This window comes from Spermophilus citellus (genome assembly GCF_964194105.1).
Source record: "Spermophilus citellus genome assembly, contig: SCAFFOLD_36, whole genome shotgun sequence".
Taxonomy (NCBI): Eukaryota; Metazoa; Chordata; class Mammalia; order Rodentia; family Sciuridae; genus Spermophilus; species Spermophilus citellus.
Window position 1 is genome coordinate 1486849 of NW_027673039.1, and position 72089 is coordinate 1558937.

At 40.2% G+C, this 72089-nt stretch overlaps 2 protein-coding genes and 1 pseudogene across 3 annotated transcripts; 2 read left to right on the forward strand and 1 right to left on the reverse strand.

Moving 5' to 3' along the window:
* Positions 1 to 19873: 19873 nt before the first annotated feature.
* On the forward strand, positions 19874 to 54471 carry LOC308640207 (vomeronasal type-1 receptor 94-like; the record flags this gene model as incomplete). The annotated part of the gene is made up of 2 exons (XM_081312191.1): positions 19874 to 20557; positions 54262 to 54471. 2 exons carry the CDS (start codon positions 19874 to 19876, stop codon positions 54469 to 54471), a joined length of 894 nt encoding a protein of 297 aa, XP_081168317.1.
* Positions 41741 to 42661, reverse strand: LOC308640195 (vomeronasal type-1 receptor 94-like; the record flags this gene model as incomplete). The annotated part of the gene is made up of 1 exon (XM_081312187.1): positions 41741 to 42661. The coding sequence occupies one exon, from the start codon at positions 42659 to 42661 to the stop codon at positions 41741 to 41743; it is 921 nt and encodes a 306-aa protein (XP_081168313.1).
* A 12922-nt stretch (positions 54472 to 67393) lies between the features above and the next one.
* On the forward strand, positions 67394 to 68304 carry LOC308640189 (vomeronasal type-1 receptor 94-like; annotated as a pseudogene). Its single transcript has one exon. The product of its transcript is annotated as a vomeronasal type-1 receptor 94-like (transcript).
* Positions 68305 to 72089: the final 3785 nt, after the last annotated feature.

A 72089-nucleotide genomic window follows, 5' to 3' on the forward strand; every position in this document is an offset into this window, starting at 1 on the left:
CTCCTTCAGAATATATTTTCAAAATCTACCAACTTTCTTCTGTTTCATTAAAAAATAAAAATATGAAACGTGAATATTTGGGGACTGTTAAAAAAGGGGTTCCTCCTTACCAACAGAAAAAAAAATGGCTAAATCAACTGTAAGCAAAGTTATGAATTACTCAAAGGGAATAGTCAATTATCATTTAAAAGAAGTTTACTGAAATAAACCAACACATAAAAAACAGAATAAAAATTAGTCAAGAAATGTTACTAGTAATTAGCAGAAAATGTATGTTTAAAGACTTTCTTTAGAAAATGTCTGAAAGGGTCAGGGGTGGTTGTACATAGCAACATAGGAGGTTGAGCTAGTGGATCAAAATTTGAAAAAATGCAAAGTGCTAAATCGCCCTTAAGTTCTCTGTCAAGTACTAATAAACACATCTCAGAAAATAGGAAAAATGAAACATCCAAGCAGCTCAGTTTTCTAAGTTGTAAAGACTCAAAGTAGGTTGTAATCCAGGTTTAAAAACTCAGGATACTGAGAGCATCCAAGAGAAAAAATGGGTCACCTAGAAATGTGTAACTATATAATTGTGAAATCCTTAGTCAAATCTTCACAACACAGGAAGGATTTTGAGTCTATCTATATTCAAGGGATGAAAGAATAAAATTATCAACCAAGACATTATATTCACAGCTACTACCTTTCAAAAGAGAAGAAAAATGAAGACTTTAAACATATAAAAATACACACACTATTCATCAACACTGGATCTGTTCTCCAAAAAGTACTAAATGTGATCCTTCATAATAAAATGTAAGTGCACAACATCATAAGTCATATGAAATTTTAAACATTTCTTGGCAAAACAATTCTATTTTATTGTAATGATGGGTCTCCAAACATGTAATTTTGCAATAGAATTTGAAAGAAAAAAGCATAACAACAATACTGTCAATAGGCATATATACCTGTAACAATAATATAATTTTAAAAGGACACATAAATATATTCAGTTTTTTTAATAAAGTGAAGTCAAGTTGGTACTCATACAAAGTATGAGTAGGAGATTCTTCATTTTTAGAGTTTTCTGTTGGCAAATGCAAGATTACAAAATTCTGATCAAAACAATACTTGGATATCTGAATTAACTCTAAATATTGGAACTGTAGGTAGTCTACAGGATACTCTAAATCTAAGAACACACACATACTGAAAGCAAAAGGATATAATAATGACACATACAAAAGTGATCGAACAAAACCTGGGCTGTCTAAATTATAGTACACAAAACATAGTTTAAGACAGTTATAGGACATAGAAGACGTTTTAAATTAAAAAAAAGAAAACTTTGAAAAGAGGCAAAAGAGAGAAAAGGACCCTTTCCCTAGGTTCTGAATTAAGAGTAAATACATTCGCTACATACTTCGTACTTCCCAAACACACAAAGAAAACACTGAGAGGGTTGAATGAAAACAAAGAATCACTGTGATACTAAGAGACATGAATCCCCACTTACTGAAAAGGGAAATACAGTGAAGCAAAATGGTAATTGCAAAGCATAAGACTTTGAAAATATTTTGAAACTACTATAGACTTATAGAATCCCTGTTCTTAAACTCAAGTGAGATATTATGCTGTTAGATCAATTTTATATATTAAAACAAAGGTTAATAAATATTTAAGTGATAGTTATTTTGTAACCAACATGGAATAAATATTTGAAGTCAAAAGTGGTAGGGATTTTCAAAAATCCCTAAATATGTGTCAGTTGATTGAACACTCTTCTGCATGCTGTTGTTCAAAATTGAAAGGTTAAATTTAAAGATGTTTATACTACTTAAAGTTAACTAGAGGCTCCATGTAGTATTCATCAGCCTCCCATAGTTATTTATTTATTTTTTTTGCAGAGAAATCTATCCTTTAAATTGTATGAATATCCCCCAAAATACAAATAAGACTATTTCCCTACTTAAAAAAATATACTAAGTGTTACAGCATTCAATTGTAAATGCAAACATAGAGTCAGGTAGACGGAGTTCTTAGTGAGTGTGGCAATAAGCCCTCACATCAATAGCAAATTAAAAACATTGCACACCAGTGTTGTTACATTGTTATTCAACAGAGCCATCATGGGGGACACAAACCAAATATCCCTTGAAAAGAATGATGAGCCATATTTGAATATAGAAACTATAGAACTTTAAAGTCAAAGAATTTATACTAATTATATATTTTACAAAATGTGTGTACACTAGGTTAACTGAAATGTCACAGAAAGAATACTGCAGAATTCTACGAACATGACATCTCTAAACTAAAAAAGAAGCTTTCTGAACAAAAGAGAATAGTTTTGTGATGAGGAGACAGAAATGAGCCCTTGCTTTCTAGGCATTCTTTAGTTTTTTTGAGATGTAAACTTTGTAGAGATATATTGCATAATAATTTGAATTAATGATACTGATTTGTATATTTAAAATTTTGGAGACAGTAAGTTTTATTTTGTGGTTTTGATTACAATGAAAATTAAAAGATAAAGAGAATTGCAACATTTCTCAAAGCTACGTTTCAAATAATGTGGTCTTTATCCTATAAATAAGAACAAGCTGATCCATATACAAATGATGGGCATGCATGTAATCTCAGCTACTAGGAAGTCTGAGGCAAGTGAATTGCAAATTCAAGACATCCTCAATAACTTAGTGAGAAACTCTCTCCAAATATGAGTGAAAATTAGCTTGAGGTGTAGTTCAGTATGAGAGTATCACTGCCATAAATACCCATTACACTTATACATAGAAAACTTCAATTTCTACGTACATGGGCAAAAGGAAAAGCCAATCAAGATAAAATACAAAAGTCATGGATAAAAGAGGCTTAACATTTATACAAGAAAAAGCACATATAATATTTTTGGCAATACAAACAAGAATCGTACATATCTTACTTTGTGAAGCAATTAACTGATATGAGGAAACCCAGTCTATAACATGGAACTTACAGTACACAATTTAAAAAAGAAAAAAAAACAACCAAATTGTAAATATCCACAGATGTATTATTTTACAAATCCTCTAACTCAAATAAAACTTACACCATCTCTCAAAACAGCAGTCTTTGTTCAACTTGACATTCATTCCATGGCAGATAATTTCACAGAAAATCCATTACACATATCAGAAAGAACACTGATAAGGAAATTTTAGTGAAAAAAATGTACAAATAAGATTAGGGAAACTGACTTATGATAGTAATGTATTACAATGGGTGGACCTAGAGGTCTCCAGAAATGTGCAAAGCTTTCCTGCAAATAATGGAAGGAGGGCTGGAGTTGTAGATTAGTGTTAGAGAGCTTGTCTAGCATGTGTGAGGCCATGGGTTCAATTCTCAGCACCATAAATGGATAAATAGGAAATTCATTAACAACTAAAAATATTTTTTTTTAAATTATGGAAGAGCTGTCAGATAATATTGACACTCACAAGGTAAGGGGAGTGTTGTTAATTTGAATGTATGGAGACATTACTGGAAGAAAAGCAGGATACTACATAATTTTAAAGCACAAAACACAGGACAGGTTTTTCTATAATAACAAGATAAAGAATTCAAAGCTTCTCAAAAATATTTTCTGCTGGATAATTTCTCAATGAACCTTTTTGAATTTGGACTTCCTCCTCTACCTCAACTATGTCCTCTACTATATGTGGGCCACAGGATTTGACATCACTGCATTCCTCTAAGGCAAACATGTTTCAAGTGAAAGATATATATAATGCCACCAAAGGAAAACATTAAGGATGAAAGGAAACATCATTAACATTTTCTTGTCAAAACAAAGAACTACCCCATCTTTTTTATTGAAAGCATAAATCTGCAACACATTCTTGTGGAGAAGTTCCCAAAAGATATACTTCAAGGGAAGAAAACTAAATAGTGATAATTAGGAATTTTGAAGGAAAGTTATGCTCACCCACAAAGACTAGGTTGCTGTAGTTCTCCAATATCACTTCTCTATATAAATTTTTTTGAGCAGGATCCAGGCATTCTCATTCCTCATTAGAGAAATCAAGAGCCACATCCCCGAATGTCAATGGCTCCTGAAATAAAAATTGTTAGATCAATGGAACATGGACCAAACCATTATTCAGTTTTTAATTTGAATTAAGAGTTAGTAGAACTGACTGTCATGTAGGAGAGTGACTTTAATTATGTAATAAGATACTTCCCATTATGTAATTCAGATGAAAATACATAAGTCTAAAAATAGTATATATATTCCATAACAGAGTGAAGTGAACTATATATACCATAATCCAAGCACTGAATAAAAGCCCAACCCCTAACTTTTCTGCCATCATTGAATGTGAAATTAGGTGGACATTCCAGATGCAAATCAGACTTGTCAAAGATATTCTCATAAGGTGATTGTGCACAAGGGAGACAAAAAGACTGGTAAAAAAAGCTTTTGAAAACAGTCTGGTTCCTATTCTCTCTGCTTTCTATCCATGAGATAGATTGAGATCCCCAATACAATTAGTTTCAAGTATCATCCATGACACATTCCCAATGTGTAAAATATCCAAAAAAATATTAATGTTTGGAGACATGTAAAGTGACACTTCCAACTTGTGAAAAGACAAACTTGAAATATTTCAAGTTCTATAAGCAGTTCAATGAGTGAATCAATTTGGTACAATAGAATTAACAATGGGTTACAGAAGACTTCAAGGAGGAGATTAAAAATTTCTTAGAGGTAAACAAGAACATAGACACAACATATCAAAATCTCTTGGACACTATGAAAGTAGTACTAGGAGGAAACTTCATTGCATGGAGTTCATTCCTTAAAAGAAGAAAAAGTCAATCATTGATCTCATACTTCATCTCAAAGCCCTAGAAGAACAAATCAACAGCAAAAGCAGTAGAAGGCAAGAAATAATTAAAATTAGAACAGAAATTGAATTAAAAGAAACAATTAAACCTTGACAAAAAGTTGGTTCTCTGACAGACCCCTAGCTATGCTAATGAAAAGAAGGAGAGAGAAACTTCAAATTACCAGAATACATGATGAAAAAGGCAATATCCCAACAGACACTACAGAAATAGAGAGGATATTTAGAAATTATCTTGAAAATGTATACCCTAATAAAATAGAAGATATTGAAAGCATCAACAAATTTCTTAAGTCATACGATATGCCCAGATTGAATCAGGAAGACATACACAATTTAAACAGACCAATATTAAATGATGAATTACAAAATGCCATCAGAAGCTTACCAACCAAGAAAAACCCAGGCCCAGATGGATACACTGCTGAGTTAAACAAGACCTTTAAAGAAGAAATTCAAAAATACCAATACTCTTCAATTTATTTCAGAAAATACAGAAAGAAGCAGCACTTCCAAACTGTCACCCTGATCCCAAAACCAGACAGGGACAAATGAAAGAAAGAAAATATCAGGCCAATATCGCTAATGAACATAGATGCAAAAATTCTGAATAAAATTCTGGCAAATTAAATACAAAAACATATTAAAAAGTTCATGCACTATGATCAAGTGGGGTTTGTCCAGGGATACAGGGTTGGTTCAACATATAGAAATCAATAAAGCTAATTCATCACATCAATAGACTTAAAAATCATATGATCATATCAAGAGACACAGAAAAACCATTTGACAAATACAGCACCCTTTCACGTTTAAAATAATAGAAAAACTTGAGATAACAGGAGCATACCTCAACATCATACTGGCTCTCTACATTAAGGCTAAAGCCAACATAATTCTAAAGGGAGAATAACTAAAGGCATTCCCTCTAAAAACTGGAACAAGACGGGGATGCTCTCTCTCAGCATTTCTATTCAACATATTTTTTGAAACACTGGCCAGAGCAATTAGACGAAAGAAATTAAAGGAATAACTACAGGAAAAGAACTTAAATTAGCACTATTTGCTGGCAATATGATTCTATCCCTAGAAGATCTCAAAACCACCACCAGAAAACTTCTGGAACTAAAAAATGAATTCAGCAAAGCAGCAGGATATAAATTTAACACACATACAGAAATCCTTTTTTAATACCAGTGACAAAGCCTCAAGAAGGAAATATGAAAAACTACCCCATTTACAGTAACTTCAAAAAAAAAAAAAACATAAGATACTTGGGAATCAACTTAACAAAAGATGTGAAAGATCTATACAAGGAAACCTACAGAACCCTAAAGAAACAAATCAAAGAAGACCTTAGAAGATGGAAAGATCTACCTTACTCTTGAATAGGCAGAATTAATATTATCAAAGCGACCATACAACCAAAAGCACTACACTGATTTAATGCAATTCTGATCAAAATCCCAATGACATTTCTCATAGAAATAGAAAAAGCAATCATGAAATTCATCTGGAAAAATATGAATCCCAGAATACCTAAAGCAATTATAAGCAGGAAGAGCAAAGCAGGTGGTATCACTATAACAGACCTTAAACTATACTACAGAGCAATAGTAACAAAAACAGCATGGTATTGGCACTAAAACAGGCCGGTAGACCAATGGTACAGAATAGAGGACACATAGACTAAACCACAAAATTACAATTATCTTACATTAGACAAAGGTGCCAAGAACATGCATTGGAGAAAAGATATCCTCTTCAACAAACGGTACTGTGAAAACTGGAAATCCATTTTCAAAACAATGAAATTAAAACCCTATCTCTAACCATGCAGAAAACTCAACTCAAAGTGGATCAAGGACCTAGGATTTAAACCAGAGACTCTGCTTCTAATAGAAGAAAAAGTAGGCCATAATCTTCATCACATGGGGCTAGGCCACCCCAACTTCCTTAATAAGTTGCCTATAGCACAAGAATTAAAACCAAGAATCAACAAATGGGATGGATTCAAACTAAAAAGTTTCTTCTCAGAAAAAAATTGGAGGTGAAGAGAGAGCCTAAATCCTGGGAGTAGATTTTTATCCCTCACACATCAGATAGAGAACTAATATCTAGTATATAAAGAACTCAAAATGCTAAGCACCAAAAACCCCAATAATCCAATCAACAAATTGGCCAAGGACCTGAACAGACACTTTTCAGAAAATGATGTAGAATCAATCAACAAATATTTTTAAAAAAGTTCATCATCTCTAGCAATTAGAGAAATGCAAATCAAAACCACTCTAAGATATAATCTCACTCCAGTCAGAATGGCAGCTATCATAAAGACAAACAACAAGTGTTGGCAAGGATGTGGGGGGAAAGACACACTCATACACTGCTGGTGGGACTGCAAATTGGTGCAAACAACATGGAAAACTGTATAGAGATTCCTTCGAAATCTGGGAATGAAAACACCATTTGACCCAACTATTCCTCTTCACAGACTATTCTCAAAGGACTTGAAAACAGCATACTACAGGGTCACAGCCATGTCAATGTTTATGGCAGCACAATGCAGAATAGCAAACTGTGGAGCCAACCCAGATGCCCTTCAGTGGATGAATGGATAAAAATATGGGCCATATATACACAATTCAATTTTACTCAGCAATAATAAAATCATGGCAATTGCACGTAAATGGATGGTATTGGAGAAATGAAGTTGGCAAAGCCAAAAAATAACTGTTGAATGGTTTCTCTGATATAAGGAGGCTGACTATAGTGGGGTAGGGAGGGGGAGCATGGGAGGAATAGATGAATTCTTCATAGGGCAGAGGGTTTGGAGGGGAGGGGTGGAGGCAGGGGATTAGCAGTGATTGTGGAATGTGATGGCACCATTATCCAAAATACATGTATGAAGACACAAATTGGTGCCAACATACCTTATATACAACCAGAGATATGAAAAATTGTGATATATATGTGTATTAAGAGTTGTATTGCAGAAAGAAATGAGTACATATATAATGGCATAAATTATCATGAATATACTTTCTATACAGAGATACGAAAAATTGTGCTCTATATGTGTAATAAGAATTGTAATGCATTCCAATGTTGTGTATTTAACAAAAATGAATTTTTAAAAAAGAAAGGTATTAAAACTCATTGTGGACACTATAAGCCTACATGGCTAAATATCTTAAAACACAAAGCTGGAAGGGAAGATGCATGAACAAAATGAGAAACCAAGAAAGAATGTGCCCCAAACAAAGATGCTACATTATTAGAATCCATGGTCAGAATAGCAGGATAAATGGGAGAAGGTACATAATTTTCTGTGAATTAAAGGATGATATGAGAGAAAATACAGGTAGGAAAGTATCATTTTGATAAAGAGCTAGATAAGCAAATACAGAAAGCAAAAGATTCCTTCCAAAAGGAGATAGAGATTTTGAAAAAAAAAAAAGAGAGAGATCCTTGAAATGAAGGAAACAATAAACCAAATTAAGAACTCAATAGGAAGCATCTCCAACAGAATAGACCACTTGGAAGACATAACCTCTGACGTTGAAGGCAAAATATATAATCTTGAAAAAATAAAGTTGACCCCAGTGAAGATGGTAAGAAACCATGAGCAGAAGATTCAAGAATTGTGAGATAATATGAAAAGACCAAATTTAACAACTATTGGGATAGATGAAGGCATAGAGGTCTAAATTACAGAAATGGAAAATCTATTCAATGAAATAATACCAGAAAAATTTCCAAACATGTAGAGTGAATTGGGAAATCAAATATAAGGATCATATAGGACACCAAATGAACAAGATCACTACAGGTCTACACCAACGCAAATCATAATGAAAACACCTAGCATACAGGAGAAGCAGAGCATTTCAAAAGCCACAAGAGAAAGGAATCAAATTACATATAAGGAAAACCAATCAGGATCTCTGATTTCTGAATTGAGATCCTGAAATCTACAAGATCCTGCAACAATATAAACCAAGCTCTGAAAGAAATGGATGCCAACCAAGAATCATACCTAGCTCAGTGGTAAAGTGCTTGTCTAGCACACATGAGGTCCTGAGTTCAATCCCCATCACCACATAAAAAATAAACAACAACAATAAAAATGATATTAAAAAAAAAGAAAGAAACCACAGATGAATCTTGAAATTATTCGGTCAAGTGACTGTCGCTCACAAAAGAATCAACATTTGTATAAAATATACCTGTAAAAGATGGAAGTTTAGGTCATATAATCTATAAAGACAGAATGTAGTAGTATGGCATTTTCCTGCAGCTGAGGAAGGATGTGCCCTGGGGAATTTTTATTTAATGAATATAGAGATATTTTAGGAATAAGAAAAACTGGGGAGATGGTAGAGAGAATCCATGCACCCACATTTGAATTTGCTTAAGGCCACTGACCAGTACTCTTAATCACAGATAAATGATAAATATCATTTTTTGTGTACTTACATAATAATAAAATGTTTCAATTACCTTATAATCAAGGGTGAGGAAAATTTTCTCTGAAATTACAAAGAAAACTGGAAGTAGCCCAGGGTGGTGGTGCCCACCTGTAATTCTCAACAACTCGGATTATCAGGCATCACAACGTGTGGAGTCAGGAATGGGCTAATTTGAACTTTGGATCAAAGTGACAGAACGTGACATGGTCCATATGATTAGGACACATTTTATTTTTCTCAAGCTCCTATTTGGCAAAGTTAAAGCCTAAATCCCCACAGGACAGCCTGAGATCCCTTCTTTTCCTGTGGGACTTCTATATGTCCTTTAGTGCCCACTCCTCAATCTCTGCTGTTGACAACTCAACTGTGGAGTTATAATCTCAGTGATTATAACTCAGGGCCTTATAATCCTCAGTGATTCCTGCACTATATTATCCATGAGATACTTCCTCAGGCATTTGTTTACTGTATTGGGTGCATTACAGGATGTCATCCTTATTGGGCTCAGGGCCCTCCCCATTGGGTACATGTTGACCCTCTTGCATAGACATAAGGTGCCAGCACCTTCACTGCACCAGCCTGTCTCCAAAAGCCTCCCCAGAACAAAGGGCCACAAGGGCCATCCTGCTGCTCCTGGGTTTCTTCGTGCTCATGTACTGTTTGGCTGCATCGTCTCCTCCTCAACCATGTGGGAAAACGACCCTGTTTCTTGTTGTATCCAGATGATGGTGGCCAATGGCTATGCTCTTTGATTTTCATCTGTACTGAAAAACACAGCCTTAACTTTTTGAAATTCTTATGGGGGAAGGAGTGTAAATGTTTGATCATTGCATGATGGATAAATTTTCATAATGAGCCACCACACAGCTGGGCAACCATTCATCATGGCATAGTGTAGTGTGCTTTCTGTGTTGAATGAATAGACAAAGGGGGGCTTTTTTGTGACTTCTTTGAAACTTGTGAATTAGAAATACATGCTAGTTTTTTTTTCATATACCTCTGAGATAAACTAAAGTCATTATATTATTTTGGGGGTTGGGGGTAGTTACTGAGGATTGAATCAGGAACAATCAAACACTGAGCCACATCCTCAGCCCGATCTTGTGTTTTATTTAGAGACAGGGTTTCACTGAGTTGCTTAGGACCTCACTTTAATTGATGCTGCCTAACACATGATCCTCCTGATTCCATTTCCCGAGCTGCTGGAATTACAGGAGAATTTCACTGTACCTAGCAGTACGTTGTATTTCTGACTGAAAATGTGAGCATGACCCCCACAAGAGGTAAATCTCAATTTTATTATCTGCATTAGTCCCTATATTTATAAATATATGAGATTGGAGTAGCTTTTAATAAGTAAATCGTCTCTGTCGTCTCTCTTATGTCTAATAACTTGTAAACATCTCTCATCATAAGCTGCCATCTGATTTATCAATTGTGCTTTTTATGAATATAACAAATAATATTGGCAAGGACTCAAAACTGTCACTTGAACACCTTTGCTCTTGGTACCGTTATTTATAATAGGTAATGATGCAAACAATCTGATATCCACATGCATAGGAATGTATAAACATGGGGTCTGGATATATCATGGGGTACCATAAGAAACCACAGATGAAAGTTGAAGACATTATGTCCAATGAAATATCACTCTAAAAAGAATCATTATTGTACAAATCCACACAAGAAGGTGGAACTTTGGGTAATGTAATTTATAGAGACAGAATATGGAATAACATTTTGCAGTAGCTGTGGAAGTGGTTCAGTAGGGGAATTGTTATTTGATGGATATAGAGATCATTTAGGGAGAAGAAAAATTTCTGGACATGGTGGAGATTATACATGCACACAAAATTGAATGTGCTTGATGCCGCTGACTGTTCTCTTAAACATTGGTAAATGGGAAATTTGGTCTTTGTGTATTTACTCATCATAAAATATTGCAATCAGTTTAAGCCAATTGTGAGAAAAAATCCTCTGAATTTACAAAGAAAAGTGAAATGACGCTCAAAGTGTCAAAATATTTTTTCCAACAATTTGAAAATGTTTCAGCAAAACTGTGCCAAACAACCTGGTTGTGGTGCTGCATGCCTATAATCCTACTGGCTAGGGAAGCTGACGTAGGAGGATTTCAAGATCAGAATCAAGCTCAGCAACTCAGTGAGGCCCTAAGCAAATTAGTAAGATGGTGTCTCTGAGTAAAATATAAAAATGGCTGGGGATGTGGCTAAATGGTTAAGAATCCTGAGGTCAATGGCTGATACCAAAAATAAAACATAAAATACAAACCTATTCCAAACAGTCATTTGAAGATGATCCCCTGAAGTCCCCCATCACACCAATTTTTGATGAAGAAGTAATTGAAGTTCTGGTGTGAATTCAGTATGGGCACATCATCTATCTCAGTGTTGTCTTAAGTAGTTCCTGTAGGATAACTATTTGAATAAAGTGTTTTAAATTAGGACAAAATACCAGATTTAAGCAGCATCTGGAAAATTACTAACCTTGATAACAGTTCATACTATGAAAATATGAACCCATAAAATTCTTTTAAATCAAGAAAAAGAGTGATTAATAATGTCAATTTCTTTTTTATTTAACCAGGAATGCTAGGTTTATTTAAGATATAGCAATACTATTTTCAAATAGCCTGTATCATTTTATCAGATGCCAAATGATACAGGCTATTTGAAAATAGCATTGCAATATCTTATCCTTCACAGAGAGTCACACAAATGATCCAACAATCACAATCTGTGTTTTATCCACCAAATGTGTATGTAAGCATTCATAGCAGTTTTATACATGATCACTATAAATTGAAAAAAAAATAAATTGGATGTAATAAAGTTGTACTTGAAAAAAAGAATGGTTAAGAAAATATTGTTCTTCCAAAGGAACCACTTCCAATGACTCTGTTGGTTAACACAATAAGAGAAATGAATCTCAATTGCATTTGAATAAGTGAAACAAGTGTCACTTCACCAAGCTTCACCAGCCTGTGAATACCTCCACCCCCACTCCAGCTTCACCTGCACTCTGAGTATTTACTTCAACACATTTCAATTCCAATTTCATTTGCACTCACACCTTGAACCCAGATGCTTGGACTTTGAAAAATGGAGAGCAGAGCCAACACTCCCCAGAAACCAGGTCCACCCAGTAAGAAGGGGCTGAGGGAGAAGATACCCATTATCCATGGTAGCTGAGACACCGAGCCAACGGCAACTCACAGGGGTGCCAGGAACATCTCAGACCAGAAAGTGCCCTGATAAAATGTTAGGTGATTTTAGACAAATTTGGCCCATGTCACAATGTAAGAAGTTGATGCTTTCTAAATGATCGGGATGACTGTGACCCCCCAGTACACATGTCAATTAACTTAAGAGAAAAGTTGTTAGTCCAGTTATCCCTAGAGAGCTGTTATCCACCTGAGCACAAAGTCAAATGTAGCGGCAGATGAAATGTCTCACTGGAGACCTGATGGTTTGGTGCTATCCAGTGAGACATTGTCACTTTCTTACAGACACAAAAATTAAGGCCCTGCAGAGAGATGGGTTAAAGCCCTCCCTTCCCTAAACCAGCCGAGTTTCAACTCAGGTGAACTGAGTCTTCCCATCACCTCCATCTGGGTAAGTGGCTTGGGATACTCAGATGCAGAAACAGTGGTCATGGAGGTCCTAAGAAGGCTGTTGGAGAAGGAAGTTTGGGCTTCTTAGTGAGGTCGTTGGTATCTGCAAAAGAGACCTGAGCTCTATGAGTCCGTCTCAGGCAAGGAAGAAGTGCCCTGTAAGGCACAATGAGGACATTTCCTTCCTAGCCTCCTCATGACTTTACGGACTGATAAAAAGTGTCTCCAAATTTGCATAGAAGACCTCAATAAGTTTTAGGTTTTCATGAACAAGACTATAGTTACTGACTAGCTCCATAAATATGCAAGCTCCCTATACAATGTTATGTTCTGATTTTAAACATTAATTATTCAATGCATTTGACCAGGCACGTGACATGTTTTAATTTCATATTTTTGAATAATATACATAGTTCTGTTTCTGTCATTATTACAACTCAAAAAAGAACTACTGTTGATATAAGTGACTTCTGTGCTCTGTTTGTTTTCATGTTTTAAAACAATTAATTAAAAATTGATTTTAACAAAAAATAAACCAATTTATTGTTCCATGTTTTAAAGTATTTAGAAGGAAATCTTGTATGTTCAAAAACTCATCTGATAGTGGGTAACCCCACATTACTGCCAAGTATATCCTAGGATTTTCTAATGAAACATTTCCTGCCACAATATATACTATAAGCCCTGGCCCTGTGCTCTGCCAGTTAGGAAATTTCAAATTACAGGTGCAGGATGTTGAGTTTGCAAGTACATTAAATATTTAAAAAGTAAAGATGGTGTTTTTTCCCATTTGTGGCTACAAAACACCCAGCAATACAAATTCCTAGAGCTTGGGAAAAGAATATCTCAATCCTTAAATTTAGCTTTTGGGATTTGGAGGATTTTCCTGGGATTACCATGTTGGCAGGACTCTGCTCAGTCCCCATTTCTTCAAAAAAATTAAAAAAAAAGCACTCTCTTCTTCTCCCAAAATTTCTAAAGATTTATTTTAAAATATGGGTAATGTCAAGATTCTAAACACAAGCTATGCTGACGAATCTTTTTTTTTTAAATTGGTTATTCAAAACATTACAAAGATTGCAGAATCACATTGGTTACACACCCACATTTTTACATAATGCCATAATAGTAACTGTTGTATTCTGCTACCTTTCTTATCCTCTACTATCCCCCCTCCCCTCCCCTCCCATATTCTCTCTCTACCCCATCTACTGTAATTCATTTCTCTCCTTATTTTTTCCCATTCCCCTCACAACCTCTTATATGTAATTTTGTATAACAATGAGGGTCTCCTTCCATTTCCATGCAATTTCCCTTTTCTCTCCCTTTCCATCCCACCTCATGACTCTGTTTAATGTTAGTCTTTTCCTCCTGCTCTTCCTCCCTGCTCTGTTCTTAGTTGCTCTCATTATATCAAAGAAGACATTTGGCATTGTTTTTTAGGGATTGGCTAGCTTCACTTAGCATAATCTGCTCTAATGCTATCCATTTCCCAGCAAATTCCATGATTTTGTCATTTCTTAGTGCTGCATAGTACTCCATTGTGTATAAATGCCACATTTTTTTTATCCATTCATCTATTGAGGGGCATCGGGTTTGGTTCCACAGTCTAGCTATTGTGAATTGTGCTGCTATGAACATCGATGTGGCAGTATCCCTGTAGTATGCTCTTTTAAGGTCTTCAGGGAATAGTCCGAGAAGGGCAATAGCTGGGTCAAATGGTGGTTCCATTCCCAACTTTCCCAGGAATCTCCATACTGCTTTCCATATTGGCCACACCAATTTGCAGTCCCACCAGCAATGTACAAGTGTACCCTTTTCCCCACATCCTCGCCAGCACTTGTTGTTGTTTGACTTCATAATGGCTGCCAATCTTACTGGAGTGAGATGGTATCTTAGGGTGGTTTTGATTTGCATTTCTCTGACTGCTAGATTACCAAGGATTTTGTAAAATTCTTATCCTATTCTCCGAAATAGGACTTCCATTCATTTGCTCCAGTTTATCCCACGGTTGCGAGGACCATACGCTCTGTGTCATTTATTTCAGAGAATTCCCTGAATGCAGCAGTGTCGCCTAGCTGGTGAGGGTTTTGTCTCCCCCCAACTCACCAGCTGTTTCTTCATAATGTTCTTCTACTTCCCAGCTCGACTTGGGCCAAAAAAATACAGCATGCAGCCCACTTTATCCATATTTCCTGAGTCACTTGCCTGAAGCAAGATCAGTCTCACCTTCCAAAAGATCAAATTTTAAAACTATTTCTAGAAGGCAATGATAGAGATGATAATGATGGTAAACTTGAGCTATCGTAAAAAAAAAAAAAAAAAAAAAAAAAAAAAAAAAAAAAAAAAAAAAAAACACCTGGGTGACAATGACAAACCAAGTTCTGCTCTCTCCTGTGTGTGTGTGTGTGTGTGTGTGTGTGTGTGTGTGTGTGTTGGGGGGATGGACATGGAGTGCTAAGTGACAGATATGAATCCTGTTTTTTACACCTTATCTGCATCCTAAAAGGTAGGCATGACCACTTCAAGTTTCAGAAAAGAGATACTGGTCCCTTCTTCATTCTGGAATATGTCGACCTAAGTGTCCAATCTCACGTTGCAGCATACAAACAGCTTTTCTCCTTCCTTTCCACTCTCCAATTCCTCCCAGACCTAAAGTTCAGGTGCAGCATCCTGAACCCTCCTTACTAGTTTGGGGACTTATTGGATGACGTCATGTATCTCAGGTTTAGTATGAAATTTTGGCAGCTGCCAAATGATAACAATGTCTTATATGTTCAGACTCTGATCCATCTAATAAAGGAGACTTACTGGGTTTTCCTCCTCTGAGGGGTCCCCATCCCTCACTATCAACTTGAAACCATTCTGCTGGTGGCCTACCCTGCCCTGTCCCCTGATCTCCAGGACCCTGCTGTGCTAGCCAGGTGAGAGCCTGATGAGACACAGGTATGGGGGACATGCTAGAGAATTTCTGTTTCCATACAGGGAGCATGCTCACCAGACTGTTTTTCCACTGAAATGACTCATCAGTGCAGGTGCAGCTAAATACATTTTTTAATAGTCACTTATTGCATGATATTGAGATAAAGTCCAACTGAGGTGATTGGCATGCATAGCTCGCTGATAGTGGTGAGTGTGTGTGATTTGGAAGTTAGAGTGTGACTAGGGTACCCCGGTCTAGCCTGGCTCTACTTTGAGGAAGCTAAGGGGGTTCTTTTGATGATGTGAGATCATTGCCAATTTCCTTGAGCTGCAATCAAAAGAAGGTTCATTTTTCATATTGCTATGGAGGGATTTCACTTCCAGAAAAAAAAACATATTAGTCATTTTCAAAGCTCCACTGGAGCTATGATTTCCTGAATATTAATGTCAATTCATAGCATCTGTACACCCCCGCCTGTTCTAAAACTTTTAGGTCGACAGGATTACAGTTTCTAAAGGAACTCTGCAGCCAATCCCATTCAGTGCCCTGATTTATTAGATTATTAAACTGTACTCCTTGAAGAGCTCGGTAATGTAAAGTATTTCTACAGCCCATGCTTTTATTCTTATTTATTCACTAGCTGAATTTCTTGGTTTACTTAATATTCTTTATTTGAATGTTTCTAGACACAGTATCATTGTACATAACTGTGGAATTTGTGGTTACATATTGATACAGACACACAATAGAATGCTTTGTGGTTGCAGGTTCTTTGAATGATTTCAACTCAATGAAAGAAAAAATGGCATTTCACAGAAATTACATGAGCTAAAGTAATTTTACAAGAATTTTACAATGGTAGCTCTTGGACGATAATATGTATCTATTTAAGATTATTCTTTGACCTAGCAGTTTGGGAGCCTGAGGCAAGTTCAAGGCTACTGTCAGCAACTTAGTGAGGCCCTAAGCAACTTAGAAAGACCATGTCTCAAAAATAGAAAAGTTAAAAAAAGATTGGGGATGTTGCTCAATGGTGAAGCACCCCTCGGTTCAATCCCTGATGACAAAAATAAACAAACCAATAAGGATTATTCTTTGAATGCTATCGCTGGACATTTTTTATCTTACAAATGATAACACGCTTATATCATTACCAGTAAATATAGGTTTCAAGTCATCATTTTTGTGAACAATAAAGATTAGAGATAGGGGGCTGGGGTTGTGGCTCAGTGATAGAGCACTCACCTAGCACCTGCAATGCCCTGGGTTCGATCCTCAGCACCACATAAAAATAAATAAATAAAAGAAAGATATTGTGTCCAACTACAATGAAAAAAATATTAGAGATATGTGTAACTTTGATATTTTACTTTGTGTTTCTGGGATTACTGTGCAACCATCTCAACTAGATTGGATAACTGAATGGAGAAATATATCACATTACTTGATCATGACTTCTTAAAACCTGAAATTTTTTCTCCTTGATCATCTTTGTTCTTTTTGTACTGGCTTCTCTTTTTTGAGAAAAAAAAAAAGAATAGGAAAACAAAGCCATAATTTATATAAAGAACTTTACAAATCAATAGCAATATGGCAGTAAAATTTACTTAACAAGGATTTTATTCCTATTTGGTATACAAGGTCCATGAGCCTTATTACAGGTACCTTTTTTTTTTCAAACAACGTTATAAATTTTTGTATCAGGAAATCTGTACTCCAAAACTTTTAACTAAAAACATGCTTCAGGTCAGAATTCTTCAATGGGTTCCAATGTTTGAGAGTGATTAACATTTTTCTTCCCCTTAGAATCTGACATTAAACCAGTAGCCATAGAAAAATTGCTCTTATATGTTTGCTTTTCAGATGAATTTTTTTTTCTACTATGTGGCAGAAATATTTTACAATACTGTGTATCTCACATGAGTTATATTTAATTAAATATACACACTCTTCAAAAAAAAATATTATCCCACGAGATCACTCATCAAATTTTTCAGCATAAAATTCAGGCTTGGGACTCTTGAGTCTGGAGAAACGTCACCTTTAATTTGTGGGACCCAACTTTCAAGATTGGGTTGGATACTTGTCCTTTAATCAAAACCTTGAAAAGAAACAACAACTCTATTTTGCTTGTAGTTCTAATTATTACTCTGATTGTAAACCATGGGAAAGGACTAAGAAACGGTCTATGCTCTTGGTAATACTTCTGGAATATTCTACCTGAGGCTTGTTATTCCAGCTTGAGGATAAAAAAGGTGACATGTACAATCACATCAGAGGATTCCAGGAACAGACCTATGATTTCAAAAGAGTTCTCTGAAAGAGACTGTGGAAAAGTTCTACTATATTGGAAATTTCTAAGTTTTGGTATCAGACATTGAACTCAGGAATGCTTAACCACTGAGCCCCTTCCCCAGCACTGTTTTTTAATATTTTATTTAGAGACATATTTTGTTTAGATAAATATTTAATACTTTATTGCTGATTTGCTGAAACTGGCTTAGAACTCAGGATCCTCCTGCCTCAGCCTTCCAAGTGCTGGGATTACAACCATGTGCAACCAGGCCCAGCAGAATTTTCCAAATTCTCTCCTCTCTTTTCAGGCAGCAACACAGCTGTTTTGTTATGAAAATAACTGAATTGATTCTTCCAAGTCACATGGATTAAGAACTGTATGATAATAAAAATAAACATTTCTATAGAATTTATAGAAATTCTAAAAATTTCTAGAGAATTCTAGAATATAGTATGTGTATCAACTTCCAATATTGATACACATACTATATTTTTTTGTGCCAATCATACCTCCAGGGTATACTTAAAGTGTATTTATGTTGATAGCTGAGATGACTGTACCTCAGCATTACAGAGTGCTTAAACTAATGCTATTGTAATTGGCAGCTCATATACACACACTAACCAGTCTGACTGCAGACTTCAAACCAACATTTTCTTGTTTATATATTGTAAATATTTGGTGTGGCAATAAATAAGCCATAATTAACAGGGTGTAGACATACAGTAACTCTGTGCATATTGGATCTGTGATACTCTTTGCTTAGGAGGGGCTAATTTCCTCTTTCCTATAATCAGCCCCAGTTCAATTCACCCAAAACTGTAGAGCAACAATTATATACCTGACCAACAATGTCGGGCACATAAAAATCAAGTATGACTCTGTCTTCACCAGAATATCTCAGACATGAGATTGTAGGAGGAAATTATGTTCTAAGATAAATGGTAATTCTATTTTTTACCACAGGGGTGCTGAAGAGTGAGTTATACCACCACACACTTTTTTTTTTCATTTACAAATTGGGTTGTGGCTAAATTACTTAGGGCCTTCCTAAGTTGCTGAGGCTGTCTTTGAACTTCCAATCCTCCTACCTCAGCCTCCCAGCATCTTGGATTACAGGAGTGTGCCACTGGGCCCAGATGGCAATTATCAATATACAAGAAAACTGAAGTAACATTATGTATGACATTGTGGAGGCCCCAAGGGAAATTATAACCCAGCTGAGACTGGGAGATGTGAGGACAAGGGAGAGCATGGGCATGTGTTCTGGGTGCTGTGAGAGGGAACTAAGGGGGTTTGTTTGTTGGCTTGCTTTATTTTGTGCTGGAGATTGCTCGGTGGTTAGGTGCACCAGCACCAATTACACCCAGTCCTTTTCTTTGTGTATTTTGAGAGAGGGTCGCACGAAGACGCCCATGGTGGCATCATACTTGTGATCCATCTGCCTCAGGCTCACAAGCACCCAGCATCTCAGTCATTGGGATTTTAGGCAGGCATCACTGTTCCCAGCACCAGAATTAACACATCACATGGAATAAAGGAATGTTTTGATGAATCCTCTTTATTTTCCTGATTGCAGGGTTGTCCATTGGGATTGATGAAGGACATATTTGCAAAAAGGACATTTTCTTGCCTTTTTTCCAAAGGTATTCACATAATTATTTCCTCCATAAGATGAACATAGCCAAGAGACTGTACAGTAATATTCACATAAAAAACACCGTGTACACCGTGATTGGCATTGGGGTCATGGCCAATGCCCTTCTTCTTCTCGTCCACATCTCCTTGCACATTACTGGGCAAAGACCTAAGCCCACTGACCTGCCCATTGGTCTCCTGGCCCTAATCCACCTGGTAATTCTGCTCATCAAGGGCTTCATAGCTGCGGACATTTTTACACCTCAGGGGGGCAGGTGGGATGACCTGACGTGTAAATTTCTCATCTACCTGTACAGGTTGATGAGGGGGTTCTCCATCTGTGCCACCTGCCTCCTGAGGTGTAAAAATGTCACCCTCAGCCCCAGGAGCTCCTGCTTGGCAAGGTTCAAACATAAATCCTCACGTCAAAACCTGTGTTTCCTTCTCTTCCTGTGGGTCATCTATTCATCCTTCAGTAGCCACCTCTTCATCTCCATTGCTGCTACACCCAATTTTACCTCAGACAACATTATGTACATCACAGAATCCTGCTCCTTTATCCCCATGACCTTCTTCCTCCGGCACAGCTTGTCCATCCTGCTGACCTTCAGGGAAGTCTCCCTTATAGGAATAATGACCCTCTCCAATGGATACATGGTGGCTCTCCTGTGCAGGCAAAAGAGGCAATCCCAGCATCTCCACAGCACGGGCCCGTCTCCAGTGTCATCCCCAGAACTGAGGGCCATCAAGACAATCCTGCTGCTCTTGAGTTGCTTCGTGGTCATGTCCATCTTGGACAGCATTGTCTCCTATGAAAGAATCACACTGAAGGGTGATCCAGTGTTTTACTGTATCCAGATCATTGTGGCTCATAGCTATGCCTCCTTCAGCCCTTTGGTGTTCATTAGTACTGAAAAACGTATAATTAGTATTTTGAGATATATGTGGAAGAAGACAGTAAATATTTCAGTAACCAGTGCTGGATAAATTCTGTTAAAATGAGAAAATGTGATTTCTTTGGGATGATGCACCATGGCACAGTATATATGCTGTTTTCTTTAAATATAATATAGAGTTCTTCTTCTCTTAGAGCTGTATACTTGGATATGTAAGTGGCAAATACATAAAAGAAAATCAAGCCATCTTTATCTGTGAGATATTACCAAGGTTTTATGTTTCTCATTGAGTCCTCCAGCAGGGACACTGAGGAGGATGCGACTTTTCATGACCTGGGCTATTCCAAACTATTTTTTTTAGGTACAATAGTCCAAATGATTTTCAATAATTGTATTGCCTCAGTTATCTATATTTTTTTCAAATTAGACATGTAAACATTTGTTACCATAAAACACCATATCATAGAGCATGCATGTGTGCACATGTGCACATGCACATTCACACATACACACACACACACACACACACAGTACATGCAGAGAATCATACAGTCATTTCCACAGCGTTGCTCATAAAACCATGTTTTTAAATAATCAAATGTAGAAAGAACCCAACACCCAGAAACATAAGAATATATAAACAATATGTTATTCAGACACTGGACTATTAACACTTAAAATGAAAGAAAATTCTGGCACAGGATGCCAAATAGCTCAGCCCTCAAGATACTCTACTCAGTGAAGCAAGTCAGTCACAAAAGAACCAATATTATATAAAAAGAACTTAAAGGAGGTTGAAGTTGGAGTTCCCAAATTGATAGACACAGAAAACAGAATGACATTCCACCAACCCGAGGACATGGGGTCTCAGGAATGTTGTTATCTTAACCCAGTGGTGGAAAATATCTTTTCTGAAATTAAAAAGCAAGTGATCAATTTCTTTTTTTAAAAAAATTAGGTATACTTGGACATATGTATATGTTTTATTTTATTTATTTATTTTTTATGTGGATCAAACCCAGCACCACACCAACGCCAGGCAAGTTCCTGTCCACTGAGCCAAAACCCCAGCCCAATGATAAAATTCTTAACATGCCACAATGTCATGTGGTGAGCTTAAAATATTAGAGCCAATTCCTTTCAGTGTTTTGAAGATGTGTTTTTGAAAACTCAAATCTTATTCTCAGTCTCTCACCCTATGATTATACATGTTAGCAAACGTAGTTAAATGCACATGAAGTTTATTAACTCATTATTGCACTGTTACAAAAATAAAAAGAGAAGAATCAAATATAATCCCTCTAGAAAACCAACAAACCTCAATGATAATTAATAAAAAAGAAAGGAAGGAACAAAGCTAATACAAAAATATACAAAGGATACTAAACCAGAAAATCATTAGGACCACAAGCGTAAGTTGTTATACGTGTCAATAATAACCTGGCGTGTGAGTGAATTCCTCAATAAAAATACAGAGACTGTCTACATGCATTGCTAATCCCAGTTGTGATTGATGTGCAAACAGTTTTTATTTCCTTACTTTCAAAAAAATTTGATAACTTACACATAGAAAAGTACCAAAAAAAATGTTCAGGTGTATAAATATGTCAGACACGTAGTCCTCAAGGCCAGGGCCAGCAACAATACTTGAAGTGCATGTCCTCCAGGCCCTAATCTTCATTTTACAGAAGTGGCAGAAAAGAACACACTTTTAGAACTATCATTTACATTTTTATTTTACAATTTTGTACAGAAATGATACTATGTGTGTTATACAAGTTGATTCTTTAAAGCCTCCTCAATATCTATTTTACCTTAAATAAAGCAGGTATATGAGAGCATATCAATGTAATATTTTTGGGTGGTGCTGGGGATGGAACCCAAGGCCTTGTGCATGTGAAGCAAGCACTCTACCAACTGAGCTATGTCCGCAGCTCTGATGCAAATTTTTTTTTTAATGTATAAATATACCAGAGAACAATGGGGCTGTGTGCCTGTAATCTTCTGTGAGCCATCAAACAGATGTGCACTCATGGAAAATCTTTCTAGTGTCATTTGAGGCTTGTCATGGAGCAGACTGAAAAATGTTGAGTAAGTGAAATAATAAAATTGTCATTTTGCCTGATCATCACATTTTGGGAAACATGATTTTTTTTTCTAATGGTGTATAGAATTTTCTTTTTAAAAAACACCCTGCCTGTCCTCCCTCATGTATGGAGGCTAAAAAGGTTTCCCACATGGAAGTGCAGCTTAGCAAAGGCTGGGAAGAGGCAGGAGAAGGGGCACTGGAAGGTGCAGTCAAAGGAGGGTGAGGGGTCCCTGGGCACAGCTGCAGGCCTGGGGTGAGCAGTTCCCAGGAGTAATCTGTGAAGATCTCAGCTGAATCTAGAATAGATAGAAAAAAGGTGAACTTTGGCCAACTTGGTTTAGACACCTGGAGTAAGAGTATAACCAAAACAAATCCATACATGGACTTTGAAAAGATGACAATCATTTTTTATTACTGCAGATGGACATCATGTCCGTTCTTCCAACATCCAAGTGAAACTGGTAGATTATGAAGCAAGCATCTTGATCTGGGAAGGCCTGATAAATATCACAAAAAGTTCCATCAGTCCCAAGTCTGTTCTGAGCCAATCTAAGACCTACAAACCTTCCTGACCTCCTGCCCGGGAAGACTTGATCTGTGTGTGTTTTTGATTATTTGTCTGTTAGCTAAAATAATTATGATGAAACCCCAGGATTTCCAACACTAACTGGAAGACATGGTGGCTGTTTTTCCTTAATGATCATATCTGGTCCCTTTGGTAAATGACTCTACAGGTCACACAAGATCCAAACTCAGACATATCCACTCTCTTTCCTAACAGAGAACAACAGTTTCTCCCATATCCTGATGATGTTACAGAGAATGGATTTAGTTGACCATGAAATGCTTGAGGGGACAGGAAAAGTTGTAGCCTCAGCACTAAGTTGATCCTCTGTAATATTTGAGCTGGGCACCGCATTGTGCAGCTGCAGTTCCAGCGACTCAGGAGACTGAGGCAGGAGGATCTCTTGATCACAGGAAGTTCAAGACCAGTCGCTGCAATGGAGGAAGATTGCATCTCAGAAACAAAAAAGGGACAATATTTGAATATTTTCTGCTACAGAGTATTAATAACTTAGAGCGAGTGAGGCAAAGAAATGCACTCCATGCCTAACCTTCTTCCTCTGGTTCAAGTAGACTTTTAAGAAGTCAGGAGAACAAGCAGCCTCCTACCTTTGCAACCAGAGCCATTGGGAGACCCACCACCACACGCCCCGAAGTGCATTTGGATCCTCCACATGCTGTTCCAGAAGGAAGATGATGGTTTGTGTCCTCTTCAGGGGTTTAAAATTCTGCCACTGAACAGTATTCACACTGGCCTCTTAGGGTTCAATCAGCAGCCTGACTTCTTTGGTTCAGGCCACATTACCATAGGTCAAGCCATAGCCACCTGCCATCCAGCTGTATTTCTGGGCTGGAAGGATGCAGAACAGGTTGGCCTTTTAGTCTCAGGTTGTCTGTATCATTGGCTGTGAGCCCTGTGTGCCACTTTCCTACACATGGCATAGGTCTAGCAAGAAAGACAGATCATTGGTTAGGCTCAGGACCTGTAACCTGGGCTTGAGAGTTCAAATCCTGACTTTCCTCACCTATTTCCTCTGCAATCCACTGACTTAATTTATCTGGGTTTTGATTTCTTCACTGTAATGTGGGGAATCGTAATACTACTGCATTCATAGAATCACTCAGAAAATTAAGAGTTAATACATGGTGTCTGTGTACACAGAGGAGAGCTGTTACTCTTACCTTTTCAATGTCACATGATGTATAAATTGCATGACATCCTTGGTTGGGGGCCATGCTAGTAATCTTATTTGCATCCTTCGAATCTCAGGACAACATGATGCCAAATGAGTGCTATTATTTGTTCTCATTCACATGATAACCCTAAAACAGATACGGTCTCTATTTTACACTGAGGCTGAAAGAACTAGGCCACTACTTCAAGGCTGCAAGGCCAATGAAATTTAGATGGGAACATGGATTAGATCTGTGTGTTTCCAAGACATCTGAGTGCTCTCCTGCACTCTGATTCCTGATCACCTACTTATGCTTTTTTCTCCCCACTCTTTATTGGTTTAGCATTCAGACGAAAATAAAATAACATTGAAAAAGTTAAATAATTAAGTCAGAAAAAATACATGGGGAAATAATGTTATAGGTATATTGGGAAAAAACCTGGAGTTAACACGGAGGGGATTTCATTATTTTTATTGATGTTTGTTGCTCTAATAAAAAAAAACAACATACATCAAAACACCTATTGCCTCATGTACCTCAAAAGAGTTGTACTTAGGCAAGATATTTCTGTTCCTAACTAAACAAAACTATTCTTCCAAAATGCTTTTTTCCAGCAAAGGGTTCACAGTCATGGTCTACTTATGGACAAGGGAAGGTATCTGCTTTAGGCAAGTTCAGTAACAAAACAGCCCATATATCATTTAACACTTTTTTTTTGAAACTATGAATTGAACCCAGGTGCATGTGACCTCTGAGCCACATTCCCAGTACTTTGTATTTTTTTTTTTATTTGGACACAGTACCTCACTAAGATGCTCAGGGACTCACACAGTTGTTGAGGCTAGCCTTCAACTTGAGATCTTCCTGCCTCAGCCTCCTGAGCCGCTGGCATGACAGGTGTGCACCACCTCACCTGGTTTGATAAAAATCTTACAAAGAACAACAGAAGTTTCATCTCCCTCATCCTCATTTAGGTTTTTATCCAACATCAACTAATTTTTGGAAACTCAGGAGGAAATAACGTGGGATGAAACTGTGAGGGGTTATCTGGCCCTGCTTAAACATGTTCTCGTCCTCTCCAGTGTGGATTGGAAGAACTGGATTATTCATTTTTTGGTATAATGAGCATCACAGCACTGATGTTGGCGTAGCCATTGCCCACCAGCATCTGGAACACAAGGCGAACCAGATCCTTCTTCTGCATTTTCCCATAAGAGGAGGAGATCACGCAGTCAACAAAGTACATGATCACAAAGGAACCCATGAGGAGCAGGATGGTCCTAGTGGCCCTCTGCTCTGTGGAGGCCTGTGCAATCCTTCTGGTGTTGTGGAGGTGCTGGCACTGCCTCTTATGCCTCCAAAGGAAAGCCACCATGTACCCACTGGAGAGGGCCATGAGCCCGAGAAGGAGGACATCCCAGAGTATTCCTACCAGGGAAAATAAGATCCTGTAATAGTAACCTGTGGGGGAATCCTGCAGGATTTAGTGGAAAACCAAACATCTGATGTGTCATTCGAGGGGCCTTCAATAGAGACTAAAATACGAACATTAATGAACATGTTGAACACCCAGAGAAGGAGAAAGCACCACAGACTGTGCTGTGGGGACGTGTGCTTGAACTTGGCCAGAAAAGATCCTCTGGGGCTGAGGGTGGTGGCCTGCAGGACACTCAGTAGGCAGGTGGTGCAGATCGACAGGCTCCTCATCAGCCTGTACAGGTAGATGTCGGCTTTACATGTGATGTCGTTCCAAATATCCTGAACCCCCAAAATGTCTATATCCAGGAACACCCTGATTATGAGCATCAGCAGATGAATCAGGGCCAGGTGAGCGATGGCCATGTCCATGGGCCTGGTCCTGCGCTGGACAAGGAACATGAGGATGTGGAAGAGGAGGAGGAAGATGATGGCTGTGATCCCAAGGACAATTTGGGAATAAAAGACATTTCTTACAGAAAGAAAAATGGAAAGGGTACTGATCTTGGTCATTTTCTTTTTTTTCTGGTGAAAAGACATATAGAGTCCATGTCTGAGGATCAAATAAAGATAAAATTCTCATCAATCACAGTGGTTACCAGTTTCAACCTCCCCAACCACCAAGTTCTCCAACCTCAAAGTAAGTGGGCACTTATATAATGCACCCTTTCCAAACTCTCAATACACAAGCAAAACATCTTTTCTGCTTATCTCCACTGGTAGGGCCAGGATTAATTTGTCTTGGCATGTGCAGCAACCTCATAAATAGCTCAGTAGGTAGCATCCAAAGTGAGTTCATGTGGGGCAGATGGCTGGAATGTCCACATAGAACTCTCAAGGAAAGAATGTGGATGCTGGATGAAGCCCCATACAGTTCTATATTTTCAGTGTTCTCTGTTCTGGATTGCTCATCACCAGTTTAGAGACAAAATATGAAAAATGTTAGCTCTGAAGGCAGACTTCTTGAATTTGTTTCTATATATATTTTTGGTACCAGATATTGAACCCAGGTTTATATAACCACTTTTATTATTTTACATATATTTGATTATGCCAGAGAAAACCATAAATAAGTGGGCAGAACCATCCATTTTTAGCAGGATTTAATTCCAAAATTTCTTTTCTGTCCCCTCTTTGGCATATGCAAAAATTTTGAAAAGTAATCATTATTTAAGTGTGTGTGTGTGTGTGTGTGTGTGTGTGTGCATGCACACGTGTGTGTGTTTTAACCAGGAATTAAACTCAAAGGTGCTTAACCACTGAGCCACATCCCTGTTTTATTTTTTTTAATTTTTATTTTTTAGTTGTATTTGGACACAATATCTTTATTTTTTTTTTATTTTTATGTGGTTCTAAGGATCAAACCCAGGACCTTGCACGTGCTATGTGAGCGCTCTTCCACTGAGCCACAGTCCCAGCCCCTTATTTTTATTATGAGACAGGGTCTCACTAAGTTGATGAGTCTACCCTTTAACCTGAAAACCTCCTACATCAGCTTCCCAAGCTGCTGGGGTAACAGGTACGCAATGCAACAGCACACCAGGAAAATCTTAAGTACTTTAGGGGTCAGAGTTTTTAGTGTTTTAATTAGGAGAAAGGAATCCAAACTCACTCTGATAATGGAGTTTACATAAGAGAACAATATTTCATATCTTCTTTTCATAAGCAATATTTCATATCTTCTTTTCCCCAGAGGAGAGAGAGACAATAGTGTAATAGAAAATTTGATGGTTACAATCTCATGGTATAGCTCCCTATAGAATGAAGGTATTTTCTTTATTTCCATCTTAATTCTGCCTTATATCTATGAATTATGTAACATTTACAATGAGGTGAGCAACATATCCCCCCATTCTATCATCAAAAAAACAAGTGGGTAAGACTAGCAGTCATTCCCACAGCTACCTAAAAAATTATAGTTTGATAACATCAGTTATGAAGTGTGAGAAAAAATAACAACCAGGAGTCCACACAATTTAAATATTTTAGCCTAGTTAAATGATTGACTTGAAATCTTTGCGGAAGTGTCATTGTAAATAGTGGAAATTAATTCATGATATTAGAAAAATGTAATCTCCTCCAAATGATTCATTTAATAAGAAGTGTTTTTTTTTCCTTCATTCACACATTTGGGTAAAGAACATTCCCTCCCTTGTTCTGCTCAAGAAAAACAAAACAAAAAAAAAAAAGTGGTAATATAATGGTCCAGGAGTCTCCACATTTGAAGAGTCACAGATGGTTATTAGTAGGCACAGTGCTACAGGTAGCTATGGATAGATGATGCCTATTCCTGTGTGCACACTTGAAGTGAGTTGTAAGATGTACACTCACATTTTGACCCCAAAATACCTTTACAGCAACACAAACTGGATATGTAACTCTTGAAGAGGCCTTTAAAAAATTACAGAAAATGAAATAATTATGATTCCCTTCTATCATGTTATGAAATACAGGTTTGTCTTCAATTCAGTTTAATGCAGATTAGAAAATAAAATGGAGAGCATCGAAAAACAGGAGAAACAGGCTACCTGATATATCTGTGGACGGAGGGCTCAGGACCCTGGTTTCAGCCCTGCCAGGGGGATGGCCACCCTTCCTGCATTGTCATGGGAGGGAGGGATGGAGCCAAGAGGGCCCATGGACGTGCAAACACAGGAAAACCTTATCGTTTTCCCACAGTGCTGATTATGGGAAGTGGCAGGGTCACATGCTGTCATGGGTCCCCCACAGGCATTAGCTCCCTGCAGCCCCAGGACACAACAGGCCGAGAAGCAGCTGGCCGTCTTCACACTGTGCGGGTCACACACGTGTGTATCAGTGAGACCCACAGGGCTCTCCATGGTTCACAGGTAGATGTCTTATAAAGAATGCAATGTTGCTACTTCTGTGCTAATTTATCAGTTTTGTTAGAAAACATCCTGAAAATGTGGACATTTCATAAAAGCAAGTTAAAAGGAATCCTCTGAGCCTGTCCCCTCCCAGCTGTGCCTCACCCCACTCACACCTGCCATGACTAGTCCAACCACGAGATCAGGGAGAAGACTGAAGCCTGTCCATCACCAGGATGATCCCAGAACACCTCCTCAGCTCTGGGGAGAGAGGGGCTGCAGCAGCTCCTGGCTGCCCTGATGGCCCGAGCCCCAGGTCATGACTTAATCCCTGGTGGAAACAAGGTCTCCTCAGACTGGAGGTTCTGAATATGATGATATAAATACAAAGAGAATAATGTGCAAAAGAAGTTCAGGGACAGGTCCCAGTGAGGGAGAGTCCAGTGGGAAAGGACAAGGAAAGTCTAAGTGGGCAGACTAGTGGAGAACAAATGGAAATGGAAATCTAGCTTTTAAAAAATTATCCCCAGGGTCCTTAGAGCTGAGGGTATGAAGTCCTTTCCAGGGAACTGTAACCCAGTGGAGACACCATTTCCTGCCCTGACCAAGGAGCGATCACTTAAATATCTCACATTGTGCCACTGTCCAAATCATGGACAACACAGAGATACATGTCATCACCCAGGGGCCAGAGACTAGTGAACAATCCCAAAGTTGATGCATCCCAGTCAGCAGTGAGGAAAGCAGACCCACAGCACTTGGGCTTCTAGGGCCTGGGTGTGGAGGGATACTGGCTGGAGGGAGGGAGGGGGACATAGCTGCTTTCTCAGGTGCCCCATGGACACCATCATGTAAATACTATGATTTGCATCCTCGCTTCCTGATGTGCAATCGATACATGAAAGGGCACATGTCATTTGTTGCTATCGCGCGCAGATCAAGTTCACCATCATCTCTCCACTATCATCCCCTTTCTCCTTGATGACCTGGAGGGAGGATACCATTGGACCTTTGAAAGCCAGGAAGGGGCGGTCACTACTGTCCTTTTGTTGTGATATTAAGCAACTACACTCCTAGTTCCTGCTCCAGAGCTGGAGGCATAATTTAGAGCTATGTGAGAACCTAACATATCATTTGGTTATTTTGATTCTTCATCACAATCACAGAAGCCCCCTCACACACTGGTGCTGCATCTCAGGAAGAGAAAAGCACTTACTTGGGCAGGTCGGTTGGGGAGTCAGGGGACCTGAGTGGATCCTGCACTGTTTTAAGGAAAAGACGTCTTTAACTCACCTCTCTGTAGGGCTTTAATTTTAGCTTCTGCAATAAGGTGACAAGATCCCACTGGAGAACTCAGAACTGTGGTTTCCCCAGTGGAACATGTCACCTGACTCTTACTTTTACTTTAGTCTCTGGTGGATAATAGCAACCTGGGGAGAATCAGACTCAAAACTTTTCTCTTAATTCACTGGACACATCTGTGTGAGGAATCTGAAGGCTCCCAATCACATAGACCACAAGCATTCTCTCCTTTTTTAAAACCCATATTCAAGTTAGTTCAAACCCACATCATATATTGTAACAATTTTACTCTGGGATAGGTGGTTCCTGGCTCCTCCTATGGATTCCAAGTGGCTCTGGGGGTCCTCTCTCTAAAATGTGAGACCATCTTCTTGGTCCACTCTCAAGCTGACCATGTGGTTAGAGTAATATGTCTTCTGAGATTTTAAAGCTCAGCCCCAGTATTTCCCGTCTGTTTCAGGTTAATAAAAATAACAAAATATCCATTATTATGATAGCAAAAGAAGCAAAAGAAATTTAAGCCAATTTCTTTTCATTGTTCAGGAATTCTCCAGGATCAACTCTTCAAAAAAAATGTGGCACTGGGAATACTGGCCATCCATTTGTAGTATGATAAAATTTAACCTCTATGCCTCCTCACCCTTCATAAAACTCAACTCAAAATGAACAAGGACCTAGGTATTAGACCAGAAACCCTGTGTCCACTGGAAGAAAATATAGGCCCATCTCAGTATCATGTTGGTGTAGGAAGAGACTCCACTAGCAAGATCCCTAAAGAGCAAAAGGAAAACAAGAATCAGTAAATAAGATGCTATCAAACAAAGCAAAGGAAACAATCAAGAATGTTGGGCTGGGGTTGTGGCTCAGTGGTAGAGCACTTGTCTAGCACATGTAAAGCCCTGGGTTCGATCCTCAGCACCACATAAAAATAAGTAAACTAAATAAAGGTGTTTTGTACAACTAAAAAATAAATATTTTTAAAAAACAAGAATGTAAAGAGAGAGCCAACAGGATGGGAGAATGTCTTTGCCATCTGCCCCGCAAATAGACACATTCATCTCCAGGATATACAAAGTCTCATCTATTTGACACCAAACAAATGGGCAAGGTAACTGAACAGACACTTCACAGGAGAAGAAATACCAATGATCAGCAAACATGCAAAGATGATCAACATCTCTAGCAATTAGAGAAATGCACATTAAAACTACATGGAGATTCCAGCTCAATCCAGTCAGAATGGCAATTATCAAAGTTAGCAAGGATTCAGGGGGAAATTTTTACTCATACATTGCGGGTGGGCTTTTTAAATTTTTGCAACTCCTACAGAGAGCTATATGGAGACTCTTCAGAAACCGTGGACTGGAACCATCATTTGAATCAGTTATCCCACTCCTCAGTATATACCCAAAGGACTAAAAACCCACATAATTTAGGGAGCTGGGGTTGTGGCTCAGTGGTGGAGTGCTTGCCTAGCATATGTGAGGCACTGGGTTCGATCCTCAGCACCACATAAACATTAAAAAATAAAGTTATTTTGTCCAACTACAATTTTAAAATGTTTTTTAAAAATCCACCGTAATATAGTAAGGCAGCCACATCCATGTTTAGAGCAGCTCAATTCACAACATCTAAGCTATGGAACCAACCAAACTGCCCACCAAACGATGAATGCATAAAGAAAATGTGGTATATATACACCATGGTATATTACTCAGTCAAAATAGAAAAGAAAATTATGGGCCTGGGGTTGTAGCTCAGTGGTAGAGCACTTGCCTAGCAAGTGTGAGGCACTGGGTTCAATTCTCAGCACTGAATAAAAATAAATTTTAAAAAGGTCCATAGACAGCTAAAAATATTTTTTACCTGATTGTTATTTTTTAAATATATGACAGTGAAATGCATGACAATTCTTATTACACACATAGAACACAATTTTCCATAACTCTGTTTGTATATAAAGACACCAATTTGTATCTTCATACATGTACTTTGGATAATGATGTCCATCACATTCCACCATCCTTGCAAACCCCCTGCCCCCTCCCTTCCCCTCCCACCCCGTGCCCTATCTAGAGTTACCCCACTATGAGTCAGTTACCTTATATCAGAAAAAAAAAAACATTCGGCATGTATTTTTGGGATTGGCTAACTACACTTAGCATTATCTTCTCCAATGCCAACCGTTTACCTGCAACATTACCTCCCTACAATGCTGAGGTCTGGCTTTTAACTTGGGATCCTCCTGCCTTAGCCTCACCCGCCACCAAGTTTATCGGTCAGGGCCAGCATCCTAGCTTCTGCCCAAATTTTCAATCACAGAGCAAGGATCATACCTGAGTCCCATAAGGCCAAAAGGAGTCTAGACCCTGGTGCCTCCTGTGTGAAACCTCACGTGCACCCATGAAGCACCTGAGGGACCACAGCTGCAGGCTTCATTCCCCGCTTTGGGGATGCAAACTGGCAGCAGAAGAAAGGCAGGCTCCCACCAGCCTCATCTCCCCCCTCTACCTGGTGACCTTGAGCAGGGGACTCCTCTCCAAGTTCCTTCTGGGGTGGAAGTGTCACTGAGAAGTCATGAGAAGCATTATTGTCCCCCTGTCAGGTTTAGCAAAAGAAGCTGGGCAGAGCCAGAGTGATGGGCGGAGTGGTCCTGGGAGGCCAACCCTTGGGAGCAGTGGGCAGGGCGGGGCCCAGCGAATGCGCAGAGCTGGGGGCAGAACCCAGCAGAGTGAGCGAAGCCCCCCCGCCCCAGCAGGCGGGGCGGGGCCTAAGGAAGGAAGTGGGGCGTAGCAGAGCAAGGGGAGCCCAGCGAATGGGTGGAGCTGGGGGCGGAGATAGCGGGTCTGAGTGGAACCCTACTAGTGGGCAGGGCTGAGGGCGGAGCCGAGCAGGGAGTGAAGCCCCACCGCTAAGAGCAGCGAGGCCCGGGGCCAGCAGAATCACAAGGGAGGCGCGCCCGGCCCAGGCTCCCCTTGGGAGCCCAGCGCCGAAACAAGGAGCCTCCAGGGCGGGCGCATGAGCACAAGGCGAAGAAACCCCAGAGGCACATGTATCTGGAAATCCCCTCAGAGATCGCCTTGGACCCGGGGGGAGCAGGCCCTGGGCCTCCCCTGGCCCGAGATGTGACCCCAGAGTCTGCTCTGCTGGGCCACAGTTCCCCACTCACACAGGAGGCCACGGAGGGAGGTTCAGGACCCGCTGCGCAGCCTCGTTCCTCCCTCCTCACGGTCGCGGTGGACTCTCCGTGTGTCCAGGTGGGTTGGGATCCAGGGGTCTCTGGGAGGGTCCTGAGATGTCGCCTTGGAGACTTGGTTTCTGGCGGAGAACCCTCCTGGTACCCGTGGTGTAGACTGTGAGACCTGGAGGCCGAGAGGGTGGCGGGTGGCGCGGCTGTCACCTCTTGTCCTGGCCCGGCCCCCGCGTTGCCCACACCGACCCCGGCAGGGCGTCCTGGCCCTGGGCAGAGTGAGAAGCGCGGACCAGGAGTGGCCTCGATCCCGCCAGGGCGACCTTGGGGATTCGCTGCAGCAGGACACGGGCGACGCCGCCTCTCAGGCTGGACAGAGGCCAGCGCAGCTCCGGGGTCTCTAAGGGATGGTATGGCGGTGGCGGCGGGGGCGGGGAGAGCAGGGTGACGGCGACATCCTGGAGATGGACAGGTGGACAATAGTCAATACTCCGTGTCGCAGGCTCCGCCCTGGACAGTGAGGACACAAGTGAAGACCCCTGGCCAGGAGTCCCCGTGTCCCCTCCTGTTCCTGGTCTGGCCCGAGAGTCCAGGCGCTGAGAAAGCGTCGGACACTAGGTGGCACCAGAGCTGCGAAGGCGCCAAACAGGCGCGGGCTTCTTTAGGTCCCTAATGTCCTGACATCCTCCATGGGGACGTTTCCACTGCTGAATTGTCACACTGTCACTCAGCTGCCCTGAGACCCTCCTACCTGAGATAAAGGCCTTCTTCAGGAGATGGCCCTCGCCGCCTTCTGCAGTTGCGTCCCCATGAGTCCCCCAAACTTCCAAGGACATCTGTCAACCTGTCCTACCTGGTGCTTGTTTTCTGCGTTTAGTATCATTTCCCCCATTAGAAGTGCTGAGCTGCGCATTGGACACGAGGTGGTGCCAGAGCTGCATGTAAACTCTCCCTGAAGCCACAGCCTTGGGCTCTGTGCTCATCAGCCTGGTTCCTGGAAAGCCTTCAGGATTCCTCTAAAGAGCAGCAACTAGTTTTAGTGTAACTCAGTGAATTTGATGCATGGGATGAATTTTCCCGCCAGGAAAAGGAGGATTATTACACTCTGCCCAGAGTGTTTTGGGTCCATTTTCTTGGAAAGCAAAATACACAATTAGATCCCCAAGTGGATGAGGGTCTTAATTGAGCCTTGACCTCTCCCTACAACTGTCATTACTGGGAGGCTTCTGGAATCCCTGCCAATGTTGGAGGCATTTTCGTCTCTTTTTTGGAGTTCTGATTTTCATAAGCCATGAAATAGATTTCAATCAGAATCATCCCCACCTGATGAGTTCCATTAGTGTTCTACTGAACTAATACTACATAAAGATGTAATGTGCTCTGGTTTCTAGAAAAAAAAAAGTTTCACTTCAAATGCATGAACCTTGTATTGCTTGCTATCTGAGAAGAAATCATAAAATAAAATTACATCAAATATCATAATAGTGGATGACACCTTTTTTTTTTCTTTATTTCTTGTAGGGGGTGGGGGGAATTGGGGATTGTACCCACAAATGCTTAACCACTGACCCACATATCCAGCCATTTTTTCTGTATTTTATTTTGAGACAAGGTCTTTGTAAGTTGGTGAGACTGGGTTTGGACTTGTAATTTTCCTGCCTCAGCTTCCCTGAGCTGCAGGGATTACAGGTTTACAAGGGCCCACCTGGCTTACTGCTTTTAAAAAAATACATTTTAAAATATACCTATAAAGTATACATTTGTGGCATGTAAGGTATTTATATACAATCAATCACTTGCTTCTATAAAGCTTTTGTTTTGCAAGATACCTCTGAGAGTATAATAGGGCAAATGCCTATAAGTCTTGCTGGGTTTTTCCACAATCCTCAGGCCCAAAGAAATCTGTGGGACCTGAAAGTTCCTTTTAGGAGTATCTCCTGCAGGGTTTTGTCTTTTGAAAATGCCTCAGTTTCTTCATTTGGAAAATGGGGCTCATGATCTCTGCTTCGTGGTGTTGGGAGAATTCAGCCAGATGTTGGTAGGGGACAGCTAGCTGCCGTAGAAGGCCCCTTAGGTGCTGAACCCATAGAACATGTGCTGTCAATCCCTCATCCCCTCTTAGAATCTGTGGCAGTGAGATTGAGTGGGACATTTATATGAAGAACATCATGGGGACTTTAATAGGAATTAAAGATCCTTGCATTGGATCTGTAGAGTGCTTTCAGTAGTATGGTGTTTTAACAATATGAATTCTGCTTATCCAAGAACGTGGGAGGTTTTGCCCTCTTCTGAGGTCTTCTACAATTTAGGGAGGAGGGTCAGAAAAAAGAAAGACAGTCACATGAACCTGACATGACTTTGCTCTGCACATATATGAATACACCACAGTAAATCTCCACATCATGGACAAATACATGGCTGCAACCTAACTAGAATAAGACCTATTCCGTGGTTGTATAAATATGTCAAAGTAGACGCTATTGTCATGTATAATTTAAAAGAACAAATAAAATAAATATGAGCCAGACACAGTGGCATACACATGTATCTCAGCAGTTCAGGAGGCTGAGGCTGAAGGATCCTGAGTTCAAAGCCAGCCTCCCCAAGAGGGAGGCCCTAAGCAACTCAGTGAGACCCTGTGTCTAAATAAAACACAAAATAAGGCTGGGATGGGGCTCGGGGGTTCAGTGCTCCTGAGTTCAACCCCTGCTACCCCCAAAAAATAATTAATTAATAAGAAGTGTGCATAAGCTGTAAACATTCAAACCTTTGCATAATTACAGATTCAAAACTAAAAGAAAAAAATGGGAATAAGAGGTAGAAGAAATAATTGACTAAGTTTTTTTACAAGCTTGATGAAAGAATATTAACCAAAAAACTGGAAGTAATCCTATATCAAAATATCATCAAAATGAATGGAAATACTCTTGCTGAGACCAGGTTAAGAATTATACAAAATTTCTTGTAAACTTAAAAGCTGTAAGTATAGTTTCTGTTTCAGAATATTGACATCACCAATATTTTTAAATGAGTATCCAGGAGTTCAGAGAGAAGAGAGAATGTTTTTTTTTTTTTTTTAAGTAAAGAAATCAGGGACAGGCATAGTGGTGCACACCTGTAACCCCAGCAAAAATCCTGAGATCCCAAAAATCTAAGATTAATGGACATAAATATTATTTTCCCAAGTTTTAGGAACTTGTATTGCTGGATATTTTGTCACCAGGAATGGGAAACAACCACAACCTTTTCTCTATAAATAAACTTGCAACCTCACTGTCATGCACCTAAATGGTTGAGTACAGGATCAGGACTGACTCTATTCACTTGTAATTTGTGAAATTAGTTATGGACAAGAAATGCTTCGTGAGAAAAATCCTAGCAGATGTTTTGCAGTAATGCAGGGTCACCCTGTGCAAGCTGAGGTTTTGATATAGAACCCAATTTCCTTCTAAGGTCTTTGAGACTTGGAAAAATTGCAGAGTACAGAGTCACGTATAACCATAGTATTTCTAATTGAATTATGATATACACAAATGACAATGTCACTTTGCATTTAAAATGCCTGAAAGCAGGAGGTTGTCTTAAAAGCAGAGGTCGCCCTCCAAAATCAGCACATCAGGTGCCCTAGAGGACAGTGAGAGCACATTGCTTCCCGAGACCCTGGGACCCAGAAGACAACAAGACCATATCATTTTTAAAAAAAAATTAAATTTTTTTAAATTAGTTACACATGAAGTAGGATTCATTTAGCACTTTGCTATATCCTACATAGATGGGATACATTTTTTCTCATTTTTTCTGAGTGTACATGTTGCAGAATCGTATTGGCCGTGCAATCACGTATATACATACATTAATAGTGTGGGTTTCATTCTACTATCTGTCTACCCCCACATCCCCTCCGTATCTTAAAAGTGTAAACAAAAACAAATAAACAACTCTTTTCCTCCAAATGTTATACATGAAGACCGAATCATTTTTCAAAAATAGAGTTGAAAATGACGTTTTTCAGATACGGAAACCTGGATATATTCATACACAGGGCATACGCAAATAGAATATGTCCAGGATCCAGATGAATCAAAACACGAGTTGTCCAGGATTCAGATAAATGAGAAATGATGGAAACCTGGACCTGTGGATCGAAAGGAAGAATCAAACGCATGATCAATGCCCAGGAGAACCCAAGACACTATGTTTGATCTGCGTGGCAAAGAATGGCAGCAGATATGGGTCCATCCATCCCTTCTTCTCATATCCCGTTCTTTATTGGACTTTGCTTACAAAACACAAGTACAATGGTGATATTTATCAGAATTTCTTGAGGGCCGTGACAGGCATCCAACCAGGCACAGGGCACCTTCCACAGTCATGGTGACCTTTCCTTTCACATCATCGCCCTCCTGACTACTGTGACAGGACACCTCATGGTGGCTCTGATTGGCATTTCCTTGAGGATTGATGGATGTTGAGCATCTTTTCATTGCTCACTGGCCACACATGTGTTTTTGCTTGGTTGGGATATCTATTTATATCTTATGCTATTTCTAATGAGGTTATTATTTTTTTTACTAAGTTCTGAGTTTTTTTTAAAGAGAGAGTGAGAGAGGAGAGAGAGAGAGAGAGAGAGAGAGAGAGAGAATTTTAATATTTATTTTTTCTTAGTTCTCGGCGGACACAACATCTTCAGACACAACATCTTCGTTTGTATGTGGTGCTGAGGATCGAACCCGGGCCGCACGCATGCCAGGCGAGCGCGCTACCACTTGAGCTACATCCCCAGCCCCAAGTTCTGAGTTTTTAATAAAGATTATTTTTTTTGTGGTTCTGGGGACTGAACCCAGGGCCTTGTACTTGCAAGGCAAACACTCTACCAACTGAGCTCCATCCCCAGCCCCAAACGTTGAAAATCAACCTCTTTCCTGATATATGATCTGAAAATGTAGTCTTCATCCTGTATATTGTCTGTTGACAGCTGATTGTTCACCTTTCTGTATAGAAGATTTGTAGTTTCATGTCATCATATTGCTGACTTTGTTGCCTGTACTTTGGTGTGATATCCTAGAAATGGTTTCCTATTCCAATGTCATGACGATTTCCAACTGTTTTTTTTTTTTTGGGGGGGGAGGGCAGGTTCACAGATTCAGGTCTCACATCTACATCTTCAATCCATCTCGACTTGATCCTTGTGTGTGCCTTAGGACAAAGGTCCATCATTTTCTTTTGCATACAAATATCTGTTGACAAGACTATTCATACTACATTGGCTACATATGGAAGGGCTTTGAAAGATATCTCCATGACATTGTATGAGGACGTTTATCAAGACACCCGTTCTGTTCCACTAGTATATAGGTTTACTATTATGTAACTATACCATAATATTTTTTTTTTCCTTTTTTATTTCTTTTGTATGTAGGTGTGTTTTTCAAGTGTTGGTGATGAACCCAGTGCATGCTAGGCAAGTGCTACATCTCCAAGTTCCATCCCCAACCCTAACACACTGTTTTAATTACTATAGCTTCATAATATATTTAAAATTTTAGTGTGGTTCCATTAGTTGTTTATCACGGTTGATTTACCTATTCAGGGTCTCGTATGGTCACATGTGGATTTTAGCTACATCATTTCCTATTTCTGTAAAATTTCCTCCTGAAATTTAGATAGGGATTGCATCTGAACTGATCTGTATGTACATAACTCTGATAGCATGGACATTTTGATATTGATTCCTCACATCATGAATACAATGCATGGTTCCTCTGATTCATGTTTGCTTTAATTTCTTGCATCATTTTATTTTTCTGGGTACAAGTGTTTTCTTTCCCTGGTCAAGTTTATGCCTCGGTATTTTGCTCTTTATAATGGTTTATTGTGGGGATTGTCCTCTGAGTTTTCATTTTACATATTTTGTGGCAATTGTAAAGAAACAAAACAGAATTCTTGGGATGTTGCCTTTGTGTTCTGCTGAATGCCTGTCAAAATCCTGAAAGGAATTCTGTGGGATCTTTAGTGTTTATACATATGTGAACACATCACTCATGAGACATTGTCGCTCCTTCCTTGGAATTTGTATGTTATTGGGTACCCCTATAATTAATCCGCATGTACTGAGTCACCTGTGACCCATGGATAAACCCCAGGCCTTCACCATGGATGATGCTTTCAACATGTTGAATATGGAGGACATCAAGATGGTTTGGTGCTAATTGTTCAATGTGTAGCCCTCCATCATGAAGTCCCGTGTCTCTGGGCTCCTTTTTGGAGAGGTGGGGTGTCTTGTGTTACTGGTTCACTCTCCTCCATCAATAGTTGCTCTGTTCCAGTTTCCAACCTCAGTGTTCCGAGGTGTGTGTGTCTAGGGTTCTCTTTTTCAATCTGGTTGTGGATGGAAATGTGTTGCTTCACATGTCTGTGACATTCTCCTGATGCACCCCAAAGTTCTAGTAGGTTGTACTTTGATCCTCGTTTTGCTCAAGGAAATTTCTGATGTCACTTGTGAGTTCTCCATGTGTGACTGGTTAAACTGTGTTGTTTAATTTCCACGTAGTTAGGATTGACAGTTTTCAGTCTTTAATTTTATCTTCACTCTATGGTGCTTGTTGATATACTTGATAGGATATCAGTGTCCTTAAGATTGAGGAGGCTTGTTTGTGACCTGGTGTGTTTCCTTTTGTGAGCGCTGCTCTGAGCACATCAGAGTAGTGTATTCTGCCCTTGCTGGGATGTTCTGCATGTCTCTTGGGTCCTTTTGTTCTGGTTTACAGCTACACCTTGATGTGCAGTCTTAAGTTTGTGTTGCTGTTATTGTGATCTCAGCCGCCCAATATCAATTGATTGAGGAGTTTCATTGATTCAGACTTAACACCTATTCATAATAACTTAAACAGCCACTTTGTTCTGTTTTATAATCTTTCAGACACATTTCTCCTCTTTTCTATGTTCCTTTTCTGATTTTTAAAATGTTTAATCTAATATTCTTTGCTTCCTTTACTACTTACATTTTTTAATAAAGACATTTGATTTGAGAGTATTTTAAATTTGGCTAATTTTCCAATTAAATAGAATATGTGACAAGTGCAAAATTTTTGCAGCACTGCTGTCATGATTGGTAAACTTCCACGTGTGACTTACTGTCTAAACCTGGTGTTTTGACCACATGCACATTTCACCCAGGAAAGGAGCTACCCACTTCGATGCTTAAGGTCTTTGGAAGGCTGAGCAGCACAGAGTGGTGCCTAAAAGCATCCACATGGAGGACACCTCTCCTAGGAGAGGCTGAGATCAAAAGTGAGCTTCTCAAAACCAATCTTCAAATCACTGAGACAAATCAGCTCCGATGTTTCAAAGCTCACCAAGTGACATTGTGGCACGTTTAGAGTCTTAGCCCTCACTTTATAGTTTCAGAAAGAATGTTTTCCACAACTGAATTGATAATTAAAAACACTTTTATGAGGATAAAATATATATATAATAAACATTCTGACCATTTTTCAGCATTCAGTCAAGTGGCCTGGAATCTATTCACATTATTGCACAACAGTCACCACCACTCACGTCACCACTCACGACCTAACTGAATAGAGGTTCTCCACGTACCAAGGGACAGCTCCCCACTGCCCCCTTTTCTTGGTCTCTGGGACGCCCTTGCTCCGTCACTCTGCCCACTCCAACTCCCACCGTTTTACAGTACATTTATACAATGTTTGTTCTTTTGCGACTAAACCGGCTTCACTGAGTAGAGTAACTTGGGGACTCAGCTATGCAGCCCCGTGCTCCAGAATATTTTCCATTTTAAGGCCATTGCGTATTGTTTACATATTCTTATGGTTGTAGATGTTGAGTTGTTTTTAAGTTTAAATATTTAAAGCCTGGTTTTAGGAGCAGTGATGTGGAAATGACTATTTGACTCCCTGCATGTAAAATGTGTGTGTGTACGCCTATGAGTGTGTATTGTGTGTGTGCTGGATCACGTGATATTTCATGGTAGAATATGTTTACAAATGTAGTTTGGGAAAATACAGATAATGGAGATGATGCAATATTTGAGAAGCATTGTAACTCTTGTGTATCTAAAAAGAGTTTGGAATAACCCAGGTTATGACAAGTGACATCCAACTCACAGGCCCCTATTAAGGATCCAGTGAGAAACATGACATCCCCATAATATTTCACAGAGTCACATGGTTTGGATTTCTTTGATGTAATTGTCATCCACGTATGTCCAAGTGGATGGTTTAACAGAGGAAGTGAGACTTTGCATTGCATTTAAACCAAAGACTCTACACACTCTGTCAAGATAAATCACTCCAAATTCAGCACAGTTTCTCACCTTAACAGAACTTATCCACCACTGGCTACTGCAATGTTTACTGTCTTCTCTCACATATATCTGAAAATACTAATTATACGTTTTTCAGTACAAATAAAAACCAAAGGGCTGAACGAGGCATAGCTATGGGCCACGAGGATCTGGAAACAGTAAAATATTGGATCATCCTTCAGTGTGATTCCTGCATAGGAGACAACAGTGTCCAAGATGGACATGACCACGAAGCAACTCATGAGCAGCAGGATTGTCTTGGTGGCCCTCAGTTCTGGGGATGATACTGGAGACAGGCTGGTGCTGTGGAGACGCTGGGATTGCCTCTTGTGCCTGCACAGGAGAGCCACCGTGTATCCACTGGAGAGGGCCATTATTCCTATAAAGGTAACTTCCCTGAAGGTCAGCAGGGTGGACCAGCTGTGCTGGAGGAAGAAGGTGATGGGAATGAAGGAGCAGGATTCTGTGACGTACATAAAGTTGTCTGAGTTCCAATTGGAGGTAGCAGCAATGGAGATGAAGATGAATAGTTGGCTACTGAAGGATGAATAGATGACCCACAGGAAGAGAAGGAAACACAGGTTGTGACATGAGGATTTATGTTTGAACCTTGCCAAGCAGGAGCCCCTGGGGCTGAGGGTGATGGCTTTCAGGACACTCAGCAGGCAGGTGGCACAGATGGAGAACCCCCTCATCAACCTGTACAGGTAGATGACAAATTTACACGTCAGGTCATCCCACCTTCCCCCCTGAGGTATAAAAATGTCCGAAGTTGTGAAACCATTGATGAGCAGAATTACCAGGTGGATTAGGACCAGGAGACCAATGGGCAGGTCAGTGGCCTTAGGTCTGTGCCCAGTAATGTGCAAGAAGTTGTGGATGAGAAGAAGAAGGGCGTTGGCCATGACCCCAATGCCAATCACGGTGTACACAGTGTTTCTTATGTGAATATTACTGTACAGTCTGTTTGCTTTGTTCATCTTATGGGGGAAAAATATTGTGACCACAATAACACACAAAAAATGTCTTTTTTTGCAAACCTGACCTCCTTCATCAATCTCAAATGAACACCACTTCCATGAAAAAAGAAGATTCATCCAACTGTATTTTTATTCCACATGAAAATTCATTTCTGATGCCGGGCACAGTGGTGTCTGCCTGAAATCCCAATGACCCAAGACGTTGAGGCAGGAGGATCACAAGAGTGAAGCCAGTCTGGACATCTTAGTGAGACCCTGTTTCAAAATACAGACTCAAAAGGACCAGGTGTAACTTCCTGCTGGTGCACTTACCCACCAAGCATCTCCCAGCACAGAATTTTTTTTTAAAAAACTGTTCTATTCACACCCTGGAGAATGCATCTCCATGTACCACCTTTTTTCAGTACCTTCCAATCTCACTGGAACCTCCAAGTGGCATACATATTGATACTTCAGTTTTCTTGTACATTAAGAATTGTCAGCCAGGTGCCATGGTGCACACATGTAATCCCAATGGCTCGGGAGGCTGAGATGGGAAAATGGCAGGTTCAATGCTAATATTAGCAAATTAGCAAGGACCTAAGCAACTTCCTGAGACCCTGTCTCAAAGTAAAAAAAAAAATTAAAAAGCCAGTGATTTTTTTTTTAAATGGGGCCATGTCATGGCTCAAAAGAAGTGCCATCTGTCTTAGAATATATTTCCTTCCTATTAACTCATTACTGAGATTGTCTGTGGCAAGACAAAATCTTACTTGATTTTCCATTTCCTGATCTTGTCTGTCAGGTGCATAATAGGAGGTCTACGAGTTGGGCTAAATTTCAGGGGGCATTAATTGCAAGAGACTGGAAGCGAGACTCTCCCAAACAAAAGTGTCCACAGACTGGACCTGCATGGAATTACTTCATGTCAGCACCATGTTAACTCTGGCTTATTTCCCACCAGACCAAATGTTTGTTATATATAAACAAGAAAATGTTGGTGTGACTTGTGATGTCGGACTGGTTGAAGTTGCGAGTCAGAGCTGCCATTTACCATAACTCCTTCTTAAGCACCCTGGGATGCTGAGGTCCAGTCATCTCAGCTGTCCACATAAAGAGTCCTGTTATGTGAATCCTGCAGAGACTATGTGGGAAAAAGTAAAGTGTGCCTACAAACCTTGGAAGTGTTCATGGCACATAATGAACTCTCTAGAAATGTTGGCTTCTGATTTTATTATCATATAATTTTTCGTGCACATGACTTGGGAGAATCAATGCAGTTCTTTTAATAACAGATCAGCTGTGTCCCTGCCTGAAAAGAAAGAGTAGAAAGAAATTACCACAGGACGTGGGGGTGCATGCCTGAAATCCCAGCAGGTCAGGAGCCTGAGGCAGGAGGATGTGAGTTTAAAGCCAGCCTCAGCCACTTACACAGGCTCTGAGCAACTCAGCAAGACCCTGTGTCTAAATAAAATATATAAATAGGGTGGAGATTTGGCTCAGTGGTTAATTGTCCTGTGTTCAAATTCCAGTTTAAAAAAATAGAAAAACCAACATAGTAGAACATTTGTACAATCCTATTCTGAGGACTTGAAACTTTATGTCTGTCCTTGGAATCCTCTGAGGTGGCTATATATGTCACATTTTTGTTCATCCTCTAGCCAGAATAACTAGCCTATGTTAGTACATTCTGGAAATATTACCAAGAGCATAGTTTTTTTTTCCTTCTCAAGACTTTACAATCAGAGTAGTAAATAGAACTACATTTAAAACAGACTAGGTGCTGTTTTAAAACAGAGTTGGTGTTTTAAGGTTTTAATTAAAGGACATGTGTCCAGCCCATTCTTGAAAGATGAGCTCTAAGATATTATCTCTATTACAAGTTCAAGGTGACACTTATCTGGAATCAAATGCCCAAGACTGAAATTTATGCTGGAGAATTTGTTGAATGATCTGCTGGAACAACATTTCTTGGAGAGTGTGTGCAATGCTTTTTGGGTTTTGTACATGAGTAAGAACATGCAGTGTTTGTCTAAAAAAGAAATTATCTACACCATTAGGGAAAAAGTCCTTCTTTTCCCAAATGTGGTGATCAGGAAAAATAAAAATTTATTCTTTCACTTATTCAGTATATTCAGGTTTGCTACCATGACAAGTCCATAAATGACACTAGGAAAATCTTCCACAAGGCACACATGATCACAGGCACAAATGATATTCCCTTACATCTTTATACATAAAATTACTTACATCTGTTCTTATAACAACTGTTTCATGTAGGTAACATATATTCTGATGAAGCTTTAAAGAATAAATTAAACGTCTATGTTTAAGTATAATCGTTTTTGTACAACACTTTAAAATAAAAATTTTAAATTTTAGTTCTAAAATTGTGTTCTCTTATGCCATTTGTGTGAAATGAAGACTTTGCTATCATTTTGTTTAATTCATGTTAAAACATGTGCAAGACAAGCACACAGCATTGTAAAACTTTCAGTAACATGTTTAAATCACTTCAAATCAGAGCATTCAAGAACATGATTTTCAGTCTTACTTCAAAATATATAGTTGTGCAAACATGAAAGTTTTAGAAAAAGTAGTAATTAGAAGAAGTCAGGAGTTTTCAAAGATATTTGGAAATTAAGACCTCAGTTTATATATGCTTTAAAATGACCAGAAATCTTATTTTTCTGAAGGCAAAACTTCACAGTAGCAGCATGAAAAATGAGTCTCCTCTCTCCAGAGCATTAAGGAGAGTGAGCAAACACTTTCAACAACTAAAATGGTGTACACCCAACAGCAATTATGTATTTCTGAATATATCCAGCTGTGACCAAAGCATTTATTTTTCCTACCAAGAATTGAACCCAGGAGTCCTCAACCACTGATACACAGCCCAAGCCCCCCTCCCTCATTTTTATTTTGAGACAGGGTCTCACTAAGTTGCCCAGGGCCTTGCTAATTTTCTGAGGTTGCCTTTGAATTCACAACTTTCCTGCCTCATCCTCTGAGACCCTGGGATTACCGTGCCCATACTCCATCTAAATTTCAGATCACATCATAATGTATCAGCAAATCATACATCCAATAGAGAAAACTGATTCACTTAAATATCATACAATATGTAAGTGACTTTAAAACATATGTAGCTACATCTGTGTTAATAGCTCATTGACATTAGAATGCGTTCTAGTGAATAAGAATGAACCTTTTATAAAAATGAGCTAAAAGAAATTGTCCAGCATTTCCTCTCCCAGCCATTGCTCCTGCCACTCACACCTGACTAGCACAGAAGAGTCCAGAGGTTCAGGACCAGGATGAAACTTTCTGCTTCCCTGCAGGGTAATGAAGAAGCCTCCTAACCTGTGGCTCTTGGTTAACACGCTGTTCAAGGAAAACTATATTAGAAAGACTGCACCTTTCATAGAGAGGGACATAAGTCACAGGAGAAGTAACATGGTCCGGGTGCAGTGGTGCACACCTGTAATCCCAGCAGTTTGGGAGGCTGAGAGAGAAGGATCACAAGTTTGAGGCCAGCCTCAGAAACGTAAAGAGGCCCTAAGCACCTTAGGGAGACCGTGTCTCTAAATAAATGTGAAACGTTCCGGGGTTGTGGTTCAAGGGTCAAGCACTCCTGGGTTCCACCCCTGGTACCAGAATAATAATAATACCAGCAGCAATAAAGGAGCACACTTTGATTCACGGTTGCCACATAGTTCAACTTTACCATGGTTCCCTTCGCTAAAGTAAGATGGACAAGTGATATCTGGGAGGAGGACTCATCCTGCTTTAAGTGGGTTAGGATCTCAGGAAAAATTGGGCAGGAAGTTCTTCTCTGTGGCAGAGATCTAGCTGGGGAAACTTTGAAGAGCACTAAGGAGAAACAGCTTGCACATCAGGGAGGACACAGCCACCAACATCCAGGTGCCATGCTGGGTGCAGAGCCACTGTGACATATATAAGCTACAGGATCAAGGAGGAGAAAATCCTGGAGAATATTTGGGTGAATAAATGGCAGCTATTTCTGGAAAATAAGGCTTAAAATAATTGTTTCTGTAACTTGGAAGAATTTAAGTAGAGATCAGGGTGTATTTAAGCCAACATGAGGTAGATTTGGGTCTACATTTTCTTCCAGAAGGCACAGGGTCTCTGGTTTAATGCCTAAGTTCTTGATCTACTTAGAGTTGGGTTTTGTGCAGGGTGAGAGACAGGGGTTTAATTGCATGTGGCTACATGTAGATTTCCAGCTTTCCCCACTCCATATTTTGGAGAGGTTATCATTTCTCCAATGTGTGTTTTCAGTGCCTTTGTCTAGTATGAGGTCACTGTATTTCTGTGAATTCATCTCTGTGTCTTCTGTTCTTACCATTGGTCTACGTGTCTGCTTGTTGCCCATAAACCATGCTGTTTTTGATACTGTAGCTCTGTAGTATAATTTAAGGTCTGAAATTTTGATGTTTCTTCTTTCATTTTTCTTGCTCAGGATTGGTTTGGCTATTCTGGACCTCTTGTGTTTTCCAAATGAATTTCATGACTGATTATTTCTATTCCTATGGAAAATGTTACTGGGATTTTAATAGGAAATACATTCACTTTTGGTAGTATGGCCATTTTGACAATGTTAATTCTGCCTATCGAAGATCATGGAAGATCTTTCTATTTTCTAAGGTCTGCTTCAATTTTATTCTCTAGGGCTCAGTGTATTCCTTATAGAAGTCTTTTATCTCTTTTGTTTGATTGATTCCCAAATATTTTTTTTTTTGAGGCTACTGTGAATGGGGTAGTTTTCCTAATTTCTTTTTCAGTCAATTCATCACTGACGTATAGGAATGCAATTGAATTATAGGTGTTGATTTTATATCCTTCTACTTTGCTAAAGTATTTGTCCTAATAAATACTTTTCTAAATTCATTTATCAGTTCTAGAAGTTTTCTAGTGGAGATTTTAGTTTTTCTAAATATAGAATCACGTCATCGCAAATAAGGATAGTTTGAGTTCTTCTTTTGCTCTTCATGTTCCTTTAATTTCTTTCTTCTGTCTACTTGCTCTGGCTAGAGTTTCAATATGATGTTGAATAAGAAGTGGTGAAATGGTCATACTTATCTTGTACAAGAATTTCAAGAGAATATGCTTTCAGTCTTTCCATTTAGAATGATGTTGGCATCAGATTTAGCATATATAGCTTTTACAATATATATTCCTTTTATCCCTGGTTTTTCTACAATTTTGAACATGAATTCTTGCTGTACTTTATCGAAGTTTTCTCTATATCTATTAAGATAGTATGATTCTTTTCTCTAAGTCGATTGAAGTGATGTATTACATTTATTGATTTCCGTTATGTTGAACCAAACTTACATCTTATAGATGAACCCCTCTTGATTGTAGTGCACTAGATTTTTAAAATGTTTTTGTATGCAGTTTGCCAGAATTTTATTAAGAATTTTTGCACCTAAGTTCATCAGGGATATTGGTCTGAGGTTTATTTTCTTGTTGTGTCTTTGTCTGGTTTTGGTATCAGTGTGATACCAGCTTTATAGACTGAATTTAAAAGGTTCCCTCTTTTCTATTGCATGGAATGATTTGAGGAGTGTTGGTGTTAACTCTTCTTTGAAAGCCTCATAGAATTGGCCGAGTCCTATGAGAACTCAAAGATGTTAATCAGATGAGATTTGTATTTTCAGTTATTTTAGTTTATTTTGGCTTTTAATTTGAATTAGTTTGTCCTTCCCTTCCTTTGCTTGTTTTTCACTTACATTTTTTGTTTCTTCTTCATGAAATATTTTGAGTATATTTTGTAATGCAGTCTTTCTAGTCTTCATGGCCAGAATGGATATATTAATATCTTAATATCTTTCTTAACCTGAAACAGAAATTCAAACCTGAAGCTGAGTTTGGAAATCCTAGTAGACATAATACCCCAAACCACATGATCATTATGAGAGTGGACCAGGGATGACAGCCTCACATTTTAGGGAGAGGACCCTCAGAGCCACTGGGAATGCATGGGGCATGTCAGTAACCACTCACCCCAGAGGAGAGACATTACAATATGTGGAATAGGATTGAGCTAATTTTAACATAGTTTTTTTTAAAAATGAAAATATGGGTATAGTCCACATGACTGGGAGGTGTGAGATCCTCACATGAGTGTGTCCAGGGACTTGAGAAAAGTTTTGAGTTTGACACTCCCACAGTTTCTATTGTCCAGCAGAGACTAAAGTAAAAGTAAGAGACAGGTGACATGTCCACTGGAGAAGCCACATTTCTACGTTCTCAAGTGGCATCTTGTCACCTCCTTCAGATGCTAAAATTAAAGGCCTACAGAGAGGTGAGTTATAGACGCCCTTTCCTTAAAATGGTGCAGGATCAGCTTAGGTCTCTGGACTCCCCATGCTACCTGCCCAGGTAAGTGCTTTTCTATTCCTAAGATGCAGCACCAGTGTGTGAGTGGGCTTCTGTGATCGTGATGAAGAATTAAAATAGTCTAATTGTATGTTGGGTTATTTGGTAGTTCTGAATTATGTCCTCAGCTCTACCAACACTCAAAAGCTCAGAGGACTGTTTTCTCTAGACTGCAAAGGGAAACTCTCTTCTTACTATAGTTAGCCCTTTACTTTGGTGACTCATGAATATTGTTAGTTTTTTCATAAGAAATTATCATCTCAAGTAAATCATTTTAGGTCTCATCTATTTCTCAGATGGCAATGAGTTCAATGAATGGCTCTATTAGATCTCAAAGTTCATATTACTGAGTTGTCTTGCTATTTTCTGCTTCAGCCTTACTACTTCAGAGTAATATCCACCAAGAAGGAGAATTTTATATTACATGCTTGATTTTCATTCTGTTGTCTCCATAAATCAGTTCAAAATATTTTTTTTGATGTTTCCTAGACATAATTGTTTTACTTTTGTGAGGTAAAAACTGAGACAAAATACATCAGCATAAGACAATGCTATTTGATGTTTTGTAGGAATGTGAGGCTCAACTCTCTGCATAAGTCAGTGATCCGAACAGAGAATATCATTGCATTCTGATTAATTGAAAAGTACTTCAGTGTGTATAATTTTCTTTCTCATTATCTCAGGTAGTAAAAGTAAATGCTGAAAAAAATATTTTGAACTCATTTATGGAGACAAGAGAATGAAAGTCAAGAGTGTATAATAAAATTATCTTCCTTGGTGAATATTGCTATGAACTAGTAAGGCTGAAGCACAAAATAGCAAGACAACTTAGTAATATGAACTTTGAGTTCTGATAGAGCCATACGTTACACTCACTGCTGTCTGAGAAATAGATTGGAACCTGAAATGATTTACTTGAGATAATTTCTTCTTATTAAAAAACTAACAATATTCACGAGTCCCCAAAGTACAGGGCTAAATCTAGTTGCAGGGGGTTCAAGCTGGAGCAGGGACCAGTGGCTGCATTTGCTTACAGTTAAAACCAAGTGGTAAGAGTAGCATCAGACTGCCACTTCCTGGCTGGACATCAGGGAGAATGTGGATGTTAGTGGAGAAGTCATGTTGAACTTTAGCCCTTTCTGTAGCTAATGCACATCACTAAATGAAAACATGCATTCCAGTGGTGACACGACACATGTGACTGTGTTCACCTTGCACCTGAGAAAACAGATATGCCCCACCCCCTGCAGCCTGTGTTTCTCCACACACAGTTATGGCAGCCCAAGATGGTGTTGGGCTCTGCGGAGAGCCTCCTCCTCATCCACTGCTGTCCTTGCCAATGGCTGGGCTGCTCCAACTTTGTTATTGATCACTACTGTCTGGCCCTATTGTTGAGATACATAGATAGATAGACAGATAAAAGTTGTCTATGATTTGGATGGTGACAGGATGCAAAATGTTTAAGTGAAGGCTTCTCTGGTCAGGGCAGGAGAGTAGTCATCACAGTGCTACCTCTTCCACAAAGGGACCTCACTCCATCAGCTCTAAATTTTATCCAGGGATGATTTCTTAAGGAAACAAACCTCCATTCACACTTTTTTCTCCACTTTTGTTCATCCTCTATCTGCCCATTTAAGATTTTCTTGTTCCTCCCATGTTGAGTTCTTCAGATGAGACCTGTTTCTCAACTCCTGTTCCACATTATCTTTCTCTGATGTATCTCATTGTGTTCAGATCCTCCAGTCTGAGGATGGCTTATTTCCTCCAGGGTTCAAGTCATGACCTGGGGCTCAGCACATCAGGGCAGCCAGGAGCTGCTGCAGCCCCTCTCTCCCCAGAGCTCTGTTTGAGGAGGGCATCCTGGGCCATCCTGATGAGGGACAGACCCTGTGTCTATGTCTCGATTTCCTAGACTATGTGGTCCTGGCAGCTGTGAGTGGGGTGAGGCACAGCTGGGAGTGGACAGGCTCAGAGGATTCTTTTTAACTTGCTTTTATGAAATGTCCACATTTTCTGAATGTTTTCTAATAAAACTGATGAATTAGCACAAAAGTAGCAATATTGCATTCTTTAAGAAACATCTACCTGTAAACCATGGAGGGCACTGTGGATCTCAATGATACACACGTGTGTGACCTGCACAGTGTGCAGACGGCCAGCTGCTTCTCTGCCTGCTGTGTCCTGGTGCTGCAGGGAGCTAATGCCTGTGACAGGCGACCCGTGACAGCATCTGACACTGCCACTTCTTTCAACAGCATTGAGGGGACAGGAAATAAGGTTTCCAGCTCTAACTAGAAAGTTTCTCCTATAGAAAAAAGTCTTCCACTGGCTTTCAGGTAAAGCTCCTCTGAAACACAATTCCCTTCCCTCCTCAATCCGTCCCTCCCTCCCATGACAGTGTCGGCAGGGCTGTGTCCCCTGGGCCATGCTGAAACCCAGTCCTGTGCCCTCCATCCACAGAGGACTCGGATACGCTATTCTTTCTGATATTCTTTTTTTTTTTAAAGAGAGCGTGATAGAGGGAGAGGGAGAGAGAGAGAGAGAGAGAGAGAGAGAATTTTTAATATTTATTTTTTAGTTATCGGCAGACACAATTTTTTAGTTATCGGCAGACACAACATCTTTATTTGTATGTAGTGCTGAGGATCGAACCCGGGCTGCACGCATGCAAGACGAGCACGCTACCGCTTGAGCCACATCCCCAGCCCCTCTTTCTGATATTCTGATGCTGTACATTTTATTTTCTTAAACCAAATTAAAGAAAATTTGTATTTCATAACATGATAGAAGGTAATTCTAGTTATTTCATTTTCTGTGATTTTTAAAAGACATCTTCAAATGTCATATATCCAGTTTATGTTGTCTTAAGGGACTTTGGGAATCAAAATGTCAGGGTATGTCTTAAAACTTTCTTCAAATACACATCCAGAAATAGGCATTTCTATAATTAGCTACACAGAAGTCAGAGAAACCATGTAGCACTGTGCCTACTAATAACCACCTGTGATTTTTAAAATGTGGAGACTCCTAGACCACTATATTAGCATTTTTCTTTTGTTTTCTTGAGCATACTGAGGGAGAAAATCTTATTTCCCTGAAGATGTGAATGGAATATATATATATATATATATATATATATATATATATATATATATATAGACACTTTTTAAAATAATTTAATAATTTGGAAGAGCTGTAATTCTCCTAATATGACTACTTAATTTTAATTTTAGACAATGGCACTTCCTCAAAGATTTCAAAGAAATTATTTAACTAGTCTTGAAAGACTTAAATTGTCTGAACCCTTTGAAATTTTTGCTCACCCTTAAACTGATTTTTATACAACTACAATTTTCTAGGTAGAAGTGAAAATAACTTATACTCCGGTCTCTTCTTTTTCAGATGATAAAATGTGGCAAGATGTTATAAGTCTCAGTGTAAACATTAAAACTGAAATAAAGTAAATACCTTTTCTCTTAGGAAAATATTTCATAGGGATGTCATTACCAAATTGTATGGTATAATTTTTCCTCTCCCTTTTCTAGAGAAATATCATTTCTATCTAAGAGAAGACTTGAAAGCTTGCTCTCTATGGAAACTACACTCTCAGCATGAGGTTGGATTCCTGTCTCCTAATTAAAACACTGAAAATTATCACCCCAAATGTAACTGACATTGTGCAGGAGGTAGTGGCACAAACCTGTAATTTTGGGAGCCTGAGACAGGAGGATTATTGATTTGAGGCTGGCCTCAGCAACATAGCAAAGCCCTAAGCAACTTAGTGAGACCCTAACTCAAAATAACAAAGTAAAAAAGACTGGAATGTGGCTCAGTGGATAAGCACCCTTTGGTGCAATCTCCGGTACAAAAGAAAGTATTTAAATTGTGATTATTTTTCACCCCTTTTCCATGTGCCATAGAATGGACAGAAAAGAAATTTTAGAATATGATCATGCTAATAACTGATGGTTCCACTCACTTAGGTGTGGTTTTCTGGTATAATTAAATATATATAAAATAATATAAGTGGTTAAGCAACCTTGGGTTCAATCTCTGGTACCAAAACATATATATTAATCAATGAATGCAAGAAGTCTGATTGCAGAGCCAACATTTTGATAGCTATTCTGTAAGCTGGTGATGAACGACCCAGACACTGGAGGTACAGAGCCGTACGAGGCTGTCCCCTTGACACCATTTCCTTGAGAGTTCTCTGTGGACATCCCTGCAATCTGCTGCACTGGAGTCCCCTTCAAATGCCACATACTCAGCTTTTGGTCAGGTGGCTGCACGTTCCCAGGCAGATCAATGGTGGCCCTGGCCATGAAAGCACAGAGACCCACGGAAGATGCTGTGCCTGAGTGCTGAGAGGACTGAGGAGGGGTGTCAAGGGGACCCCCATGTTTTGAAGTGGGCAGTCTTGGGGATCAGGATGTTGAACCTGGTGATGATGGCGAGGAGGAGTTGACCTTCCTTTTACTCTAAGGCTTTGAGCATCTGCTTCTTCTCCCCAGGGAATAAGAAAGATGACCCAAAGCAGCACACTTTACATTTTTTTTTTTTTTTTTGCTATAAGAAATGCCTTTTGTCTCCAAATTGTCATCGGGATCACAGCCAACATCTTCCTGCTCCTCTTCCACATCCTCACTTTCCTTCTCCAGTGCAGGACCAGGCCCACAGACGTGGCCATTGCTCACCTGGCCCTGATTCATCTGCTGATGCTCATAATCAGGGTGCACCTGGATCTGGGAATTTTGGGGGTTCTGGACTTTTGGAACAACTTCACATGTAAAGCCATCATCTACTTGTACAGGCTGATGAGGAGCCTGTCTGTCACCACCACCAGCCTGCTGAGTGTCCTGCAGGCCACCACTCTCAACCACAGAAGTTCCTTTCTGAACAAGTCCAAGCACATGTACCCACAATGCAGTCTGTGGACCTTGCTCACTCTATGGGTGTTCAACATGTTCTTCACTGTCCGCATCTTGGTCACCATGGGAGGTCCCTCTAATGACACAGCAGCTTTCAGGTTTGTCTCTGAATCCTGCACTCTAACCCCCACAGGTCACCATTTCAGGACCTTCTTTTCCGTGACAGGAATACTCCAGGACATTTTCCTTCTCGAGCTCATGGCCGTCTCCAGTGGGTACATGGTGGCCCTCCTGTGCAGGCATAAGAGGCAATGCCAGCACCTCCACATCACCAGCCTGTCCCCAAAAGCTTCCCCAGAAGTGAGGGCCACCAGGACCATCCTGCTGCTCATGGGACTCTTTGTGCTCATGTACATTGTGGACTGTGTGTTCGGGACCGATGCACAGCGAGGACCGATGCACAGTGAGGATCCCACTTACCTGGTGGTCCAGATGCTGGTGGGCAATGGCTATGCTACCCTCAGTGCCTTGTTGCTGATCTGTGCTGAAAAATGAATAATCAATTTCTTCCAATCTACACTGGGGAAGGAGAGGAAATGTTTACACAATGCCAGATAACCCCTTCTTTTCTCACCTTCCACTTTACTTCTGAATTTCCACAAATGGGTTTGGGAGACTGAGGCAGGAGGATTACATGTTGGAGGCCAGCCTCAGCAACTTAGCAAGGCCCAAAGCAACTCAGTGAGACCCTGTCTCTAAATAAAATATAAAAAGGGATGGGGAAATGGCTCCTTGGTAAAGTGGCTCTGGATTCAATCCCTGGTATGAAAATTTTAAAAAAGACTAATTCACTGATTTAGTATGAATAATCTTACTGTGGATCACCAAAGCAGATATCATTCACTGTCCACATTACACAAAGTGTGCTCACCCTTGGCTGGAAAAATTTATGTTGTAAGAACTACTTTGCTTCATCATAGCAAGGGAAAAATATGCATAAGTACAACTCTGTGTGCCTGAATATAATTAGTGTTTTGATTCTTTCTTTCATTAGAGAAACAAACATTAATTGAGATCATCAATTCCCTCAATGTTAACTCCACATGTTTTTCGAATCACAATTGTCCCTTTTTCCTCCACGTTTTTCTTTTCATTCACATTTTCATATATTAATTTTTTCTATATTATTTTATTTGCCTCTGAATGACAAGCCCATAGTGAGCGTAGGTAATCAGGAATCAGAGTACAGGAGAGCACTCAGGTGGAAAACAGATCTCATGTACATCCCAGTTCTTTTTCTGTGGGCCTTGCAACCTCGAACTAGTGGCCTCTTTCAGCCTCACTGGAAGGCTTCAGAGATTAGCCTGGTTCCTGCACTAGGATGATATGCAAATGTATGAAGCATGCCATGGGGAAAAATTAGAGTAACAGCTACCTTCTGTGTGCACACACATTACATGTATATATTAACTCTTAGTAGCCATAGTGAGGCTCTAAATGTATTAGTATTATTGTCCCCTCATTACCTGAAGGAAACAAAGACAGATCAATGAGGTCAGTGAATTGCAGAGGAAATAGGTGGAGAAAATCATGATTTGAGTGACAGTTAGGCCACAGGTCTTGGGCAATAGCACTTAGCCAATGGTATTTCTGACAGAACAGTGACGTCATGTTAAAGTGGCACACAGGCATCATAGCAATTGCTACAGACATCTGGGGATTGGAATGCCAACCTCCGTCCAGCATCTGTCTAGCTTAGAAATGCAGCTGAATGCCAGGTGGCCATATGTTTGGACCTAGGGTGATAGAGCATTAACCAAAGAATTCAGGATGCTGGATTGAACCCCAAAAGGTCAACCCCTGGAGGAGACCCAAGCCATCACCTTCCTTCTGGGGTAGCATGTGGAGATTCTAGCTGCACTTCTGGGGGTGCTGTGGAGACTCTCAAGGACACAGGTCCCAAAGTCAGGAGGAGACTGCTGTTTCTACTGACTCCTGAAATGTCTACTTTAACCAAATAAGAAGGCATTGGGTGGATTTCTTTTTGCCTTCCTCAATATTAGCTACAAATTCTGTATACTAGATGATATTCACATATTGGAGTTTTGTGTTTGTTTGTTTGTTTTAGGTGAAATCTTGCTGTGTTATAGAGGCTTGTCTTGAACTCCTGAGCTCAAGTGATCCTCCTGCCTCAGCCTCCTGAGTAGCTAGAACCACAGCTCCACAGTGCTGTGTTCTGCTCAAAGATTCAGATTAGTGCTGAGACTACAATGTTGTCTGTCTTTTTATTGATTTTTTTAAAAAAAATAAATGACAGCAGAATGCTTTACAATTCTTATTACACATATACAGCACCTTTTCTCATATCTCTGGTTGTATATAAAGTATGTAGACTACAAATCGTGTCTTCATACATGGACTTTGGATTAGCAAGGATGGTGGAATGTGGTGTCTGTCTTTTGAGCAATTTATTCTAACTTCAATTCAACAGACTGACACCATCAGGATGTGGACAAAACTGTCACTATCTATGAAGAAAGAAAGTGTGAGTGTCTGCATCTGGATCTTGTGTGACCTGGACAGTATTTACCCTAGGGATAAGTTGAAATGATTAAAGAAAAAACAGCCACAAATGTCTTCCACAAAGTGTTGGAAATCCTGGTCTGCCCTAAGGAATCCAGCACATGTTTAAAAGTAGCCAGCAAGGTGAACTTGGCGTCTGCAGAAGGGTGTGCCATGGAACCCAATGGAAAGAATCTTGCATGCCAGTCTTGTGCGCTCTTGGGCAGAGAGCCCACCTGTGTTCACCCTAACACAGAACTACACACACTCTTATAGGGGGAGTTCAGGCTAACCATCCATGCAACTGGCTAATTTTGAAAATCTGGAGGGCAAATCAAAAGCTATTGTTAAACTGTCCATGACTGGACCTTACACCCCAGTGAAGGCTGAATCTTGTGTTCTGATGATGGGCCCCCCCCACTTGTATTTCACATAAGCCATACTTTTTTTTTTTTTTAGGCCTTTTAGTCTTTTTTTCATTTTGGCTCTTGCACCGTTTCTCAATGTCAGGCACCCGAGCCATATTAACGTTTTAATGTGGTTAAAGGTTCTTTTCATGGTAAAGGGTTCTTTCCTTCTGAGCACTTTGGGTAGCCTTCGTGGTGATCAGGAGCACCTGGTGAGGGCCTTTCCATCTCCATTTAAACTTGTCTACTTTGCAGGTCTTGACTAAAACCCACTACCAGGCTGGATGTGAATTGTGAACTCCAGAGCAGGTCAGCAGCTCATCATGGTTAAACCAGCCAACAAACCAAAAAATAGATCAAGTGCACCTGTGCAGGAGGTGAGGCACACCTGTAGGTCTCAAGTTGAGTAAGAAGACACTTGTGACTTGGACAGAACTTTCTGTCTTATTTATTAGGCATTTCTATGTATTCTGTGTACCCTCCCAATTTCACTTACTTTGGAAAGGACTGACCCAAATGTACATCTTAAGAAACAATAAAAGGATGATTGTCTCCTCTGTTAAATACCAATGTATGGATGTGTTTTGGTCATACTCTCCTGCCTAAGAGAGTGGCTAAGACCAAGATATACATGATAACAAGGAGGAGGAGAATCACAACTTAAATGAGAAGAGAAAAGTCAACTAATACCAAAATGACCTTTTCCCTCTCTATGGTTAGAGCCAATTTGGGTTAGTCAGGGATCAATGTTGGGAGTATGTGAGAAGCTCTTGGCTCCCTGGGCTTTTCCTGCCAGGATGAGTGAGGGTCTTGCTGACCACAGGTGGTTTCCTATGGTAGCAACAGGGTTGTTTCCCTCTCCAGTGACATTTCTTTTTGCAGCATGTGCACTAGTTGGCTTCCTGTTTTCTAGGGTCCTTTTAGTCCCTGTGAATGGTTGGTCAGGTGACTTATTGGAGTGGTAGAGAACTTAAAGGATCCCGTTGTTCCCTGAATCTTGCCTGACCTGAGAGGGCAAGAAACAACATATTGCCCAGTTTTTATGTCCTTAACATTGGTCTCCATGTTTTGGTTTCAAACATCTAGCCAGGAAGATCCACCAGTCTTGAAGTAGGAGCACTGGTGTTAAGCTCCGAGTCTATAATATTATAGTGACCCCTTACGTTTAAGTGTGGTCACTGTTCCTGCTGGAAGTCAGCTTTATATTATGTCTGTCAGTTCTGTAGTGATGGCTTATTGTCTCACCCTTACTCAGGTTGGTTTATTATTAGTAGTGCTTTTTCCAAACACTAAGAGGTGACAGTTACAAAGTTGTACAGGGAAAATACAAAATGAAGTAAACATGAGCAAAAACAAATTCAGGTTGTATAAGAACTTGCACCAAAAGCATATTTTTTATCCCAAACTTTACTTAGTGATGCATTATATCCCTGTTTGAGATCACAGTCAACTTTACAACAAAAAAAATCTCTTTTGAACATTTTAAGTGTGCTTCATTCTGGCCTGCTTTGGAGCCGTCCTAACATGGAGTAGGGTGAGAGGCAGAGACTTACCTGAGGTTAGCTGGGGCCCTTGACAGATTTTAGGTAAAGTGCTTTATTTCTGAAGGTGATCTTTGCCTTTTACTTAAATATCATTTTATAAAATTCTGACATTTCCTGAATCTATCTGAATATCAGTGAACATAATACAATATTACATCTGAGACAGGAACCAATCAGAAAGACTAAGATGGTTCTTACACAAATCAAACTCTCCTTGTTACCTTTCGAAAATGTATTTAAATTCTCATCCTAGAATAAAGAGTTCCCACAAAATTTTATATATAGATAGATAGATAGAGATATATACAATCTATCTATCTATCTATCTATCTATCTATCTATCTATCTATATATATATATATATGTATATATGCACATGTTACTTATGTAACGTGAAATCATACATAAACATATATTCATATATATATATATATATATATATATATATATATATTATTGGTTGTTCAAAACATTACAAAGCTCTTTACATATCATATATCATACATTAGATTCAAGTGGTTTATGAACTCCCATTTTTACCCCAAATACAGATTTCAGAATCACATCGGTTACACATCCACATTTTTACATGATGCCATATTAGTGACTGTTGTATTCTGCTACCTTTCCTATCCTCTATTATCCCCCCTCCCCTCCCTTCCCATCTTCTCTCTCTACCCCATCTACTGTAATTCATTTCTCTTCTTGTTTTTTTTTTCCATTCCCCTCACAATCTCTTATATGCAATTTTATATAACAATGAGGGTCTCATTCCATTTCCATACAATTAACTTAGATTACCTTTATCCAATTACAAAGTATTCGATGACATAATATCAACCAAATTGATTTTCTATGTATAAATCTGAAGGTGACGATTGCTACAGACAATTTCATTTTGGAGAACTCCAACTTGATACAAATGTTCTAAGGTCCACATTTTAAAAGGCTTGTACACTTGAGCACCATGAGTATATCTTATATACAGAGAAGCCAGTAATGATTCAGGTCACAATTACACAGATGCCCTTATTAATTAAGTTTATTAACTAAGTTTAAATTCTCCCTCTGCCTCTTTTGTGTGAGTATGCGTGTGTGTGTGTGTGTGTAAATTTATTTTTATATATTTTTAAAATTTTATGATTGATTTAATAATAAATGACAGTGGAATGCATCACAATTCTTGTTACATGTATGCAGCACAAATTCTCATCTCTCTGGATGTATACACAGTATGTTCATACCAATTTGTGTCTTCGTACATGGACTTTGGATAATGATGTACATCACATTCCACCATCCTTGTTCCTCTCTGCCTCTTGGTGACCATGTCCAGACGTCCTTTCCTCTGTCATACTCTTCCACCAAGAAGGTCAGCCTTACCTCAAGCCCCAAGGAATGGAGTCAGCCATCTATGGACTGAGACTTCTGCAGCTGTGAGCTGTAGGGGGTCTACAGCAGGCACCTGGAAATGGAAGCCTCTTTCTCCAGAAGATTACAAGACTATGCCTTTGGCAGAGACACAACAGGCAGTTGGCAGCACCTGCAGGGGTGAATTGAGCCGGGAAAGCCCCCTCCTGCCTGTCGACCAAGGACACATGTGGACCTCCTGGGACTACCAAGCTGGGAAACGCCTTTAGCCCACTGAGCAGTAATAACCAGGAACAAATGGGAGCCCAGACAATACCAGGTAAAGCAAGCAGATCTAAATAATAACATTATATAATTATGGCTGAAATTTAAGTTGTCATTGAAACTGTCATTCACAAAATTAGGCCAGGAATGTAAACAAGGTAAATGTCTCAATCACTGAGCCCCATCCCCAGCCCTATTTTTGTATTTTCTTTAGAGACAGGGTCTCAATGAGTTGCTTACCACCTTGCTTTTGCAGAGGCTGTGTTTGAACTCAAAATCCTCCTGCCTCAGCCTCCCACAGGAAGTCAGGTAAAAAGATGTAAAGGACACATGTCCATTTTTAAAGGAGAAGTGCTTCTCAAATAATGTATGTTGAAAATAAAAAAGATGAAAAAATATTTTATATACTTTTTTTTAAGTTGCAGACAGACACAAGATCTTTATTTATTTGTTTATTTTTATGTGGTGCTGAAGATCGAACCCAGAGCATCACGCATCATGCAAGGCAAGTGCTCTACTACTGAGCTACAACCCCAGCCCTGAAAAAAATTTTTTAAGAAACTAAATTTAAAGTTTTTTATTAAAACTTAGAGCCTAGCAAGGTGGCCCACAACTATAATCCCAGCAGCTAGGGAAGCTGAGGCAGGAGGATCACGAATTCAAATCCAGCCTCTGCAAAATGAGGTGCTAAGCAACTCAGTGAGACCCTGTCTCTAAATAAAACACAAAAATAAGGCTGGGGATGGGGCTCAGTGGTCTAATGCCCCTGGGTTCAATCCCCAGCCCCAAACAAACAAACAAACAAAATTTAGAGAGGGCTGACACAATTCTCAGATGTATACATAAGAGTTGTTTATTTACCCACCTATGAAGTAATTATTGAAAAGAATTTAGGGCTGGGGCTCAGTGATAGAGCACTTGCCTCGCATGTGTGAGGCACTGGGTTCAATTCTCAGCACCACATATAAATAAATAAATAAGTAAATAAGTCCATCAACAACTTAAAAATTAACTTAAAAATAAAAATAAGAAAAGACTTTAAAAGGGGCACAGAACCTAATCTCTAAGTAATAAAACCTTACTGACACAAGAAATTATCTTGACAGATAAAAGCAGATCAATATTTTAAAGTGTCCTTATCTCTAAACATAGAGAATTAGCGTACTAAAGGTTAATCTTACTTTACTTACTTGAGTAACTTTGTGCTGATTATGTGCAGCTCAATCACATACATGAACCTTTTGAGATTTACCATCCATAAACCTCTTGCAACTTATGTAGACATTCTACATCTGGTTCACATACCAAGTTTTGTCCTCTCTTTCATCTTGCAATTCAGCATGAAAAGATCACTTTTCCATTCAGAAATGAGATCTCTCCGATCCCATTCTTTAGGTTGACTTTAATTCTTTTGGAAAAATACCAAGGTTTGTACAGCTGGTCACATGGCTGCTCCTTTCCTAGGCTTCGGAGGAACCTCCGTAATGATTTCTGTAATGGTCGTACGGATTTCAAATCCCATCAGCAGTGGGTAATTCATTCCCCCTGCACCCTTGCCAGGTATTTGTTATCACTTATAGTCTTGATCTCTCCTAACAGGAATGAGATGAAATCTCAATTAGTTTTGACTTGCGTTTTCTTGATTGCTAAACTTTTGAATATTTTTTCATGTATTGCTGACCATTTGAATTTCTTCTTTTTGAGAAAAGTCCAATTAGTCCATTGGCCCTATTGATGGGTTGGATTTTTTTCTGGACCCTTGGATTCTAGATATTGACCTTCTTTTGGAAGATTAACTTGCAAAGGATTTTATTCCTTTTGGTAGGTTTCCTGTGATGCCCAGAAGGTTTTAAATGAGAGCCATTCCATTGATGAAGACGTGGTATTTTTTTTTCTGAATGTTAGAAGTCTTCCTGGGGAAGTCATTGCCCATACCGACATGATGGAATGTTGTCCTTATGCTTTCAAAGTGTCCTGGTCTGATTCCTGAGTCTTTGATCCACTTGGGGTTGACTTTAATGCAAAGTGACAGATGGGGACCAGTTGCCAGTGGAATCTAATTTTCTGTCTTTTTTCTCCAAGCTGTGGTTTGGGAACCTTGGTCAATCACTGAGGACTGTATTTTTCCCTGAGTCTTCTACTTTGGGACTTTGGTCCCTGTCGGCTCCTAGGCCAGTCACATGCTATTTTGGTTACTCTGTGGTGCAGTTTGAAGACCCATGTTTTGAGGCTGTCCGCATTGCTCTTTCTGCTGAGAACTGCTTGGGCTATTGGGGGGTCTTTTATTTTTTTATACAAATTCTAGTATTCCTTTGTTCCTGTGAGTGAAGTCACTGGTTATAACTGTTTATTTTTAAAGTAACTTTTCAATTTCAATCACATTTTGAAAACCTTAGCTAGGATTTGCAAATCCTGGACACAAAACTCACACTACTTCAAGGAGGGGGACCCGTGAGGAGGGTGCCCCCATGCACTGCAGGGAGAGGACCCACAGAGCCACTGCAAACACACAGGAGGTGCCAGGAATCTCCCCCTCCACATTAGGGACATCACACACCATTTCATCCTAAGACCAAATCAGGGACATTGGTACTTGTTCAGTGGGACCTGGTTGGCCAGTTGTCTTTGCTCCTCCAGATATCAGATATCTCCGGGGAATGCAGAGAAAATTTGGTCACTGATCTCCCCAGGTGACTCTCACCCAGCAGAGCATAAAGTGAAGCTGAGACACAGGTTGGAATGTGCCACCAGGGACTCCATCTTCACTTCTCCTCAGTGGCCTCTTGTCACCTTTCTGTGGGCCGCGGAATTCCAGGCCCGCAGAGAGATGAATTAAATATGTCCTTTACTTAAAGTCAAGTAGGTTCTTCTCAGGTTACCCAGTCCCCTCCGTGTCTGTCTGGATAAGTGCTGTTGTGCCCTGTGAATGCACAAGGAGTGGGGAGGGGGCTTCTATGAAATGACTTGGAGGGGACAAATTGGGTCCGCCAGTCTTTGGTGGCCCCAGGATAGCTACCCTGCAGTAACAGGCATCCACAGTCAGAGGATTGTTTTTTTTAGAATACAAATAGAATGTTTGTTCTCAGTATATTTAATTTGAACATAAGGGGTACCAGGGATTGAACTCAGGCCCCTCGGCCCTTGAGCCCCATCCCCAGCCCTTTTTTGTATTTTATTTAGAGACAGGGTCTCGCTGAGCTGCTTAGGGCCTCACTGTTGCTGAGGCTGGCTTTGAACACGTGATCCTCCTGCCTCAGCCTCCAAACACACTGGAATTACAGGGGAGTACCACAACCTTGCCTGGATGGCATATTTAAATTTGATAACTCAGAAATAATTCATTGCTTTTTAACCCTAAGGAATAATTTCTCATTATTTTCTGAATTTAAAGACTTTGCTTGACTTGTACTCATATGTTACCAAGGATTGATGTTATCTAAGGATTTTAAACATAAACCTTATTTATGCAGGTCATCAGGTAAGTGATAAGTCTTGGTTTCAGATTTTAAAAACATGCTCAGCTTTTCTTATCTTATCTTCAGAAACCAAACAGAATGGTTATGTGACTTCTATAGCTCAAAAAATTGCAAATATGATCTCAGATTCTTTAGAAGGAAATAGGACTGTTTGTTCAAAACCCCATCTCAGCTTGGTGTGGTGGTGCAGGCTGGTTATCCCAGCAGCTCAGGAGGCTGAGGCAGGAGGAACACAAGTTGGAGTCCAGCCTCATCAACTTGGTGAGGCTCTAAGTAACTCAGCGAGACCCTGTCTCTAAATAAAATACAAAAAGGTCTGGGAATGGGGCTCAGGGGTTAAGCATCCCTGGGTTCAATCCTTGGTATAAACACACACGCACACAGAAATTCTCACCAAGGGCAGAGGGTAACCTGGCAGCCTTACATCCCTGAAAAGGAGCTACCCCAATTTTTACCCCTACTCTAGTTCATCAGGAATAGCCACCATCCGTGGACCCAAGCCCTCTCCAGGGTTTTGCTCCCCCTATCCCTGGGGTTTACTTATTCCAGAACAGCTCTGTACACAGCCCTGACATCTGCCTGGCGATGGCCCTGCCCTTTCTGGTGAACCCACCATTTCTCACCAGTGCTCTTCCTAGTTTTCCTCTTTGACTTGCACCATAAGGTAGAGCTCGGAGCCCACAGTCCCAAAGCCTCCTGCTCCTCTACCCTGTTCCAGGGACCTCCTCACTGGACAAGAGGGAGCCACGCACTCGCACTCGTGAACTAAGCAGGACCCGTCTCACCTCCCATATTCATTTTATTTTGCAAACCTATCCCCATTGTATTCACCAATAGGATTCTAGGCTTATGGTAACTGCTCCCTCACGTATGTTTTTTACTGGTCCTTTTTAGTTACACAGGACAGCAGACGATGTTGTGATATCTTCATCCAAGCATGGCATAAATCTTATTCTAATTCGGACGCTAGTCCTGTGGACGTACACAGCGGTGAGATTTGAGGGGGAATCAGGGGCACTTACCAGGGATGAATTTCAGGAACACACAACCCCTGAGCCCTGTCCCCAGCCCTATTTTGTATTTTATTTAGAGACAGAGTTTCACCAAGTTTCTCAGGGCCTCACTTTTGTGGAGACTGGCTTTGAACTCATGATCCTCCTGCCTCAGCCTCCTGAGCAACTGGGATTTCAGATGCACTGTGGTGTATTCACATATGTACAGGAAAGTTCTGTCACATCCATTCCACTACCTGTTGTCCATTTTTGGCAGGTGATGAGACTGAGGATGATGGTGACAGTGAGTTAGCTAATAATGACCAAATGAAATACTATTTATTTCTCTGAAGTATATTTTATTGATATTAATAGCTCCTCCCTAAGGCCAGAAGCACCCAAACCTGCACTGGGGTCTGCTGAGGGGTGTCCTCCTTCCAAGCCACTCTCCATTTCTCTCCTCACCAACTGCGTTATGGTCCCTGATCTGAACAGGTCCTTTTGATTACATCATGCAGCAGAGGACAGCCATGATTTTGGGAACTGCACACCTGTGAAACATCTAGAGCGACTGCACCCTTGATGTGGGTAATTAAGATGTCCCAATGGTGTAATGTTTCTTTAGAGGATGTCCCGGACTTTGCCTTCAGATGTAGCAAGTGAATGCTCAGATTTCTCTTTGATAATTTTTAAAAATATTTTTTGTATTTGTGGATGGACAGAGGCCTTTACTTTATGTGGTGCTGATGAATGAACCCAGAGCCTCCCACATGCAAGGCGAGTGCTCTGCCACTGAGCCCCAGCCCGGCCCCCTCTTTGACATTGGTTTCTCCACATATGTTTGGCATTTCCTGATCTGCCCACCTAATCTGTCACTCCTCTTCCCCAACGTGGCCTCTCTCAATGTGAGCTGTTTCAGAAATCCGTGTCACTTTCCCTGGGCTCCATGTCCTTACAGACAGAATTTTGGGTCTCTTGAGAGTATCTGGCTTGCCCTTGTGTGTAAATGCAGATATTTTTGCATGTGACCATTGGCCACCCAAGCACCGGGTCAGCGTTGACACTGCTAAGACAGACCTTACTTGAGGAGTGTCCCCAGCTCATCCTGCTGAGGGGAGAGAGCCTCTGTCCTGTCTCCTGGTCTACAGGACAGGCTGGGTGGGCAGGTGTGTCAGGAGGCAGGACTGGGAGAGGTCACACCTATAATGTGGCTCTTGGCTTCTTTCTCTGAAGTGCTCGTAGCCACCAAAATTCCTTTCATAAAAATAACATCACAGACATAGTTCTATTCCATCCTTTATAAGACATTAGAAAATCTAAATCATATATATGTGTATCTATGCGTGTGCGCACACACACACACACACACACACACACACACACACACACATTAGTATCAGGACTTCAACCCAGGGGGGCTTATCCACTGAGCCACATCCCAGCCCATCTTGTATTTTCTTTACAGACAGGGCCTTGCTGAGTTGCTTATATCCTTGCTAAGTTGCTGAGGCTGGCCTCCAATTTGCTGTCCTCCTGCCTCAACCTCCTGAGCCACTGGGACGACGCGTGTGTATCACTGTGACTGCCCTGTGTGTATATTTCAGTGATAGAGTTGTGAGTGATCTAAAATGGGGACATAGGCTGGAGATGTGGCTCAGTGCTCTCTGGTTTCCAACTCCAGCACACGTGCTTGTGCGCGCGCACACACACACACACACACACGAAAAAAAAAAAAAAAAGACTAACAAAATGGAGACCACTGGATGGCCAGAAAGATCTCTCCTGACACTACAGGAAAGACACATGATGACTGTCACTGAACTACATTATGACCCTTTTTCCTGATCTGTGCCTTAATGGTCAGGGATTAACTCACATCTGCCCAGAACAGCTCCATCCAGATGTATTCTGTAAGGACATCCTCACCAAGTTTTCTAGTACAGTTTTTATGTGTTACCTTTTAAGTGTGGGGAAATACCATTGCTTCTTGGAAGGAGAGGTGATAGTTTAGAGTCCCATGGAGACCCATCTTTCAGGGACTGTTTGGACACTTGTCTTTTTATTAAGATGTTAAAATGGAACGACCCTGAATCTATGTAAAGTATGTTTCTTTTTACCATCCCTATTCCACGTGCTGAAATAAGGAGAAAAATTGAACTTTCTGCTTACATTTGGTAGACTCTGCTCTCTACATCAATTATCCTGGCATGATAATTAAGAATGAGTAATTTGTGTAGCTATCTTGGAACATTCAAAGGAAACACCTGAACACCTATCAGAGTTCTCTGTACAGAGATTGCCAAAGTACTCTTTTCTGGCAATATTTTATTCTCTCTGTATTAAGATGGGAGATAGCTGAGCAATTATTATAAAGAAATGAATTTTCAGGCACAGTGGTGTCATTCCGGCAGCTCGGGAGGTGAGGCAGGAGGATCCCAAGTTGGAGGCCAGCCTCAGCAACTTAGTGAGGTCCTAAGCAACTCAGTGAGACTGTGTCTCTAAATAAATATTAAAAGGGCTAGGGGCGGGGCTCAGAGGTTAAGGACCCCTGGGTTCAATCTCTGGTACCCCTCAAAAAACAATCCACTGTAATCAAGACAGCACTGACGTACCCTAACCTATGCAAGTCTGATCTATTTAGTCTCTTCTCAGGGGGCCTCATTTCCAAAGGTCTGCAATCCTCCCATTCAAATTCACCAGAACTTGTAAAGCATGAACTACACAGTTGTGCAGATAAAAATCCACCTATCCTTGAGGCAAGCGGTCTTGTTCTGACTGATGAAGTTAACTGTTCTTTTCATGAGGAATCACCCTTCCATTTCTCCACAGACCCTGACAGAACACCTTCCGCCCCCTGTAAGATGAGCAAAGGTGGCTTTTACAGAATTCCTGCCCTAAGGAACATCTTTCTGTCTGAAATTGGCATTGGAATTTTGGCCAACACCGTTCTCTTTCTCTTCCATGTTTTCTCGTTCCTTCTGGTGCACAGGCCCAAGCCCACAGACCTACCCATTGCTCTCCTGGCCCTGATCCACTTGCTGTTGTTGACTGTCATGGGCTTCATAGATACACATATTTTTATGTCTCTCTGGAGATTCTGGGATGACATCACCTGTAAATCTGTCATCTACTTGCACAGGCTGATGAGGGGCTTTTCCATCTGCACCTCCTGCCAGCTGAGTGTCCTGCAAGCCATCACTCTCAGCTCCAGAGGCTCCCTCTTTGCAAAGTTCAAACCCAGGACAGCCTGAGACCCCTCCTTTTCCTGTGTGTCTTGTACATGTCTGTTAGCAGTCACCTCTTAGTCTCCATCACCGCCACTCCCAATTGGATCTCATGGGATCTGATGTATGCCACCGAATCCTGCTCCATTTGGCCCATCAGTTACTGGATCCAGCAGATGGTGTCCACCCTGTTTACCTTCTGGGAAGTCTTCCTCATGGGGCTCGTGGCCCTCTCCAGTGGGTACATCGTGGCTATCCTGTGTAGGCATAAGAGGAAGTGCCAGCACCTCCATAACACCAGCCTGTCCCCAAGAGCCTCCCCAGAACTGAGGGCCACCAGGACCATCCTGCTGCTCATGGGACTCTTTATGCTCATGTCTGTGTTGGACTACATCATCTCCTTCTCACAAATTATATGGAACAATGATCAAATTCTTGCATCCAAATCTTTGTGGCTCATACCTATGAAACAATCAGTTCTTTGGTGTTCACTTGCACTGAGAAATGCATAATTAATTTTTTTCAAGTCCCTATGGGGAGGTCCTTAAATGCTCAATTATTCAGGCAAGAATACATTCTGGTAAGATCAGCTAATATCACTGGCTGCAGAACAGTTCATCAGAGCATTATGTACATGCACATATTATGTGTACATATACACCATATAGAACATACGTGATTTCTATGTGTATATATCTATATGTAAATAGCAGATCACACACTCACATACACAAATATATACCCACACACATAAATATACATGCTCTGTTTGGAGAGGGATACTGCGGATTGAACTCAGAGGCATTCAGCCACTGAGCCACATCTGTAGTCCTATTCTGTATTTTATTTAGAGACAGGGTCTCAGTGAGTTCCTTAGGGCCTCACTAAGTTGCTGAGGCTGGCCTCGAACTTGCAATCCTCCTGCCTCAACCTCCCAAGCTGCTGGATGACAGGCGGGCACCCTCATGCCCTTTCTAGAAATTGTCTTTTGGTAAAGTTCTGATTTGGAATGTGCTGTTTGCATTTTTATGATTTACCTCAATACATATAGATGGCATAGACATCATGAGTAATGGAACAACCTACTGTCAACTGTCACAAAGATGTTTACATTTCTGAATGGGCCTTCAAGGGAAAATGGTGAGTTGTATCTCAACTGGGCACAGCCTGGTTTAGCACAGTGTGATATTTGGGTCTGGAATGCCCATTGCCCAGGTGTTGAAGGACTCATGTCCAGCCTGTGGCACTGTGGGGAGGAAATGAGACCTTTAGGATGTGAGGCCTATTGGGGGGAACATAGATCATGGAGGGCTTGCCCTTGAAGCAAATATTGGACCCTGGCCCCTCCCTGTCTCCCTTCTGCTTTCTGGATACCCTGAGGAAAGCAACTTTGTCCCACCCCATGCTCCCCACCATGATGGACGAAGCTACCATAGACCAAAGCAACAAGGCCAAGTGGCCATAGACAGCAACCTCTGCAATTGTGAACCAAAATAAAATAATATTTCCTCCTTTTAAGTTGTTGATCTTTCTGGTGTTTTTCACAGATGTGAAAAATTAACCAAAAGGTTTCTGCCCAGTAGTGGTACACAAGAAGTGGTCCTCTCTGTGACTCTAACAGATGCTGTGGTTCAAAAGCCTTTGCAATGGACTTATGAAAGGAGTTTGAAAGAGTGTGGTGGAGCAGGCTAGGGAAAGTCTAGAATTCCACAGGCAGAGCTTCACAGGTGATCATGATGTGGGCTCAAAACCAAACTGGCACTGATGGGCATGTGGACAGTAAAAACTGTGCTCATGAGGCCTCAGACAGGAGTGAGAGTTCTCCTGGAAATAAGGACAGGCCACCCGTGCAATTCTGGCAAAGAACTTGTTTACATTTGGCTCGTGCTTCCAAGACTGTGGGGGAGGCTGAGTTTAAAGATGAAGGTGTCCTTAACTGGCAGAGCACATTTCTAGCTAACCCAACACTCAGGCTGTGGCCTGAGCACGGCTGGCTTCTTTATGCCAGATTCATGATGAGGATTTGAAGCCAAAAAAAAAAAAGTATATCAGAAAGATATGGAAGCCTCCACCGTTTGGTCAGAAAAGAAGTACTTGTAAAGTCCTATCAAGGAGGAGAGGGTCACTAGTGAGATGTCACTATTTTATTTTATTTTTTTAAAGAGAGAGTGAGAGAGAGAGAGAGGGAGAGAGAGAGAATTTTAATATTTATTTTTTAGTTCTCGGCAGACACAACATCTTTGTTTGTATGTAGTGCTGAGGATCGAACTCGGGCCACACGCATGACAGGCGAGCGCGCTACCACTTGAGCCACATCACCAGCCTGAGATGACACTATTTTAAAAGAAGTCAAGTACTTTACACAAGGATTGTAAGAAAGATGCTTTTAGGGTCTATCAGAAATCAGCAAGAAGCCATCCATGGCAGGCTCAGAGGTGTCAACTTTTTAAAAGAAGACTCTCCTCAGAGAAGAAACTGCAGGTGCACTGCTCGTATGGTGCTGCTTAGTGTGCACAATGTCAGAGTCCTTGCTAGTAGCAGAAGAGGTGGACGCAGCTGTGAGAGGGCATCAGGGCTGCCAAGGGGGCTCAGAAGGGCAGAGATGCCAGGGATGAGGGCTGCCTGTTAAGGGCTGTGTGCTGAGAGGTCTGTGTGCTGCACCCAGCAGGGTCATTGTGAGGAGACCCTTAAGCCCTTTGGAGATCACACGTGCCCTGGGCAGGGAGATGAAGATCTAGTGTTTGTTCTGCTTTTGTTTTCTGAGCTTTGGAGGTCCTACCAGAAAACCTACATGTACCCATGTCCTTCTACAGTTTCAGGTCCTACATGTTGGTCTTTGACCCATCATAGTGTGATTCTGGGGTGGCTTGAGAGAGAGCAGGTTGCTTTTCAGACTACCATTTAATCCAGTCTTTCTGGTACCATTTATTAAAGAGGCAGTATTTTATCCTCTTTACATCTGGGGAGACTTTCTTGAGAATCATCTGACTTTAGGTGTGTGGGTGTATTTCTGGCCTGTTCCATTGGTCTGCGTGTCTGTTTCTATGTCAATATCCTGCTGTCTTAACTACAGTGGATTTGTGGTAAGTTTTGAAATGAGGTACTGTCAGATTACAAAACGATTTGTAAGTTTTGACTTCTTCCTTTTGTTCAAGATGGCTTTGGTTACTCCAGGTCTTTTGCATCTCCAAATGAATTTTTAGGATCTTTTTCTGCTTCCATGAAGAACATCACTGGCCTTGTGATAAGGATTGCACTGAAACTGTAGCTGGCTGGGGGGGAGGGTGGCCACTTTTAAAATATGTTCCTATACTCCAATGATTAATCTGCTGTTGATTTTAATTCTGATACTTTGCTGAATTCATTTATGAGCCCTAGAAATCTGGTAGGGTTTTTTGGAGTGTTCTAAAGATAAGATCGTGTTGTTGGCAAACAGAGACAATTTAAACTCTTCTTTTTCTGTTTGTATCCCTTTAATTTCCTTTTCTTGCCTAATTGCTCTGGCTAGCATTTCAAGGACTGTGATAAATAGGAGTGGTGAAGGTTGGCATCTTTGCCTTGCTCCTACATTTAGAAGAGATGTTTTCAGTTTTCTCCATTCACAATTGGCTTGGGTTTTTCATACACAGTCTTTACATTATGAGGGATGCTTTTTCTATCCCTAGGTTTTCTGATGTGAATGGGCGCTGCATTTTGTTAAATGCCTTTTCTGCATCTATTGAGATAATCATGTGATTATTGTCTTTAAGTATTTTGATGTGGTGATTCACATTGATTGATTTCTGTTTGTTGAGCCAACCTTACATCCCTGGGATGAACCCCACTTGATCATGGTGAGCTCTCTCTTTCATGAGTTTTCGTATGCAGTTGGCCAATATTTTTTTTTAAGAATGTTTACATCTGTGTTCATGAAAGATATTGGTCAAAAGTCTCCTTTCCCTGATGGGACTTTGTCTGCTTTTGGCTTTAGGGTGATACTAGTTTCAGAATTCTCCAAAAATCCTCCATGATTTTTTTAATATTTTTATTATTGGTTGATGGACCTTCATTTTATTTACTTATTTACATGTGGTGCTGAGAGTGACAGTTGCATATGCTATCTGTGCTATCTCCTGTTTTCTATGTTATTTAGTCCTATACAAATAATCAGAGAATTAATCATGTTCCCTGTCTCCTCTTTATTAAGTATGTTCAGCTTTGCTTCTGTCATCTTCCTGAAAAAAATGGAGTGCTCATTGATATGTGACTTTGTAAATATTGAGAAATTAAAAAGTGATTTTGTATAAAACCAAAAGTAACAGGGGTGACCTTATATTACCACAACCATGTGTTG